The following is a 72,089-nucleotide window of genomic DNA, read 5'->3' on the forward strand; positions in this document are numbered from 1 at the left end:
CATGACATTATGGGGTTTTTTTGAGCTTTGTGAAGCTGAGCCAAAGGAGACTCTGTGGAAAAACGATTTCCAGTATTTTCTCTGATGGGAACTCTGATTCATTTACCTTCTGATTCTCAGAAGTGCTCCCATCCTGTCAGGTTGGATAGTACCATTGCACTTGGCCACAGCCTCGCCATTCTTCATAGTCATGTCAAGGAGCTACTTTGACATTCCTTCCACCCAATAATAGACAGAGGGTTTTAAAAAAATATTTTTCCTCCTTGCCACAAAAAGGAGCTGAGGTGAGTGAAGAACAAGAAGCCCTGGTAGGAACTAGATGCTGTTTGTAAGTACATTTCCTTTGACTGACTAAAGATAGGACTGTCAAACTCAGGAGGAGGAAGTGAGGGTAGTGTGCTAAATGTTGGACAGTAGTGCAAAAATGCTGCTTACAGCGGTGGTCGGAGGTGAAACCAGAGGCCACAAAGCATCTAGATATTTGTTTGTATGTTTGTTTGTTTGTTTAGCTAATTATTCTGGCTACGGACTGGCTACTTTGCAGTGGAATGCTCCTTTTAAAAGCATAAGCCATAATATCTGACTACTTCCAAAAGGGCAAGATTTTTATTGTTTCAAAAATGGTTGTGGTTAAAAATTCTTTTCCGTTTGTTTGGGTGTCACAATTCATAAAGGTCCCTTTGTGCTATAGGTATATTTGTGCCTTGAGAAAAAGCAGAAAGAGCATTCAGAGAAATGAAAGAAATTGCTTAATTGGAAACATGGACTGAAATCGAAACACCAAGTTACTTAGTGGACCAGCAACTGTCTTTTTTTCCCATGTGTAGAATTAATCAGAAGAACGGAGAATTCTTATTGGCAAAGAAATTTGGGGAAGGAAAGGGAGTTCAGCAAAATGTCCGTCAGTTGTGCCATCATCATAAAATGTGGAGTTTTGGCAATGTCCTCTTCCTTTAGCTTCTTAACTCTTGGGGAAGTCCAGTTCTAATGCAGTATGTTTGGCTCTGAAAGTCAAGCAATTACTTTTGCACTGGTATCCCTTCAGCAATTTTATGTCTCTTGTGGTTGTCTCTTTCATGGCTAGCCACCTTTTTTCATGGCTAGCTGGTATTATTATTGGCACGCTTCACATTCTGGTGTTGTTTCAGACGTTCTTCCAATGCGAAGCACACAAGGCTTTTTATTTCTCTTCGACCTACTAAGATTATTTGAACTCCTTATATGTAAAGCCTCACGTTATGCAAGAAATTAATCATATTGAGGTAAAGTAGCTACTGGGCTTTTGCCAAACACCATAAACATTGGTCAGAATGCAAGCCAGGCATTTACCTATGGATTAATAAAAGCTCTGGATTCAGTTGAGAAAATACAACTTTTCACTAGAAATTATACAGCTTGCCAGATGTATAGTGTAATGTTATCCAGGGCACTGTGTTACCTAATATTTCTGATTATCATTTATTTTAGAAAGAAGTATTGAGTCTAGAGGGGTTAATCTTTCATCACCCATGTTTTGTTCTTTCTATAAGCTTAAACAAACATATCTTATTGTTAATATTAGATTGTTTGCTGGCTAATAGTTCAAGTTGTTCAGTGATCACAAGATAGCCATTCAAGATTTTCGTTCTTCCACAAAGTTATTTAAATGAAAGATATCCAAAATCTAAGGGGAAGTGAAGTTGTAATCTTAGGGATATTGTGGGACTAAAACTCCAATCATTTCACCCTGGGTGGGCTGCAATGGTGGGATTCAAAAAATTTTACTATCGGTTCTGTGGGTGTGGTTTGGTGGGCATGGCAGGGGAAGGATACTGTAAAATCCTATTCCCTCCTCACCCCACTAACCAGCTTTCCAGCTCCGTTCTCTTGTGCAGGGCAACCAAAGAAGACCCAGGCGATTAGCTGGGACTCAGGAGGCATAGAATAAATGGGGGCAGGGCCAGTCAGAGGTGGTATTTGCCGGTTCTCTGAACTACTCAACATTTCCACTACCGTTTCTCCAGAACTGGTCAGAACCTGCTGAATACCACCTCTGGTGGGCTGATAGAAGTTGGAATCCAACAGTAGCTGAAAGGCTAGTGGTTCTATACCTATGATCGTACAGGTATGATCTGCACTTTAGCTCAGGGGCCAAAGGAGTTTTTAGTTATGGACCACAAAAGTTGAGAAAAGTGAGTGACTTAAGATATTATGGGAAGAGAGATTTGGCAGTAAAGGTATAGACTTAGAATTAAATTATACATTGCTTTCTGTGGGGAAATGGTGCTGCTGCCTGACTTTAAAACATTTGTTTTCTTCCAATATGTTCTGCTTTGAAAACACAAATATTGCACTGAGTGCTCTTCCAAAATAAACTAAAGTGTGCAGCACTGCCTCTGGAAGATTTTACTATTTGCATAGTGAGGATAGCCTAGGGAAATCTTGTGAGACTTGTGTGGGTACAGCTGACGTGGACTTGATCTAATAACATGCACTATAATTTATATCTTTAGTAATATACTATCCCCTTTTGTGTAGAAATATGAAATAAGGATGTTTAAAATATTTGCACTTGAAAAGGGATGCTTTACTTTGTCAGATTTCCAAGGTTTCCACAAAGGAAACCTTGGGATTTTTTTTTGTTTCAGCAGAACTGCTCTGCTTCTCTTGACAATTGTGGCTTCTATCTAGGTGCAAGGCAGTTGCAGACACCACTGCTTCTGAGGTTGGTCTCCCAATATCACTTGAAATAATAGGACACATATTTTCAAGTTATTTTAAGCCACAAAAACAGCATGATCTGTCTCAAGAAGGTATAGTGTATATGAAGAGCCACATATTCAAAGCTGTATATTTGTTAACATAACAGAATAATAGAGTTGGAAGGGACCTTGGAGGTTTTCTAGTCCAACCCCCTGCTCAAAAAGGAAACTCTATATCAGAGGTCACCAACCAGTGGGCAGCGGCCCACTGGTGGGCCGTGAGAAAATTTTGGTGGGCCGCAATCTCACCCCCAGAGCATCCCCCCAAAACAATTAATCCAGCGGAGAAACACAAGGCTACACCACCCACATGGCCTGCGGGAACCCTCCCTGCCCACTCACTCCTTACCTAGTAAATTTGCCTGCTAAATTGCTATTTTTCCTTTTTCCGACCATCATCTGTTCTGACCATCATCTGTTAGCTGTGCCAGGAGATTTAGATTAACTAGGAAGCAGGAAATGGTTGGATTTCTTGCTTTCTAGCTAGTCTTTAGATGTTCGGCTCAGCACAGCTGAACCTCCCTTAGGACTGAAGGTTTGCTTGCAAGCAAATTCAGTGCAGACTCACAGCAAGCAAATTTGAGAGACTGAGCTAGCTGATGGCAGATAGATAGATCACTGAATGATTCTGCCTGCTTTGCCCGATTTTGGGTAAAAGTTGCTCTTTTTTTCAATAAAAAATTCAATATTTACATGCATAGTGTGTTGTGAGTTAATTTTGTGAGTTTGCTTGCAAGCAAATTTTATGTGACAGACTGAGCTAGCCAATGGCAGATAGATAGATCTCTGAATGAATTTGTGACTCTGTGAGCAACTCAATCTGCCTGCTTTGCCTGATTTTGGGTAAAAGTTGCTCTTTTTTATAAAAAATTCAATATTTATATAAATATTTATAATATTTACATACAAGCCATGCCCGGCCAGTTACATCCAAGCCACACCCACAAATTAGGCCATGCCCACAGAACCGGTTAGTGGTCCCTGGGATCTAAAATTATGAGTTTGGTGGTCCCTGAGGTCCAAAAGGTTGGTGACCCCTGTTCTATACCATTCCAGACAATGGCTGGAGCACTCACAACTTTTGAAGGCAAGTCATTCCACTGGTTAATTGTTCTTACTATTAGGAAATTTCTCCCTATTTCTATCTTGCTTTATAATAACTAAAGAGAGAAAGAATAGAACAAAAAAACCCACCTTCTCTCTTTGAACTAATCAAAGGGAGAAGTTTGTTTTTTGTTCTATTCTTTTTCTTTTTAATTATACAGCATTTTCAGTTCCCATGATTTTGATGAAATTCAATAAAAAATTCATTTTGTTGCCTGTTCATTTTGTAAGAGTGGCAAACGTGCAGATTTTTCTCACTGAAATTGGTGTGACTGAAAAGCATTTAATAGGGAATGGGTCACTACTTAAAATATATAAAAAGAAGAGGATAGTGGTTCTTTAGAATTAATCATTAGGCATATTTCCTTCAACAAAGAGAAAAGCATATGAAACTGTAGTATACCGAAGCAGACCATTTTTAACAGAACTGGCAGAAACTCTGATTCCATGACAAAAATTTTCCCAGCCTAACTGATAAACACTAGAGTTTGAAGCTAGGATTGTCAGGATACAAAACAGTTTCTGTATACTGACTGGCAGCCCTATTGTCAAATTGTAATGCTACTACACCTCAGTGGCAAACCTTCAGAGGCCACAAGATGGCAGCAACAACAGAAACAAAAAGTTCTTTTTGCTGCCATCTGTTGGTCATCTGCATTTTTGGGACAAAATGTGGGAACTCTAAATGAAATACTGCCTCCTGTCCAGAATTAAATGCCCCCTTGTATCCATATATCTCCCACCTGTATAGCATTTGGGAAAACCTTGAAGATCTGGGTATTCTCCCAGGCCTCAGTCTAAGATAATTGGGGCCCTTGTAGGCTATGTTTTGGAGGGGTGGCTTCTGTTAGTCAGACTTGTCATTTCTATTCTCCATAGTAAATATCGTCACATTTAATGGTTCTTAAAAACCTGAAATAAATCATTTTTATTTTCTGCCCCAAATTTCTGGCATATTGCCAATATTTATTTTAATAGATCTAAAACTGCTAGTAAAATTTAATTGTTGGTTTAGGTGAATAAGAAAGTATATAAGAAAATAATGCTTTAACTGAATGTATGATTCTTCTGCTGTTGATAAACAATTATATTCTACCTGCAGTTGTCCAAAAAAATTTTAATTTTTTTTTCTGATTAGCTGATTCCAGATAATAATCCCATTTTCATCTTGTACTTTCAAAATCTCCAATCTTCCCTCTTCACAACAAACTTCATCTCACAAACCCTCCATTCTTAAAAGAAAGATTATTCCAAAGTTTCAATTTCTTATGAGAACATGGTATATATATATATGATACAGTGGTGGGATTCAACAATTTTTACCTTGATGGGCGTGGCAGGGGAAGGATACTGTAAAATCTCCAGTCAGAGGTGATATTTGCTGGTTCTCCAAACTACTCAAAATTTCCACTACCGGTTCTCCAGAACTGGTCAGAACCTGCTGAATACCACCTCTGATATGATATATGTGATCATTTTCAGTGCTGGATATATAACAGAGCTCATACTATTTTTAAAAGCAAGCACATGCCATCATTTCAGGGGATCCAAATGGTGCAACTATTCCATGGGCCTATAATAGTACATAATTAATGTCATTTCCACTGTAATACAGTATAGATATGCTCCATAATAAAAGGAAAAATCAGGAAAATAAATCACCATATTTTTTCTAGGAAGTTACAACTAGCTTTCCTGTTTGACCATTCCTGAAAAATTAAGTATTAATCAAACAACTTGTTTAAAACATGTAAGTGGAATTAATATAGACATTTTTTCTTAAAATATATACCAATCTTGAGGTAATATACATTTTCACAACATTTATTTTTCCCTGTAGGCTTATAGGTATTTTCAACCTCTATTAAATGTCACCATTAATCTGCATTTTACATTTTGAAATAGAAATATAGAAACATGGAAAACTGATGGCAGAAACAAACTCAGTAGTCCATCAAGTCTGCCCTTTGAGTTTTTGTCTGTTTCTTTTAATATTTATTTATTATTTTATTTATTATTTTATTATAACTTTTTAATTTTATTTTGATTGATTGATTGATTTTTTTGTTGGATGAAATGTTCAGATCTACCAAGAAGAGTATTTTCCTGACAACAATTTCCCTCCAAAATTTCACAAAATCTTAACAAAAGTTAATGTCCCATTTTTTTTTATATTACCATAAAAACCTTGTTGTTTTTTTCATATTACCATAAAAACCTTGTTGTTGATTGCCAAAATCTACCATTTTTCCAATTTATTATAAACTGAAAATGTTTACCTTAGGAAAAACTTAGCATATCATCCATAATCTAAATTTTGATAATAATTAAAAATGCCTAAAATATCATTTACATGCAGGAACAACATGTTTTCAATGTCTCCTATCTGTATACCTTGAAAAACATTGGATTGTTTAATTGTACAAGCCACAGATAACATGAAATGAAATATAAGAAGAGATAAGCATGTCCTAGATGAGTTTCTTGATAAATCACTTGATATAATAATTGCATTAATGGTTACTGAAGTGAAAGAACTGGAATAATATAAGTTACTGAAAAAGATAATGTTTAATGGAAATCCATTTTATAATCTGTTCCAAAAATTTAACTTGTATTTTCAAAGGCCTTTTCTGCATCTGATGAAACCACTATAGGCATTTCATAATTCTTAAAACTGTATTGCAAAAATTTCTACCAGTCATTTGATATAATCAGAACTTGGCATCCTTTCAATAAAAGCAGATTGTGCAGGATAAATTATTAATGATAACACTGCTGCAATTTTTGTGCCAGATTTGCACTCAGTATTTTTGCATTTACATTGAACAGAGATATTGGGTGTTAACTTGCACAGTTTATTGGGTTCTTTCCTGATTTTTTTTAAACAAAAACAAAAACCACACTATGAATCTCTTAGAAGAATAAAATGGTCCCTTAAAAAAAAACTTTCAGCATTTATGTCAGACTGTTTGAGAGACAGTTAAGCTTTTTTATACTGTTCTATAAGAAATCCTTCTGGCCTTAGAGCTTTTCTCAATTTCAAAAAAATCAGTGCTGTCCAATATCTCCTGTGATATTAAATATATATCTAAATCCATTGAATGAACATGAAAAATCTTAAGATTGATTCCACTTCCCAACACTTTCCCAGAAACTTCTGTTAATAAGACAAGGCTGTTTTCCATTTAACCTAATTCTATCCCTACATGTTTCTTAATTCATCTGCCATTTGTGTTATTTGCATTCCCAAGCAAGGAAATTAGGAGCAATGCTTATTCATTTGGTTTATATCTTGTCTAGCTACACAGCTTGAATTTCAGAAAATTCTAGTGAACATGACCAAGAATCAACCACTGTTGATTGGAAGCAAGCAGAATAATTGAAGAATGGCAAGTTTCATGCATTTCAGATGGCACAGAAGCAGCAAATCAAGAAAGGATGTAAGCCCAGTGTGAACAGGTCCTAAATCAGCTTGACTCTGGCCCATTTGCAAAGAAAATATGGCTTGATGAATCGGAAAGACTTCACAAAACAACTGTAAAAATGCCAAGGGGCTGAGAGGAAGATTTTAGAATTTATTTTTGGGTCAGTCCCAACACAATCATTGGAGGGAAGAGTATATTATCTAAATACTGAAAGTCAGATGGTGGAATTTAATGTCTTCTACTAAAATACTGGCAAAAGTTAAAATCGGAACCATATTTTAATATTACCAGGAAGAGCGGGGAGGATACTCTTCTATAAAGCAGACATCTGCTCTAAAGTACTTTTCAAAATATTTGATTTCATTTCATTTTTCCTATTTTTTATGATTCAGCCTGAAAACCTTCTGGTCAAATTGTGGAATGAGAGCAATTCAAGCAACAAGCAATAGATGTCTCTTTTTGCAGTTATTAACGAAGGGGCAAAGAGAATGTTTGACACACAGGATATCTTCAGAAAGTCATCAAAAATGAAAAGAACTCTGTAATCTGAATTTAATGTAATTAACATAGTTTGAGTTAATGCTGACCTCATAATATCTGATATAAGTGCAAATGAATAATTTGCATACTCACTTCCATGCAGTCTGAGAAAATATTTTAGATTGTAATCTGACAATAAAGAGAGAGAAAAGTCTGTGACTAGATATTAATAAATCCACAGCCTTAGAAGTTGAATGGGTAATTATTTGCTAGTGCATTGATTTCCCAGCTCATTTTTACTTTATTATCTTTTAAACTTAGTATCTTACAGCTTGTAGTCATAATTTTTGGATTACTTTTATATTTTTATTGAATGTATTAAAGTTGTAATTTCAAATAGTTATTTAAGGTAATGATCAAATGGTTTTTATTGTGATCTTTATTTTATATTATAGCCTCTAAACCTGCTTTTACTACAACAAATCTGTCCACATATTGTAATCAGAATTGCTACATGGTTAAGAGTGAGGTTTTTTTTTTTTTTTAACCTTGACTTTTCAGCAGTTTTTCAAGATTTATAAACCACAGTTTACCTTTCAAACTAAATTGAACCTTTAAGGCGGCTTTTAAAGGCAATTGATGTGTGATATTTGCTAAATGTCCTTTAAGGAATGCAGGTGAATAAGTCACTCAGCAACTCTGAGGGATGGATGAGAGAAGTGGTGGTTGACTAGGGCAGTAATGGAGGATCTGTGTGGGCTGCCAAATATTGCATTAGGTTCAGTCCCCACGAAAATAGTCATAGGAATTGTAGTGCAAAACCATCTAAAGGGACACATGCTTACATTAATCCAGTGATCTTTATAGATGGAGGTGGCTTCCATGCAGCTTCTATTAAAGCCATGCAGTGCTTGCATATTAAATGTTAGAAATGTTAGAAAATGGGGAACCCTAAATTACCCCCAAAAAAGAGCTATATCTCAAAAGTAATTTATGTAAGAAAAGAAAAGGAATCATAAAATCACCATAGAGGTCATATTGTTCCGTCCTTTGATCAATGCAGGTTCCACTCAAGCATCCCTGGCAGAGAGCTACTTGGTCATCAGTTAGCATCTCTAACAAAAGAGAATTCATCATGTCCTCTGGAAGTATATCAAGTTTCTCCTGACGATGGAGTTCCTTCGTAATAATTTTAACAAGCTACTTTTTTGGGACAAAAGAAAATAAAACTCTCTTTTGTATGTCATTTCTTCAGATGTTTGAATATTGCTATCACATTCTCTTTAAGGACTCTCAAGGGCTTAATGGTAAAAACAGCGTATGATCAAGAAAATGAGGAACCCATGTGAATAATATATGATTGTTAGTAACCCATCCAATGATAAACTTGACTTTATTAGACATTGGACTAACTAATTAAACCATTATCACTTATTAGCAATGTTTTCAGAATGCCCTAAGGGGGTATACAATGCAACAAACTACTATTTACAATGTTGCTTGATACTAACTGCACCTTTTAGGCTGCATCTACACAACACAGCCCTGAAACAATCTGATTTAAGGGAAGTGACAGAGAAGATATCATCTTAGCTTAAAAAGGACTACTCTAGTAAGTAAAGGTGTGGTGGGGAAATGGGATGACTGCATGCTGGTTTTTTTGTTATTACAGCTTTCAAAGTTGTCAAAAGCTTCTTTGGAAATTCCACTTCCTTCCCACTCTTGGTCTTGGTGACCTCAGGGAAACCAAAGTGAAGAGCAGAATACCCTTTTGGATGAAATCCAGTTGTGTTATGGGAATTCCCAAAAAGGAACCATGGGATTGTTTTGTTTGGGCTTTTCTTCTAGTCGTTAAGCCAGATTTGAATTATAATAATTTAGTAGAAATTAATACAGGAATTTCTTTTCTATCATAGAAAAGAAATTATGAAATACTCACATAAGGTTCAGAAAAGCTGTGAGTATTAGATAGTTAGGCAATATTTTGAAAGGGCTGGCCAGGCAAGCAGTTTTTGGGAACCTGCCCTTATTCCCACCACTCACTCTGACACAAAAAACGAGGAAGTCTCCTGCTGCCACTTGCTCAAGAGCTGGGTAGCCCAAATTCAGCACCCCCACCACTTGAGATTAAGGAGGGCTCGGAGGACACTGATTAACTGTTGGACTTGAAAAGGGAAGACCTTGGTGATCAGTGGCAGACTTTGGAACAGCTGCTCTCTTTCCATCCAACCTATTTCATAGATTTGTTTTATGGGGATGAAAAAAATCCTTTGAGCTCCTAGAGGAAAGGTAGATGTAATTAATGTAATAAATAGGCAGAAGATATCGTGGAATGTGATTGATTGAGCTGCCTAATGCAGAGGTCTCCAAATTTGGCAATTTTAAGACTTGTGGACTTCAACTCCCAGAATTCTCCAGCCAGCTATGGCCTAATGCATTGGCCAGGGAAAGAACAGCAGATGGGAGATTTCTGTTGCTTCTCTCAAATGAGCTGCCAATTGTTCAGAGACTGCAGAAGAAGGATTACCATTGGGTAATCCTTGGGTTACCATTTTTATCTTCAGATAGCATTAGTGAACCCCATCGGTGTGGCATTCAAAGGTGAATTTTGAAAATAAGGGTGACAGTAAAGGGTAATGATTTATTTTTTAACTTGATAGCTTCTTAATTAACATTTTTTTAGTTAAAAGAATGAAAAAAAGCAATTAGATTGGTAGAAATCCCATAGATTTCTGAAAGAGGTGCCTATACTGCATAATGTACAACCAGCATATGAAAAATTAGAATGCTGATGTAAGAAAAAAAGTGTATTTGCACTTGTCAGAACAAAACCCCATTATTTAGCACAAGTTGAATGTAAATTCAAACTCTTTTCATGTGGTATATGAATCCTACTACAACTCTGCTTATGGCAGTTACTTGACTGGAAGGACAAATGCGATCAGAAGTAGATTCCAAGTCATTGGCAGGAGGCCCACATCCAATGAGGCAGTGAACCTCTGTTCTTGATCTATTCTGTCAATGATGAGTTGGGAAGCTCTTTTCAGCAATAATCAGCTGATACATCACCTTGTAACGAAGTCATTTTTAATTTTCTTCATTTTAGCCAAGCATCATTGGAATTCAAGTCAATTTGTAATTTCATTAGAGTACAGAAAAGGCCTGAGGTCTATTCCTGGCAAAATGTATAAAAAGGAGGGATGGGAATGGACTATCCGAGTAATTCTGGCAAAATTTCACAAAAGATGTTAAACCTCTAATTAATTTCATGTTTCAAGCAAGAATTAATGTGGCCTGCAATTTAAGCTAAAAGTGTCTTGCCAAGAAGTGCATTTTATCATACCTTCCCCTCCAGGAAAAGCTCTTTACAACCTTTGTGACCAGATATCTTGCCAACTAATGAGTAGCTTTGAAGAAACATTCACAGACCATTTGCTCTGATGACATTTGAAGTTCTCTTCTCCCACTTCCCAGCCATGCAGCCTTCATTTTTTCCCCTTCCATTCTGAAGTCTCCTATAGCTATGATGTCCAGGCTGTAAAACCATTGGAAAACTAATCAATACCATAAGATCTGTCAGTTTTCAGTGAAAAGAAGATCACATCTTTTAACTCTTGACTTAGTCTACACATTTTTAAGTTAAACCTTATGAAGGGAGCGGAATGAATGATGCTTGCCTATATCCACAGGCACACAAGTGTGACAAAGATTTCCTTCTGTGCATTAACTTCAAAAGCTCCTGACAATCTGTGTTGGTTAGCCTTCCATAAAACTAAAATTATACAGCTATCATCCATAATCTATTGATTGATTGCATCTGTCAGAATGTCACAAATAATGAATGTGTACCACAGTTATTCTGTGAAATTCATGATACTTACTGTACAAAATATAAAGGCTACATGTTCATTTAAGCTATAATAAAATGCTACAGAGATCAGTGAAATAGGCATCATCTTTTAGAACTTCCCCAATTGGATCGATACTGCTGTTGTCCTATCAGGCTCAACTGATTGATTTAGCAGCCAATCCTCATTTAGGATATTATCTGGGCACAATGTCAGAAAGAGGAGCATATGGGTTTAGATTAAATGAGCTCAGCACTAGGTCTAGAAAACTGAGGTCTAGAAATCAGGAAACTGAGAAGGGGCCAAACAAGCACTAGATATTTCTTCTTGGATCAGCCCTCATTGCCAATGTATGTCCGTTTTATTACCAATGCAACTTGATCAAGTCTTTTCCTTGTCCATCAGTCCATTACTGTTTTGCTCAAAAATGAGCATGTCATTGCTTTGCAGGATCATCAAACATTCCAGTTTGGTAAGTGATAAAGCAAATTCCTCATACCTTCACTTAAAAAAAAATATTGCAAGATTCCTCCAGTGCCAGATAAAGTGAAGGAATAATTTATCTCTAGGAACCAAATCTATCTCAGAGGAAATTAAGCAATTACTGACAAGTTTAATGGAAAATCCATTGCTGTTTCAGATTGACCAACCTCCAACTATCAAATATATGATACGTATGATGTGATATTACATTACTTCTTAGAACAATGCACTTTTTTACAGCTCTCTACATCTATCAATATGCTACATCTATCAATATGCTGGAAATACAAAAATTGCGTGCATGCATCGGGACAGATATACAAATAGCACTAAATTTAGATCTGTTAAATATTCTGCTTCACATCTATCAACCCAGGAATACTTATAAAATTCTCTTGGAAGTTAAGGTGATGGTAGAAAAAGAGACTGATATACACTGGCTTTCATAACAACAATTTATTATTATTATTATTATTATTATTATTATTATTATTATTATTATTATTATTTTTCTCTCTAACTTGGCTCTCATAAGATTGTGAATATGTAGGAAAAGGGAAAGTCTGAAGAAAAAGATGATAAAAAACAACATTCTTTCCCTATTGGGGTATGTTTTCTTTGTTTGTTCAATCCACCAGATGCCATTAATCAAGGAGTAGGTTCAGTGTGGTTCAGCAGAGGAATTACATGACTCAATCAGAAGTTGTGGCTATGGACCATCAAATCAGACCTGCCTCATAATGATTGCAGGAACAAGTCCACACAATTTTCTTGGCAACATATTCAGAAGTGGTTTGCCAGTACCTTCTTCCCAGGGCTGAGGGTATGACTGTCCCAAAGTTCTCCAGCTGCCTTTCAGGCCTAAGACAGGACTTGAACTCTTGATTTTAATTCATTGCTTTTCAGTACTTTATCAGATGAGTAAACTATAATTATTTTTAAATTATTATTTATTGCATTTATATAGAATTTATCCTCTGGAAGCTCAAGGTGGAAGGCCTAGGTACTTCCCTAATTCTCTCCTTAGGGTAGCAATCTATCTAACCTGATTGGCACAAGGTCATCCTGTGGACTTCATAAGTGTACATCTTCCAAGTCCACAATAGGTTTTAAAGCAGTTTGTACAGGTTTTTATTGTTGTTTAAGATCAAGTTCAATTGGCTACAGAGAAAGCATAGCTAGAACTAAGCACATATTTATTTATATATGAAAATTTGAAAATACTATTTTAATACTAACAGAACCTACTAACAGAAGCATAACAGAGTAGCCTGTGATCTAGGCAATCTGATCAGAGATTATTTCATGATGAAGAGTTATACTGTACTGTGTTTTTCTTCAGTGAGTCTCTAATCTGAATGATTAACATTTTCAAAACCTCTTCTCCTTCCACATTTTAAAACTTTTGTTTCAGTTTAGATCTGATTTGGAATTAGCATCCTGTTAAATACAGTCAGAAACAGCAACAGGGTTCTCCAAATGTTAAGAGTTACAGCTCTCTTAACTCCTTTCAATTCATTGTGCTATCAAGCATTTGCTATAGATCACAACTTTTTGGAAATTAGCAGGTGACCTTTTTGTACAATAAAAATGCTTTTGAACAAAAGCCCTTCATACAGAGGGCTATCATGTCTGAAAAGAGAATTCCTGGCCACTTTATACGACACAACAAGGCTGACTACAAAACTTCTGTGGTGGTAGAGCTGTGTTTTACATTACTTTTGTTCTTGTATCAATAAGTCCCCCCTCTCTGCTTTGTATGTAAGTAGAAAAGTCACACAGGCAAGCAAACAGAGCTGTTCCCACTCAGTTCAGCTCTGCATTTGTTCTGCAAATATCTTAAGCCTGTGAGAGCAAAACGTACGTAGCTGATCTGTCACCGGTTGTTTGACCCTAAATATCACAGAGATGAGAATGTGGCCTTGTGAATTCCATTTGATTGTAACATTTCTCTCCTTTAATCAATGTTAAAATCTTTAGGCTAGATTTCTCATTTGTGAGGCTTTGTATAATGTGTCTCAACCATATACCCCATCTAATTTAATAAGGCACAAGCTAAGGAAGTACTTAAGTTACTTATCAAGGGTTTCGGATGACACATTATTATTGTACTCAAAAGTCAATATTTGCTAATCATGTTAGTACAGGAACTCTTCCAGGTCTACAATTCTCAGAGTGCAAAGACATTTAAGATTAATTAAACCTATTTCTTCTCTCATTCCCTTGTGTACAAAACTCCTTATTTTCCCCCTGCCCCTCCATTGGAATGGACAAATCAATGTCACCATCACAGAATCCTCCATAACTGACAGCTTCATACAGAAGAGCTATTGAAGTTCTTAACTCTTATTTTAATAGACAGTGCTCTAGTCACTTAATGCTGCTATATAGGAAATGCCAGACGCTCTGCCACTGCCATTAAAGCTAATGAAAAATCAGCCTGATTCCCTTCTATTGCCTCTCATTTCAGAATCAGCCTGATAATAAGATGCTATGAGGGGCGGGGCGAGGATATTACAATTTAGTTTTGCCCGCTCGTAGTTATTTAGAATAGAAGTATAGAATAGAATAATAACAGAGTTGGATGGGACCTTGGAGGTCTTCTAGTCCAACCCCCTGCTCTGGCAGGAAACCCTATATCATTTCAGACAAATGGTTGTACAATCCCGTTTTTAAAAACCTCCAATGTTGGAGCACCCACAACTTTTGGAGGGAAGTTGTTCCTCTGACTAATTGTTTTAACTGTCAGCTTTTCTCCTCAATTAGTTTCTACCCATTGCTTCTTGTCCTGCCCTCAAGTGCTTCGGAGAATAGCTTGACTCCCTTTTCTTTGCGGCAGCCCCCTAGATACTGGAACACTCCTGTCATGTCACCCCCGGTCCTTCTTTTCACGAAACTAGACATTCTTTTCATTAGACTAGACATTTCCATGGTTTAAAGATGGTTGGCAATGATCTTTTCAACGGGAGAGGAGGCTGACAATTTCATGATTTATTTTACACAATGTCAGTGGGACATCTGAGGTTTTTGATAGATGTCTCTTTTTAATGACTCCAAGCTGTTGATAAATTTGGTGCTCATAAAGCAAAAGATGAATTGCATTTCCAAAAGCCATATGCAGAGGTGGTCACCTCCTTCTTCCTCCTTCCTCCTCTAGGCTGTCAATATACTCCAGCCAGGATTTTCAACACTTCTGCATTTGGGTGTCTTAAGAGTCCTGAGAGCAGATCCAAATGGTGACAGGGCTGTGGAAAATTTGATGCGAACCTTATGCTCATGCTTGAATGTTAAATAGAAATTAATTTGAGATGTTCTGTTTTATTTCAGGATAAGCTGGATTTCAGATGGGTATTTCTCCCCCCGCCCTCTTGTTTGCAGGGGCGAGCTTTTCTCCTTCTCCTCTCCTTGCATTCTTCAGTGGACATTGCAAATAGAAATTGATGAATACAGCAAAAAAAATTCTATTTTTGTATCATTACGCCTAAGGAAATCATTCAAATCTTACTAACAATAACAGCCATGCAGCTACTTTTTTTGTGAAGCTTGTGATAAACTTAACAAGATGCAGTACCAGATCCCAGAAAAATATAAAACCAGATAGACATCATTGGGAACTGAGGAGAAAATGAACAATTCAAGACAAGCTGAGAGTTCTTGTTAAAAGCTCTTGTGGATATGCTCTACTGTTGTTTCTTACCCTTGATTGCTGTTGGCGGACGGACTGTCACTAGTGTTTTGCCTTACAGCCATGCCTAGTAAAACTCTGTGATTGGATAAAAGAAGGTGAATGACTCAGAATGGCCAAGGGGTGTATTTGAATCCCAACTAATGGCCGGAGGATATCTTGAGACCTTTTCTGGAATGGGAGAAACGACAAAGCTGGACAGACACACTTTGAATGTTAGCTTGGCTTGTGACTTTGTACTAACTTGAATTGATTGTGTGTTTCTTATTTTTAATTTAGCTTTTCCTTTTCCTTTGTGGATTATTATAACTCAGGTTGTAATATCAGCTAAACTAAAAGGACTGCATGTAGAGTATCTGTAGTTTAAAGCAAAGCATTAGCAGGTGCATTTCCTGATGGATGCAATAGCTTTTCACATTTAAGGCTATGCTGGCATAAATAATTATGGATAAATATTTAATATATACAACTCGAGATGCTTGTTTTGATCACATCCATAGGCAATTTTTTTTTAAAAAAAACTGGCAAGTTGAAATGTTTTGAAGGGCATAATAATTCAGTGTGAAGGTTAGAAATCTAAATGTCTAGGTGTTACTTAAATCTGTATTTCTTAAATTGGATATATAATTGGGTTTATTTTAATAAAAGTTTTTTAAAAAAATTTACACATCTCTTCATGTGAGCAACATGATTCCGGATTATAACACTTGTACATAGTCATACTTTCATTTCCATTAATCTTATATAATATCAATTCATATCATTATCCATTTCACTCATCTTTAAATTATTTTGCATTACATATTTCAATTCATTAATTCAAGATCAATATTATTTTATCCACACATAGGTTTTCAATTCTTTATTTATTTATTATTTCCATTTTCAGTTTACCACCTATTTTATTTTACATTACACATCATTATTATCCTTAATTTTCTCTAAGCCGATATATAATAAACAATCTAAAAAGAGTAAAGGTAAAATAAAGTCTATATATTTAGGATCTACATGGTATTTTTCATTCCTCTACTTTAATCATAATAAAATACTCTCATTGTACACTTCTAATGTCCATTAAATAATCAACTGTATATTTTAAAATGTATATATTTTAAAGTATCTCCCCCAGTAAATCGCTAAAATAACTTCTTAATATGTCTCTTTTTCTCTTCACTTTACTTATAATCATTAATAATCATATTTTTCTTCCTTTCCATTTTGTCAAAGTTTATATATTTTAATTCATTTCCATTCCCCTGTTTTCAATCCTCCAAAGAAAGAGCTTATAACAGCATAATTCATATTCATATATATATGATTATACAATCCTAAAATATTTCCCAGCAAGTTTTAGACTAAATACCAATATACATTTCCATGTGGTATCCCCCTTATAGAATCCCTAACCCTTATCTCTAAAATTTTCAGTTTTATTATTTCTTTTAATTTTAGCCAGCTTTCCCTTTTCTAAGTTTCCCTGGTCTTTCTTCTTTTTTCCTTCTGGTATTATTTTTATTCCCCTCTGCCTGTCAGCCATGTTTTCCCCCACCCTTTCCAGTTCTCTTTTTTGGGGTTTCTTCTTATATAATTCCTTCTTCTTCCTCTTCTTAGTCTTGGAAGTCTTCTCTCTTTTATTTGTTGTCTCTGTTATCAATGTCTCTATTTTAATTCCCTTTATATCCTTTGGCAATAATCCTTGTTCTCCATATTCATCTGGGCTGTAGTTTCCCTCTTCTGACTCGTCATCTCTGAGCTTTCTTTGTTCTTCTGCAAGCTGCAATGCCATTACTTTACTAATCATTGTGTCCAGCTTTCCCTTTTCTAAGTTTCCCCATTCTTTCTTTTAACATACCTCTCACAGTTTGCAGTTCTGACTTAAATTCTTTGTTTATTTCTTCCATTTCTTTATTAAAGATCAAATTTTTCTATTATAGTCCTGGCCAAAAGTTTCCGTTTCTCTCACTTTCTCTTTCTTCTGCTTTCTTGTCACAGTCAACCTCCAACAGTCCCAAAATATTGTATTCCTTTATATTTTACTATAGTCCCCTCTTTAAAGAAAACCTTCCAGGTTTTTTGTTGTATTAATAATCTTTTTATTCTTCCCTCTTTCAAATATTTATGCAACCAGTAATTCTCCATAAAACTATAAAAGAAGAAAATCTTTAACCAATAGGTGGTGCTCTATATCACTTTCTTTTCAAAGTTTTTTAAAACTCTCTTTTCCGTAGTATTAATGTTAATTTTTTATCCATTCCAAATAAGTCCAGCATTTTATCCAATGCGTAATTAATGTCCAATTCTGTATATTAGTTCAAATTTAATCTCTGATTTCATATAATTCTTTTATCTCCAGTTTTTCCTTTACCTTATATTTTCCTCTTATTCTCCGTTTGCTGCTACCATTCTTCCAAGCGAGGACTCTTTCTTTCCTCTTTTTGGGGTTTCCAAAAAAAAAAAAAATCAAAATCTTTTACCCAGTTATATGCTGCTCACCACTTCCACTCTCCAGCACAAACTTAGGTCCTGACAGCTTCCCGTCTTCAGGGCAGCCATTAAACTGCTGCTTCTCCCTGTCTTCTAAGGGAGTAAGTACCAAGCCAGGAAGGGGAGATGCGGCTCCCCTCAACCCAGCTGGCAGCCTCCCCCTCTTCTCCCAGCCCTACAAGGTGGGTCAGATGGTTCCATTGCCTCCAACAGGGCAAGCATGGATCAAAGTGACACACGATGACGGTCTCTGGTCCGTCTTTGACGGAAACGCCATTGGAAGTCCCTGGATTGTTGAGAGTTGATAATGTTCTGGGATAGGGAGTCTAGTTCTAGACAGATAGTTTGGATTCCAAGTCCCATAATTCCTTGCCTTTGCTCATACTGTTTGAAGCCGAAAACCTCTGCAGACTGTAAGGGATCAGACTGCCTATCTTTGGTAATGCTCATCTCCTATACCAGGCAAATGTTCCACTCTCATGTTGTAATCTGAGCCAGAGGACAATTTCAGTCTCCCCAAGCTTTCTACCCCCTTCATTGCTTTATTTCTTAAGCAGCAGATGAACTTTGTTCCCTTTCCTTTTGATTAGCAATGTCATATCAAGTATGGTACAACTTGCACCTGCCTGCTATTACCTAGAGCTATGTGTCATTTCTTAAAGAGGAGAGGAGATAGGCTGAACTCCCATCCTTCTGGGCTTTATTGGCATTGCCATTTCTCAAACAGTAAAACAGGTCTTCCTGAATGACAGGAAAATATCCAGAAGGGAGAGGGAGATTGGAAGCTTTCCCCTGGATGGAAAAAGATATTTGACACTGTTATCATTCCAGGCACCAAAACACAACTCTTTCTCTCTGAATTAGCAAAATAAGGAAATAGAAATTTGATATATCATGTCCTCAAAACACTGGCCATCAAAACAGATGTGGATTTTGAATCGAACTATTTAAAGTTTTGCTTCCCTTTTCTTTTGGTCCTGTCCTCCTTCTCCTTCTTTTAATATTTCACTTTATCGGTGACACAACTAGCTTTGTTTGAGGGAAAAGGCTCTTTTTTAACTGCATTACCACACACCCTCAGACATGGTATTCAGCAGGTTCTGACCATTTCTGCAGAACTGGCAGCATTTTGAATGCTTTGGAGAACTGGCAAATATTACTTCTGACTGGCCCCACCCCCATCTATTCTCTGCCTCCCAAGTTGGCTGATCGGCTGGGTCTTCTTTTGTTGCCCTGCACAGGAGAACATAGCTGGAAATCAGGTTAGTGGGGTGGGGAGGGAATGGAATTTTGCAGTATCCTTCCCCCAAGAGTGGGGAGGGAATGGAGATTTTACAGTATCCTTCCCCTGCCTTGCCCACCAAGCCACACCCGACTGTAAAAGAGCTGCTGCAGGTTCTTCAGCACGCAGTCCTAGAATGAAGTAAAGACAACTGGTTACTATGCTGGTGTCCTGAGTCTCATTCCCACGATCTAACACTTATAACTCAGATTCAGAGTTCTGACAGTCACCCTCCCCTGTGATCATATATTCACACTTCAGGTGCTAGCAATGGGTCCGTATTTATGGCTGTTTGCAGTGTTCCATGGTCATGTGACGATTGTTTATGATTGCTTTTCAAAAAAAACTGGCATTTACTTCTGAGTTTTAGCAAAATTGGTCAATAGTGCATCATGGGTTCACTTAATAATAAAAAAGGTGATAAATCATATCAATCTCATGGCTGATCACTTTATGACCATGATGACTTATGACTGTAATTGGCAGGCTCCGTTATGGTCACAATTTGAGGACTACCAGTAGGCCTATTAAACTCTAATGCAGTAATAATTCTCATGCTTTTTTTGGCATGCTGAAGGGCTTTCTTTATTGTATAGAAAGAGTAAGGTTAATGTATTCCTTTACTTTGATTCTTTATTTTTAAAACAGACGTCCCAGTTTCTGATGGTTTCAAGTATGCTTGGAGGAAAAGGAAGTCTGTTAGAAATAAGACAAAAAAAAATAGATATTGCCAAAACTTAAAGCAGTTTTCCACAACCCAATGCATTTAAGATTAGCTGAATTTATTCTTCCAACTTTTTTATTCTTGGCAGGCCAGATTTCTGAAACTGGCATGCTCAATATATTGTGAGATGGGAAGGCTGCCTTAAATATGAATTGATTTGTCATAATATGCATGTTTATGTCACAACATATCTATTAGTCTATAAAGAGTCACAATACTTTTTATTGAGTTTTAATTCACGTGCTGGTGGATAACACCTAGAGATCCCTTTCTAAGTACCTCTGCATTTTATGCTGTTTAATAATTGAATGCAGAAATTCAGAAAATCTCAATAGCAAAGAACTTGGACTTCGTGGTTCATAATTTTGATTTATAGTTGCATTCTGGTTTATGGAATTGAGACATTCATGCTGTCATTTCTGAACAAGCTTCTTACACATATGTGAGGCCAGGTAGAGTTAACTCCATCCTCTGACATTGGAATTTATTGTGCTGACAATCTATTTTTTAACTTCTATTTTCCACAGCTATTAAGAAGTTGCCTGCAGTGACATCATGATCCAAATTCTATCTTTACACAGAAGAGTCCCAAAGTTTGGTACAAGTATATAAGTCTTTATATAAGTATATAAGTCTTTAAGGTTTATATCTAGACATCTTCACATATGTTTAGATACTTCCCTTCTGCTCCTGCTTTGCCTATAGATGTCCAAGTCCTTCTGCTTCTGATCCACATTCCATCACTCAATCTTATCCTGTTGCACTTCAGGTGATATGGTGATATTAGAATTCAACACAAAACAAATGGAGATAACTTTAAGCTATATGCTATTCATTAAAAAGTCCCAAATCACAGTTCTTCTGGAATCTTGCAGGAGCTAGAATTAATATTACTAAATCTAGATTTCAAATATCGAGAGACCCGCTAAGTGGCCTCAAAGTGAATGTTTTCTGAATTACTTTCTGCATCTTATAGTCCTTTTAGGAGCCAAGATATGGCAACTTTAGTAGAATGGGGAACTCTGCTGATTCAAATTAATGTTTATTCTAGTCCAGCTCTTTGGGTTATACAGTGACAAACCAGATGCATTCAGTAAGTTCAGAAACTTGGTCAGGAGGGCCTATTTATGTTGTTTATGAAGCCTCCAGCAGGTAGCATGTTAAAGGCTGGGCATTTTTTTAAAAAAAACTGTTGGTAGCATAAGCAAAGCACTCTTTCCAAACTATTTTGTAAAACAACATATTACTTATATTTGCATGTGTAATATAAATGCACTGCATATTTGCCATGCTATGAGTTTGAGAGTTGTGAAAATTTTATATACAGTGGCAAAGTAAATATTTCTTAGCAACTGCTTTAATGATTCTTTCAAATTAATTGCAGCATGGAAAATGGGCCCTGAAAAATAATTATCCATAGCAGAACAGCAACATAATTCTCACACACATTTTGATTTATTATAGTTTATGTAAGAATATATACGTGTTTGTGTTTGTCTGTCTGACTATCTATCTATCTATCTATCTATCTATCTATCTATCTATCTATCTATCTATCTATCTACCTATCTATCTATCGCACACACAATCTACTTAATGATCATCTATTCATGGCAAAATAACTGCTGTGATAAGGAAATGGAGATGAAGTCTAAAGCAAGCAGTCATAAATTAATTTATAATGAAACATGACACTCATAATTCAGTAAGGAATGTATTTAAAATTTGTCCTGCTAGTTATGTTGGTTTTTCCTGTTGTTCCAAGGAATATGTCATATAGTATAGTGCCAGAACATTAAACTTCTTGTGAGTACATTTGTAACTATGAAAGGGCTGTTTATGAACAATCTCAAATGTTCTCAGCAACAAATAATATGGATCAGTCAGAAACATTTTGTATAACTACTGACACAGTCCTTATTCACTACTATCCTTATTCATCCAAAGCCTGCCACATGTGTGCTCAACATAGTTGCTGATCACAGTCACTCATTCCCTTATGATGCCATGGTTGGATTACTGCAATGTGTTGTACGTGGGGTTGCTCTTGAAGACATTTAGAAGTTTCAGCAGATTAAACTTCAGTTAATCATGTTGTTTATTCCATGCATGTGATGCCATTGCTCCATGAGCTTCATTGATTTCATTCTGGATGCAATTTGAGCTTTCAGTAGTTAACCTTAAAGCTCTATATGGTTTGGGGCTAATGGAACTATCATCTTGATTGTCTTTACTAGTCATATATCCAATCTAACAGGAGGGACATGCTACAGGTATCATTGGAATGTCAGCTGGTGGAACCCCCATAGGTCAGGCTTTTCTGCCATAGTACCCATCATCCCTCTAGAGTTAGGTTGGCCTCAACCTTGCTGGCTATAAGGTCTTCCCTTGATAGTCTTCTCAAGAAAGAAGAATGCTTGAAATGAAAGTCATTTCAAAAGGAAACTTTTATTGGAAGACTGTGACAGCAAAAGATGTAGTCAGGAAGTAATACTGTGCCACCACAGCTCTGTAGCAAACTCTAACTGCTGCCTATGTTTCTGCAACCCAAATTGGGAAGCCCTTTGTTCTGTATTAACATTCTTGAAGACTCGCATTCCGATTGGTCCACCCGGACCGCAACGTGATTGGTTGACTGAACTCCTGTGATTGGAGCGCTAAGAATCCACCGCGATTGGCCGAGCCGATCGCGGGAGATTCAAAGCGCTGCCATTGGCCACCGAGCCGCCGGCCGGCTGTATAAAGCCAAGTGGCTCGCAAGCCTTTTCTGTTCCTTTCTTAAACTCTCAATAAAGAGCTGAATGTTCACTCCCGAGTCTCGCCTCTCAATGTGAACTGATCTACTGATCTAACACCCTTAATATACACAGCACACATACACACACACACACAGAGGAGGGGGAGAGGAGAAGAGAGGGAGGGAGGGAGGGAGAGAGAGAGAGAGAGAGAGAGAGAGAGAGAGAGAGATTTAATACAGCTACAAAACAAGATAAATATGAATGTTAGGTAAACCAAACCAAGATATAAAAATGAACAAACTTATAAATCAAATAGAACATTACAAATACAGAATATTTCCTCTTATATAAGACATCCTATAATTTATTTTTTTTAGAATGAATGGAGTTTTGACTTTATGAAATCATGTTATCTAGCCCTTCTTTGATGTCAGTAAAGAGCTGGTTGAATGCTTCAAGAAGGCTGATTGATATGGCTTTGCATAATTAACATGGTACTTATGTATAATAGTGGCTTTTAAACTGAGGAGCGTGCCAGAAAAATTGGTGAAAACTCTAATTCAGTATGCCAACCAGGGTTAAATAAACAGAGATTCAAGCCAGAGACATTCAAGAAGTAAACAAATTGGATTTTAAGAGCTAAGTCCTCAAAACCTTTTGACCAATTGAATAAATCTGTCAATTTTGGTTTCTCTCAATTACTTTTGTAAAATTTGAAATTCTTTATGTCATAATCATGAAGCAATTTGGAAATGTTGGTCTGTTGATATAAGAAACGAAGGAACTAAAATTCCTCTTCCCATATTGTGGATTGGATTGGAAACACTTTCTCTAAATACAACAAGATCACGTGAAGTATTAATATCTATATTGATATTTGTTATGCAACAGTATTATCACAGTATTGATATTTTCTGCACAGTATTGATGAATATTGTGATGATATTGATGAATATTTTCTGAATCTATTATTATTTGCTTGGATAGAACGCATTTACATCATACCTAACTGACTTAGCAAACTGAGCTGGACATTACCCTTTGCTAAGTCTCCTGTCTGACCATCATTCCTTTATAGAAAAGTAGAAATTGTGAGTCAGGAGATCCAGGATCAGTTTTGTCATTAGATATGTGAGGCAATGATCTCTAATAGCAGCTTCTGGGAAATAGCAGCTTCTTGAGGGAAGAGGTATGAGCCACTTCGTTTGCTCTGTTCACTGTCTACTCCAGGGGGAGCATTAGACACCATCACAACATCAGCACTGAAAGCATTTGAGTCCAAAAACTTATTGATAATTTGTAGTATGTCCCAAAGTCCTTAACATTTTTTTAGTTCAATTTTGAGCTAATAGGAAGAATGAATGGCTCCAATGAATGGATATTTATTTTTTTAGAAATATCCCTTTTTTCTGATTATTTTCTGCCCTTACCCTATGGCCCACCCTGTTAAATTTTAAAATCTGGTTTTCTTGGTATCTAGTATTTATTTGAACTTTAGGCCACCTAGCACAAATTGCTCTGAACAAAGCAGAATATCTTCCACAAATAGAAATTTATTTCTGCAATGTGCTTAGAGATTATACTTACACTTAGTGCAGCAAGAAGTAATAAAACACTGTCTACAATAAACAATTGAATCTTGAAAAGCATGAATATTATATCTCTGAAAACTAACAGATTATAAATTACTTTTAATCATAACTCTAAGCTCTTAAATGTACAAAGTTATTTATTGACATACTTTGTGTATATGCAAAAAGGTACAAGCCAACTGATATGAGATTCCTTGGAAATGTGCAATGCTGGAAGATTAACAAATTAAGCAGCTATCTTACTAGTTTTAAGACTCAGTAGGATTGAGCTTTCCCCCAGTTTCTTCAGAATAAGATACTTGTGCAAATACTGATGAGGGGAGAGAGAAAAAGGAAATAGTATAATGGGTTGGTTCAGTTTTGCTAAGAAAGCAGCAATTACAAGAAAAGCAATATGGTCCACAATAACAAAATTTTCAAACATTATTTTTCCACTAGCTGTACATTTTCTTATCCACTGCTTAACAGAAATATTTCAAAACTATTACACAATACAGAAACAGGGATTTCCCTACCCTTCAAGTAGCCGAAGCACAACTTCATCCATGGCATGACTGGACTATTAGCGAATTTAAAATGTAGGATTCTTGCTGCAAGTTATAAAGAACAAATTAAGAACAGATTTCAACATAGAATCTGTGGGATAGCTATCTATCTGATGTGCAACTGGCAGTCAAGGACTGTATTAGAAAAAGGGCTTTTGTTAAAAAAAAAGTACTTCCTTTTTCACAAAATATTAATGTAGATAATGCATACATTCACATATAGTACGCACATAATTTGAAAGGCAATTTTTTGCTATGTAAATAGTGTAATAAAACCATGCTAGCTGTCTGGCTGGGGTAGGGAGAGAGATAAGGTGGAAGATAAGGTGGAAATTCAGTTTCAGGTTTGGAGGAAGCACCATTATTAAACAGATATTTATTTTCCATCTTGAATAGCAAAACATCCAAAACATCCAGCAATTTTCCACATCATGCATTACCTAATACCCCATTATTTAATGTCTCTTCCAAGCTTAATTTGGAATTATGTTGAAGATGGAGTGTTTTGCTTCCTCACTTCTACAAGTACAGTAACAATGATGCTTTCTCCAGAGTAACTGCTTCTTCCAATAGACAAACTTGCATTTTTCAGCTTTTGCAAATACTGGAAGACACTGTAAGACTTTATCACCTCAATATAATGCTTTAGAGGGCATTTACGATGTGAAGCACTTCAAGATGAAGCAGGCACAGCTAAGAAAATTTCAGAAGGATTAGGCCTAGGATATTATAAAGTTGTTGCTCTTGGACCTATTAGTCCCAGACCAGCATGTTTGGGAAGTTGAAGTCTAACATCTGGTAGTTTGTGAAAAATTGTGCACTTTAAACAGGTAAGTTAAATTTCAAGATGCTATGACAACTTTTAATGAGTGTTATGATGAATAAACAATCAGAAAATTTAATTATCTATTTGTACCTTGATTTCATTAATTTGATGATTACCTTAACCTTAATCAATTGCTTGTTTGAAGCAGAACGTTCATGCAAAGATCCTATATTATTATTATCGTTGGTGGCACAGTCAGACAGATGTTTAGATTGGATTTGGCATTTTTATCCACCTATTGTGTCCTAAGGATAGGCAGATGCTATTGTTTGATGGTGTTAAAAGTATCATCATAGGACCTAAGCTGTTCCATGTAAAACTGCCTCTTGCAGTTGACTGATAGATTGACTGATATTATCAATGCAGATGTTGCTCAAGTGATGCTCCAGCTGTTTTGGAATTGCACCCAAGGCACATCTTACTATTGGTCCTACCTTTGCTTTCTTTTGATGTGGTTGTGCTACTTCTATCTTCAGTCTTTGCATTTTGTATTTTTCTTCAGTTCTTCTATTTTAAGTCATATCCAATTTGTTGTGACCCCATAGAATATAGCACACCAGGCTCCCCTTTCCTCCATTGTCTCTCAGAGTTTGCCCAATCCAGATTTTGGTCTTTCTTATTAAAAATTGTTAAATCTGAGATGTTGTGTGGCAGAAGCTTGTTCGTTTGAATTCTAAAATCTCAGAGCACTTTAGTATGGAGCATGGTGGCTCATATAATTAGGATGCTGGATTGGATGTTAGCAAACCCTCATTCAAGACTTGAGTTCTACTGCATAATGAGGTGAGCTTCTATCATTCACTCCAGCTCTTTGACAGGGACACTAAAGGAGCCCCCATGGTTGTCCCCTGGTCGATGGTAATGTCACTGACTAATCCTTTCAACCCAGAAGTGCCCTACATCATGCCTCTGACTAGTGGTGGGATTAAAAAAATTTTTACTACTAGTTCTATGGCCGTGGCTTGGTGGACGTGGCTTGGTGAGCATGGCAGGGAAAGGATACTGTAAAATCTCCATTCCCTCCCCACCCCACTAACCTGCTTTCCAGCTTCATTCTGCTGCACAGGGCAGCAAAAGAAGACCCAGCTGATCAACTGGGATTCGGGAGGCAGAGAATAGATGGGGGTGGGGCCAGTCAGAGATGGTATTTGCCTGTTCTCTGAACTACTCAAAATTTCCACCTGTTCTCTAGAAATGGTCAGAACCTGCTGAAAACCACCTCTGCTTCTGACACAAAAGAGACAGGAGAGAACTTTAGCTTCTTCATTTTCTATTTCTTTGCCTATTTTGTGGTATCACCAGTTCTTGCTTTTAAGCAAATGGTATTTCTTACAGATACTCCAATGCATCCATAGATTGATTCCCTCTTCAGTAGGATGGGTCCTCAAATACTGGAAGATAGTCATGCCAAAGCAATCTGAGAGACCATAGTTGACCATGAATCAGGTGGAAGTAACATATCCTGACTTCAGGACAAGTACTTGACAAAATCTCCATGGTATTCATGGTGATATTCCACGGATGTAGAAATTGGACTTTGAAGAACTAAAATAGGAAGAATATGACAATTAGAAGTTTGCTGTTGGAGAAGACTCCCGAACATTTAGTACACACTCAGAAAAACAAACCAAACCAAATCAATCCAGAGTTTTCACTAGAGGCACAAAAGACCAAATTAAAATTATCCTACTTTGGACACATTATGTCAAAACCTAGGCCTTGGATAATGAGCCAGTGCTGGGAAAGATGGAAGAAAAGAAGAGGATGATTACAGCTAAGTGCATAGACTCAGTTACTGTAGTAATGTTGGAAGTGCTGAAATGTCAAGAGAATCATGGAGAAGATCTATCTATGTGGTCACAAAGCATTGATAACAAGTTGATGGCATGTCATCATCACCATCATCAATAATTCTGGGCTACACTGGCAGAAGAATTGTGTCAAGATAATTAGAATTTCTCTCTATTATGCAATTACTGGACTGTAAATATATTTGCTAGATTTATATACCACCTTTCTTCCAGGAGCTCAAGGCTACTAGATGATTTCCTAGATCTCTTCCAAGCCTTACTTTCTAGGATGAATCTTGAAAGCCACAAGCTTGCCTTGCCTTGTACCTAGTATTTGCTTTTCTTCTATTCATGACATTTAAATGAAATTAAGTCATGCTCTTTTCATTACAGATCCTCAGACAATTTATGTGATTTCTATTTCGAATGAGGTGAAGAAAAAGGATTATCAGCAGTAAAAGAAATATTTCATTATCCAAGAGCTAAATACAACATATTTTCAATGGATACAGTGATTCAACAAATCTCAGATTGCCATTCTAAAGCAGCAAGAACATTCGGAAATGTCATGATGTCTACCTGCAAAATGTTGCCCCTTAAGTTAGTTGAGGGTCAAGGTTTGAACAAGCTTTCTGACATTTTTCATTCGCACCTGGAAATTGGCCAGAAAGAGAAGTCCAAGGAATAAAGAAATATTTTACTATATACTCCTTTCTTACAGTTACACATTATTTATTCAGAACTCCACAGCTGACCTCCATCTTTCAAAGGTTAACAGGTGTCTCCAGATTGGCCCTGATGACCTCTATCCAACACATTATTTCTTTCTCTAATCATTTTGCGCTATGAGATAGAACATTGCGGTGTAAGGAGTACAAATTTGAAAAGATATAAATCAAAGGAAATACATCAGACTGGCTAGCTTTACTCCCTATTCTTTTTCTACAGAAAGCACAGCAAGTGACTAAGTTACAGCAAGTAATCCACAGAGAAAGCTTTTGGTATTTTTGGAAAAACAGGAAGTGACGAAACTGGGCTAGTTTTTGGCCTACAAAGCCTGTAGGAAGAAGCCTTCCTCAAGCCTTTGGGAGGTTGAAAAGGCCTCAAACCCACTGAAAATCAGCTGTGAGGTACAGTGCAAGTAAGGGGGTGGCATGGGTTGGTGGGGTGGATTGCACATGCGTGCATAGGGGGCATGGGGGGCACACATTGCCTTCTAGGGGCTGGCCCATGAGTACGAACTTGCAGGCGTGCACACAGTTTTTGGCACAGGAGCCCAAAAAGTTTAGCCACCACTGCCCTAGGCAGTTTTGCAGTTAGTATACGGCAGCTTTTGGTTTTCTTTTCTTTTCTTTTTTCTTTTCTCTTTTCATCTGTCATTAACGTTAAACTCTCATAACTGAATAGTTTTTGCCTATTAGATGCCATAGATTAGTGTGATATCCTTGCTAAGATATGGATACAAAAATTTGTGCTGGTAACCATCAGTTGATAAGCCTAACCTTGAATCAGAAGTGGGGGGTGGGTGGGGGGAGCATGTGACAGCTGACAGGATGTTATCAATTGTAAAAAAAATTCACTGATGGGCAAAAAAGCATGAAGAGCCTATGGTGCTTCATACAGCAACTTTGGAAAAGAGGCATATTGCTCAAGTCTCTATAGTGAAACAACCCTTTACTGTACTAGGTACAAGCCTAGTGACAAGTAGCTTTTCCCTGTTCACTTTTCAGAGGAAGATTTCTTATCTCACCCATTACCAGAGAGTACGTAGTTTGTTTTGGATGAAAGAAATCTTGTACACGCACCTAAAAACTGCATATGAATGGAGCTGCCCTGGGAGATTAGAACAAATCAGTTTTCAAAGTTAGATCTGGCCTAGGATTAGATGTCAATTGAGCCTTTTTAAACCTGGAGATTTAGGCTTCAATTATTCTGAAAACATCAACAAAATAATAATGCTCTTGGTATTGCTCCAAGCATAATTAACTTTAGAAGTCATGCAAAGTTTTATGCTTTTTAAAGATTTGGCTCAAACATATTGCCTCTTTATAGAATAATGAAATCCCAGTTTCCAAGTGAATCAGAAATTGTATGGCAATTCCTGTGTGCCGGTGTACCTATGAGTTTGTTTCTTATTATTACTTTGAGAAGTAGGCTCTGCTGAGCCTGATTATTCAGTGAAACAGTGAGCTCTGAGAATCGGTGATGTTCAAAGGTTTCCCCTTAGAGCAATCGCCTCAAGGAGGTGGGAGTTGGAGTTCCCTTGTCATGATGCTAGCAGCTGGATCAATGGCTAATTGTCATCCTGCTCTTCTCTCGGGAATGGCAACAGATTCTCTGGCTGCTTGGGGTACCAAGTCTTGGTTTTGAACCAGCTGCAAGAAGGAAGAAAAGAGCAAAGGCAAAGTTAGGAAACAGGGTACTATTTGTAAATTAGCGTGATAAGAAAGATATAGACATTCCTTGGTAAAAATGCATGCATGGAATTGAATGCAAACAATCTATTTTGATTCACAGCTGCCTTCCAGGATAGGGCCATGTTTTGGAAACATACAAAGATCTAGTTCTCTGGAGGAGTCTATAATGCTGGAAAGGTGGGAGGAAACCACTAGTAAGGTAATTTCAGGAAGACGGTGCACCATTGGAAAACCTGAAAGACATGCTGTGAAAAAGATTGTCATGGAGAAAAATCATCGATATGATTACTAAAACTCAGTGCTAACTTGATAGCACATAATCATTATCCTAAAATTATCCCTGCTGAGACTTAGAGGTTGACCCTTTGACCAAAACTTTTACCTGACACCCACAATGCTATCTTTTTGGTCAAGGCTTTTCTATTCTCCAAACATTTTTATTAGGTTAAACACCTGGATATTTCAGTCTTCTTTATCAAATATGTGCTTTTGGTTGTTGCACTTTATAATGCTAGGCTATTTATCTATTTTTGTTGTGATTTTACTGAAGTTGATCACATTATATTATATAACTTCTTGTGGTATGAAGTTATGAGGTATTTTAGGTATTTTTAAAATAATAGTTTTACAAAATAGAAGAACACTAAAATATACTGAAAAGAAAAACAAACCAGTGACAAAATCAAAACAATCAGACAAGAGAAAAGAAAAAAATAGTGTATATTTGTATATGTATATAAATTAGTGTATGATTTTAAAGAAAACTATTCAAATGTCAAAAATAATATTAGAGTAAATTAAATAGTAATGGGGGGGGCAATGTCTTAATATGAGAATATTTAGCTTTAATTGTAAGATTCTCTTGCAATAGTGCCATTTTTTTTATCCAGAGCAATATTTCTCAATCCAATGAAAGAGAAAATTTAAATTTATAATAGGTTGCTGTAGAAAACCAAGCTCTAATAACAGAAACTGAGTCAATTTCTTATACGCATTAAGAAAAATGGACAACAGACCAAGAGTAGGGTTAATTGTGTCAGACTCCTTTTGGTGATTTCCCCCAATTTTTAGACCCTTTCAATAAAAAATATTGATTAATTCGCCATTGCCATCAAAGGTGCTACTCAATTTACAAGTCTCTCCTCACACAATCTGTAACAAAGATGTTTCAAAACATAGTGTAACCTTACATTATAGTTTGTCAATTCCTGATAATTTTCCAAAACAGATTATTTAAATTCAATGGTATAAAGAGTTGTACTGAGATCCACTCAATTCTAACCCCATCCTTCCATTTTATTTATAAGATTGGCAGGAGAATTTTCACATGTAATATAAGCAGGTTACACAACTTCTAATATTAATACATGAAGAATATCTACAGTATATCCTTCTTCAAACTGTTAATAGTCTGAACCAATGAAACCCAGATATTTTATAAATAACTGATTGAGTTAATAAATATATCCTATATTATATTATATATTATATTATATTGACTGTTTCCTAGTATGATTGATTGCTTATTGTACCCTATGACTATCATTAAGTGTCATACCTTATGATCCTCGACTCCTGATGAATGTATCTTTTCTTTTATGTATACTGAGAGTATTTACACCAAGACAAATTCCTTGTGTGTCCAATCACACTTGGCCAATAAAATATTCTATTCTAAATATATCCTATGAATACATTTTGAAAAAGTGCAGAAGGCTGCTAATCCCCCAGATATCTCCCAGAGTCTGTTTCTATAATTCAAGTAACTGAAAATGGGTTCTGGCCAATTAAAGCCTTTATTACCATACACCTTCAATGTAGTTTGCAGAAATATAATGTGTACCTTATTTCATTATGAGGATTACAGCATAACTTTTGATTCAGTGCTATTCTGAAAATTAATCAATATTAGTTGTAATGCTTAATTTAAGATGCCTTATTTGATTGCTCGGTGCCCACTCATGTCAACAATCAGAAGATTTGTGGCTAAGGAGAACCTAAATGTTTAGAGATTTACATAAGCAAAAGGCTATTTGTCCTTAATCTGCAAGGAATTTGGAAGCAGTCTTTTTTTCCTTCCAGAAACCTTGTTCAGGTTCAAGAAGGTCAAACATCTTACTGGCAGAGCTCTTGATTAAAATAGATTCAGTTTATGCAATCCTCTAAGATTTTGGCATTCTTAAAATGCAGTCCATTCTGCACGGAAATGCACTTTAGCAACAGAGTTGACTTGTTTCATTTTTCTACTTGAACTGCTAATTTGCGATGGATTCTTGCATATGTTTGCGTGAGCTTTTAAATGCCTGTTCCTTATTGTGTACCAATTGGCCCCATCTTTGTTAAATCATTAAAAAGAACCTGCATAATTGTATAAGAAGATGAAATTCAGTCCAAAGCAATATTTATGATGTCAAACTTGAATTAAAGTTTAATAAGCTTTTTATAAGAGTTCTTCAGAGACTACCTAATCAACTTCAAGGACTGGATCAGAGATTTCAGAAATTGGTCCAGGGATCATTTGGGGGTCATTCATTCCAATCATGTTCCAATTCTTAAATGAAAGGATTGTCCCTGCAATGTTAAAAGAATCCCCTCTAGGTTGAGTTTGACTTTTTATTTGAAAAAGAAGAAAAAATAGAGCTTGATGGTAATTATAACATTTCCTTGGTATACCTAAGAAAAGGATTAGACTGTAGCTTGGGCCTATAAAGTTTTTTCACCTGTGGCTTTCTTTCTATACTGCATCCAGTTTTGATCGCTACAATATTAAAAGATGTTGAGACTCTAGAAAGACTGCAGAGAAGAACAACAAAGATGATTAGGGGACTGGAGGCTAAAACATGAAGAACTGATACATGAACTGGGCATGGCTGGTCGAGTGAAGAGAAGGACAAGGGGAGACATGATAACAGTGTTCCAATATTTAAAGGACTGTCACAGAGAGGAGAAGGTCAACTTATTTTCCAAAGTCCTGAAGGCCACATAAGGAATAATGGATGAAAACTAATCAAAGAGAGATTCATCCTGGATAAGGAGAATGTTTCTGACAGTGAGAACAATCAACCAATGGAACAGCTTGCCTTCAGCTCCTTATTGGGTGCTTTATCACTGGCTTTCAAGAAGAGACTGGACTGTTGTTTGTCAGAAATGGTGTAGGGTCTCCTGCTTGGGTGTGGGGTTGGATTAGATGACTTATAAGGTCCCTTCCAACTCTGTTATTCTGTTATTCTACACTCAAGTTTGAGAGAGACATATACAGAGGCCAAAATAGCTCAGGACTGCTTGGGCTGTTCTTCAGTTCTCTACAGTCTGGGAATGGGATCAGTGGTGGGATTCAATTTTTTTTTTTACTACCAGTTCTGTGGGTGTGGCTTTGTGGATGTGACAGGGGAAGAATACTGTAAAATCTCTAGACAGAGGTGGTATTTGCTGGTTCTCCAAACTACTCAAAATTTCCACTACCAGAACTGGTCAGAACCTCTGAATGGGATGTTCCTGGGCATTATAAAATCGATATAATGACATTATTCTCTCAAAATGCTGTGTTCAGACTACTTTTTCAAACTTTCCCAAAACTCTAGTAAACCTCTAGGTTCATCATTTAATTAGGATTTGCCCTAGCCATTGTATCTGAAGCATCGTTTGGATTTGGTTTATCAGATTATTCCAATTCAGATTAGTGCTTTGCTTTTAAAAAAATGAATCCATCAATTTCAAAATTTCTAATGAAAACATTTGACTTTTCTCCCTGACCAAGAGAAAAGGGGCTTTCCCCAGATACAAATTACAGCTGTAGAACCTGAAATAAGATGGTATTACCACTGAAATTGGTTTTTTGATGCCATAAATTGCCAATTATTTGTTCCGTGATAGAGAAAAGTCATCTAGGAAAAAGAACATCTACATTAAACAAAACTATCCTGTTTTTACCATTCTTTGATATTTATCTCTCCCACTTTCCTCCCACACCTTAAAACATATCCTACTTGCCTGATTTGTGTCATTTTCCTAGCATTCTACTCTGTGCAAAGATGGGCACAGTCCGGATACAAGTGTTATCTCCCCAACTCTTTATTCATTTTTCTTTCTTAACTTCCTATTTATTTCACTGTGTACTGCACTGAGTATGTCAGACATTCATTTTCTTTGAAAAATATAAACATAATGATGATAATGAATGAAAAGGAATTGCAAAGAATTTCAGGAAACAAAGAAAGATCTGGCTATGACCATAGTTCTTCCAGAGTAATACAAACCAGCAAAAGGACTGGAATATCCATGCTGTTTCAGAAGATGAAATTATATTTTGCTTAGATAGATGTATCTGAATCGCTAGTAATTGCTGATGTCTACACTCTGTCCTATAACATGTTGAACACTGAGATACATGTTTTCAGAGGGGCCAGGCACAAGAAACCCAATACAGCATGTATCACTCCAATGGGCCGAATCTGTATACCTCAAAATTAAAGCAAATATTGGGACTTTATGGGTGATCTACAAAGATGACACACGATACATCAAATCAGGAGTAGGGAAGGTCTCTACAGGACAGGAATTAGAATAAAGCTAGGATATATGATTTGATCAAGTGATAAGAATTAGTAGTTTGAAAGAAAGCACTTTGAACTCGATGAAGTATGGCATAGGTAGGAGGGAAAAGCAAAAAGACAAGCCATGAAAGAGTTGAATTGATGTCATAGATAGGGACCCTGTTGTGAAAGGAATGGAATTTGGAGAGTCATGGAGATCGGATAGAGATAAGGAAGAATGGAAGGCATTCATTCAGCCCTGGAGTTGTAGACATACAGATAGAGTTGCCAAGACTGGCTATTGCTAGACCTGAAAATAAACAGAGCTCAGCAGCATTCTTTCCCCCACACATTGTAAAGAAGACATTGCCTGGTGCTCCCTTGTACCAGGTACATTTTCCCTGTGATTGTTGTAGTTACCCTTTTCCCCTTGTTGTAATCTGTAGGAAAAATGGCATAAGTGTAAAACACAGGTGATGATCCCTGGCAAAGTGTCTTAAGGCCTTTAGACTAGTTTATAGCTGAAACATACATGTTTACTTTTACTTCAAAATGAGACATTAAAGGCATGCCACGCAGAGATGAGATTATATTGATAGCAACAAATGCCTGCAGTATCACTAGTAATCTGGGGTCTGTTCACAGGCAGATGGATTCATACTTCAGGTTCATAGCTTCATAGCTGGTTGCACAATAGACATTTAGTGTGGAGTAGCCAAGGTGTTTTTGCTTGGTTTTCATGGGATATTTATACAATAGAATCAACAGAGCAATTTTTATTTTCTCTGTATTTTTTTTAATTTATAGCTTGCTATAGTTTTCTAAAACCCTAGTTCAGACACAGTGAATCAATTTTATCAACTTCAAAATGGCCTTGTCCTATTAGTACTATTTTAAGATCATGTTTCTGTTTTTAATTGAGCCTTTCATTAGCCCTGAAATTAAAGTTGTTAGCTTTTTTTTAAAAAAAAAATCCTTTCTTTAAACAAACATACAAAACACAAGAGGGTTTTTTTTTCCTTTTAAAGGTTAATCCAGAGCTTCATCAAACTACGTTGATACTTATTCCAATAATTAAACTCAACATTCAAAATGTTTGGAAAAAAGATTGCCTTAATTTTGGTCAATAGGATAAGCAGGAGACTATCAGTATGTCCTGATCTCTAAAAGCCATGTATCGTCTATGTATTTTATGCTGAGGCTGATTAAGGGCTAGGGCTAGGGTTAGGGTTTTATGGGAGATATCCACGAAAGGCTAAATAATTACAGGAACAATCCCAACAGGGATAATGGCCAGTAAAAGAGACAAAACTGAATCAAGTTGGCTCCCATGGGACAGAGCAAAAGGCGGGAGGACCAATTTTACTGTTGATGTCATCATGAATGGGAAGGAAATGAGCTCAGTGAACTCCAAACTGATAAAGGGCCCATCCAGAAGCATCTCTGGAAACTGTTTTTTTTTTAAAGTTAATGGAGGCAAGGTTGCCTCTAGACTTTCTGATTCTGCAAATGGTAGGCCAGTGCCTGCAAAGCTTTCTATAGACAACCAAAGTGTGGGTATGCTTTATGTAGGGAATTAATTACTGGCCATGAAAGTCAATATGATTAAGATGCTAGATCAGGACCTGGAAAAACCAGGTTTCAAAACTACCCATTGCTATGGAAGCTCAGTGAATGATTTTGGGTCAATCTCTCTCAGTCTAACACATCTTACAGGGTTGTGGGGAGGAAATGCTTTGTACATTCCCTGGAGATTCTGAAAAAAAAGGCAGAATTTAAATCCAACAATAAAATAAAACATGCATTGACCCAGTAGGCCAATGTTCCACATGCACGAAGCTCACCCTTCAATCTCCAGTTTCTGAAAATATTGGGGATTCTAATTACATTGAAGGTAAACAGAAGTCTGATCAGGAACCCTAATAAACCAGGATCCCCAACTATATGGATGTCTCTATTAGCTCACCCTCTAATGGATCTGGCTTCCTAACCCTCTTATGCCAACCAAACTCAAACTGTACCATTCACATGTTCTACCTTCTAGTTAGCTAGAATGTTTTATTATAGATACAAGTAATAGTAATAAAAGTGGATTAACTTTATTAAAATAATTATTTTAATATTAATTTGGCTGGCTTAACTCCTATAAATACTTGTACTGGTCATATTATATCCTACTGGTTCCTCCAAATTGCACAGGTATACAAGCTATCTTGAACAGGTGTGCAAGCTATCTCATATCTATCACATGAGGCAAGTTAGATGACAAAGTGGTGTTGTTTGTTCGGACCTCTCTCAGAAAGCATTATAGTAAACACAAGAATAGTCTCAGATTTTCCCATTCCAGGATCGACACTTTCCATGATATATCATGGAATTTAGAATGCCACTGTCAGTATAGACATATTTATCTCCACCATCTTTTCTGAAGCTTAGATCAAGAATGTATCACTATTACAGTGCTAACTTCTTGTAGCGCAAATTTGTAGCATACATCAGTTTTGACATTCTCCCTTTCTCCCCGCTTGTAGCAATAAGTGTTTTACCCAACTCCAGCAGTATTCAAAAGTGACTAGGGATCAAAAGAAATTAAATAAAAAGAGTTATATGGATTTCATTGGATTCAATGGGACACAAGGACAAACTGAAACTGGATGGAATATCAGCTTAATGGCCCATAACATTTTTTTCTTTTCATAAAAGAACATAGGCATCGTTCATATTTTCCTCTTATTAATAGTGTTGTGATTGTTCAGTTGTAACCTTGTCCTCAGTGCCTCTTGAAATATTACAGCCAATTCACTTACTACAGAATGTTACTTTAATTTCCAAGGTGACAGCAAATGTAGTTGGGAAAACAGAGGTCAAACAATTACAAGTACTTTCACTTTTCATTGTAGGAGAAAACTATTCACACTTTTTACATGAGATGCAACGTAACAGATAACACTCAGTACTATCATAATTAATATTGCTTTAGTTTAGTTTTAGTAATGCTTCACTAAGCTATGTTGGTGTATTCTAGTTTCTGGTTTAATTATTCTTTAGCTACCCAATAATTTTGAATGTGCTAAACATTCTTAAATTTGACCTTTTTCATGCTTAGCAAATAAAATGAATATCACATGCTAGTAAATGTCATCAGCAACCCACTGCCCTTAGTTTTTTTTTATCCCATCTTTAATATCAGTTAAAAATATATATGAAAGAGTGACTTACACTTATAGATAGATTATTTTGCAATGTTTTTTCTTGGTCCTTTGTTTCATGACTGCTCTTTCCCAGATGCCAGCTTTTCTACATTTGAATCTTGGACTTTGCTTTTGTTCAACAGATGCACTTTTGAAGAGTTAAAATTAAAGAGGATTTAGGTCAATTTCTGCATACAGTAGAAAATTAATTAACTGATTAATTAAGTTTGGTTTGCCTAAATAACAGAAATGTAATTTAATTGTTGTTAATCAATTCTTCAGCAAGCCTAAAGGCTAAGAAATTGAGTTTATGTTAAATGTCTGTTCTTATACAAAACAACAAACCAGGAGTTAGAGAAAGGGAAGGTGACTCACAATGGATTTTCTCCTCCAAATATCGTAAGAGACAGGAAAGGGAATGTGAGAACAGTAAATGCCAGTTGACTCAGAAAAGATCATGCCTGATCCTTTTGGGAATGCAGATGAAGATAGTTGAACCTGGGATGAAACTTGAGACATAAAGTGTTTGTCCCACTGATTAAAAGACAACACAAATTGAATTAGGCAAACCTCTCAGCTGATTTGATGCTAGGGCTGAGTGAATCTGTTAAATCCATTCTCTCATGGTTCAATTGAAAATGAATGTTTGCTGCCACGTTTTGGAGCATTAAATTCAGTGTGATTACAAATACATTGTTACATATCTGTGGGCTTTATAGTACCTGGATATGATGTAACTTGTCTTAATGAGCCGTATTCACTATTTTTTTTCCCTGCAGAGAGTGGGAAAGCACATATTTAGTTCCAACTCAGAATACAAGAAAGCGAAATTTGCTCAAAGTCAAATTTAAAATAAGATGCAGTCTTGGCTCTTGGTGATTATGGAAAGTTGCTGCAGAGTTCTTGAAAAGATTTTGCCATGCCCTTCCTTCTGGGGCCAAGAAGCAGTGATTGGCCCAAAGTTACCCAGTTGGCTTTGTGCCTAAGGCAACACTAGAACTCACTGTCTCCTGGTTTCTAATCTGGTACCTTAACCACTATACCAAACTGGCTGTGGTAACTGATTCAGGTCTTATAAATTTCAGACAGCAGCACAAGTCAGCAGAAGTTTCCCCACCATCCAGTCCGAGCTGAAGAAGCTTCTTGGATAAGAAGCAAAACATCTTCAAAGAAAAAGAAAAACAAGAAAGTCCACTTGCCTCTTGACTTACCTTTGGAAAGTCAGCCGAAGGGCACTAATCAATTAATTAAAGCCATAGAACAGAGCTTGTTTACTTGTGGTTAGCACTTATTAAGAAAAAAGCTGATCAGGAAGAGATACTCCAAAAAACAGAAAATGTTTTGTTTTAAAGCTATGCTTTCCAGGTGGAGTAAATGAGGACAAAAAGGAGGAAAAATTTTCCTTTTGCTGGATGTCTAGTAACCCTGGTTCATAATTCAATTCCTATTCCATGCTCATTCTGTTTTGAATTGATTAAACTTTCTAAATGATTGTTCCGAAATCTGTGGTATAATTGGGAAAAAAAATTAGACCAGATTGTAGTAGTTCATAGTTCATATCATAATGTTGACTAAGATGCTTAGTATATACTATCCCCTCAAACCACTGTTAGGTGCTATAAATACAGTAATATGAACTTGTGAAGCCTCAGGGTTCTTGCTCATTAAATAAGGAAAAAGCTAAACAATCCTGGGATATTTATTCATCAGAATGTAGAAGTTCAGAACAAAAGTTTGTTCCACATGTTGCAAATGGTGACTTTTTTTTGACCTGTTCAGGATATATTTAGCCTTTTTTTAAAAAAAAGTGTGTGATAATATGCATTTACTTACATGAACATGAAAGAGAAGGAACATAAAAAAGAGTAAAAAAAAATAGGCTGCCTGCTTCTTTGGGAAGTCTGACAAACTTTAATCTACTGTAGACGATTTCTTTCATCAGTGATAAAAGCTGACCTGTGTTTCAGGACCTAAAATTACTGACACTCTCTCACCAAGTGTGGCATAAACCATTAGACTGTAAGCCAGCCACAAAGGAAGAAAAGCGACAAGGTTCAGAAAAAACAGATTTCTGATTAGGCCTCAAAGAAAAAGGAAATAATAATTGCTCATTTATTTAAATAAGCTTAGCTTTTGATTGAAACATACACCTCTGGAGAACTTTTAGCCTGCAGTGTTGAATAGTTTGCTGAAGAGCTAATAATCAAAACCTACAAATGTATATACAGCATTCAAAAAAAAAAAAAAAACTTTGTTTATCTCCAACATGTTTCCTTCCCCACCACTGCCATAAAATATTTCCATGACACATTTTCATAGCTTGCAGTTGAAAAAACAGCTCTGTTAACAAAATGCATATTTTTCCTCTGCTTTTTGTAAATTCTCTATATTATCTTTCAAGTCTGCATTGCATTAAGTGTAAGCCACAGTTTACATGGAAATGCATAACAATGAAGTCTCTCAGCTCCAGCTGCGTGTATAACTCCCATTAAGCAGTACACATACTGTCGGTTCAAATGTCGGTGGTGATTAGAAGTTATTACCATCCAACAGCTGTTCAGTAGTCTCCGAGAAGGGAGCTAGTCATCTCGGTTCTGTACCTGATGTCCATTTTATGAAAATTACCACCCCAGCTGGCCTCAATGGCCAGCCTATTTGAGTTGGCCAAGGTTTCAATGGACACAGATGGTATGTCCTAAAAATTGTGGCCTCTCTAGATCAAAGCTAGACCTTATTCATACTGTCCTCAGGGTGATCAAATATGATCCTCTTCACCTAATTCTACCAAATATATCAACATACTCAATAAAGTAGAGAAATGGAACCCAAAGGTTATGTCTCATTTTTTTGAGGGTACCCTTTCTATAACAGGCATTTTAGTTTTCCTATGATTTTATTTTTCAATTTCAGACCTACATTGTTCTAAAATTATGTAATATAACTTTTGACACAATTTTGATTTGGTCCCCGAATTAGCAGGAAAAAAAAGCTAATGCCATGGAAAAAATAAAGTAGCTGAATATCTTTATCCCATACTTATGGGTCTCAGGTATATAAGACTTTGCAAAGATTCAATTTGCAGTTTTGATTTGAAGATGATTTTCAGCTTTCCAAATTGGATTGTCATTTTGGATTGATTTATTGAAACAAATTGGATGCTTCCAAATTGATCTAGCATTTTGGTCATCTTCGGGACATATATGAAAAGGCTATTTTTTCTGAATTGAATCAACTTGAATCAGAGTGGCTCAATTCAATGATCCAATTCAGAAATGAAATGAATTATTCAGAGATTGGATTGATTTGATGAAGTGCATCAAGATAATGATTTTAACTGGATCTGACCTTATCCACACAACTAAGTTAAGCACAACCAATTGAACAAACCAATTTGTTGCAAAGAAAAAAAAATGGGTGGAGAAGAAAAAAGCAACATAATTTAAAGAATTATATATCTAAGTTGCATAATTATGTAATTGGTCTTTCATGAGAGAGGTCTCTGTCTCATTCTCCAGGTTTATATATAAATTCCAAAAATTTTGGAAGTGGAAAGTTGTTAATTGAATTTTTTATTTTAGCAAAGTACGGAAAGTAATAGAAACTGATGATTGGATCTTGGCGATTTAATTTTAATGAAATTTGAATGAATGAGGGAAAATGGGAGGGGAAAAAAGCATTTCTAGTTCATACCTGGTCCCAGTATAGAATTCAGCAACCAGATATGACCCTAGACTAAAAATTGTTATGCATCCCTGTCTAATGGTTTGTTCCAAAACTGGTATTCTGTAAGCAGTACTACCTGATTATTAAAGAAGAACTAAACATCTTCAGTATTAGGGCATCACAATTGAGAAATGAAAGGACATGCAAATACATTGTTCAACTTGCTTAAAAGTTTATAGAACTTTGACAACTGCTGTTAAAATCATGTTGTACCAACTACAAGAGAAAGAGGGGGACTAGATTTTCTGGATTAGGAACTATATTATCAAGCAGCCATCTTAACATGGATCAAGGATTGGATGAATTTGGAAAATAAAGGACTTTTACTCTTAGAAGGGCATGATCTACAACAGGGCTGGTATGCATATTTATGACCCAATAGACATCTGACACATCAATATTTCTTGAGACATAAAACCTGACAAGCTTTAATCTCAATCTGGAACAAAATAAGATCGCAAAATTATATGGAAACTCCAAGCTGGCTTTCCCCCTTAGAAGTTATACCATAGCTGAACCTCTATAACCAGAAGAAGGCAGTCACATACAAAGATATCCTAACAGACAAAGGAAAATTAAAACAAAGACTCGAACTTAACCAGTAGGGTTTAACACTGGAATAGTGGGCATACCTCCAAGTACAATCCAGATATGAAAGGGATAAAAAAGAATGGGGAATAAATTATCAAGATACAATATTAGATAAAATATTATCAGGATCAGAGAAGAAACAAATAAAGAAATTGTATAACTATTTATTAGATTATAAGATGTATGAGGAGCAGATGAAAGAACCAATGTTAACTTGGGCTAAAAACTTTGGCCATAACATAAATCTGTATCAATGGCAACAAATCTGGGATTGGAGTAAAAAGATTACATTAACCACATCTTATAAAGAAAACTTGCTTAAGATGTTCTACAAATGGCAACTCCCACCTACCAGATTAGCCAAAATGTATAGCTCTCAATCACCAAAATGCTGGAAATGTTTAAAAGAACAGGGCACTTATTTTCATATGTGGTAGGAGTACAAGAAAATACGAGAATTTTGGCACAAAATATGGCAATAGTTAGAAGAAATGTTAAACCTTAAAATAAATTATACACCAGAAATGTTCTTATTGGGAACAACAAATGAGAATTTTTAAAAAAGCAGATATATATATCTAATTATTCATGTTATCACAGCTGCAAGATTATCAGTTGATTATCAACATGGAAGTTAAAAGGAATACCAAATGAAGAAGTAATAATAGAAAAAATTCTTCAGTGGGCCGAGTTAGATAGTTTGACATTAGAACTAAAGGAGCAAGATACTTCAGAATTCTATGAAATATGTAAAAAAAATTATAATTGGAGGGATATGAAAGGAAGTCAAAAAATGTGAAATAGAATGTAAGAAGAGATTATACTGCAACATAATGTATAAGATAGAAATTGATACAAAAATTTACAATGTAAATATATATAGCTGTATATATGTATATAAATGTTAATACTGTTTGATGACATTTTGCTCATATAACAATGTAAAGATTGTGATATATGTAAAAAACATCACCACGTTCAATGTCAATATTTTTTTAAAAAATCATATTGTACCAACAATATGTTCTGGATTTTTTTTTAACCATTCACATATAATTAGATGGAAATAAACAGCTTTCAACTGTCATTTAAAAGGAAGTTAGTTCCCTGATGGAATGCTCTTGGATATCCTTGATGTAGATAAGATAGGGAAGATAGCCTGACTTAACCTTAAAACTCCATAAGGCAGAACACATTGCCTCTACTTGAGGAAAGGAATCATAAAGATAGAATGTCTTATCTCTTTCTCTGATCCTCCTCCAGTATTTATCTTAGTAATAAGGTATCCCAGGGATGTGTGCAATTGTGTGTCCAGCATACTTTGCATTCCTTTCATTTTTTTTTCTTCAGATCAAGAACGAGAGTGATCTATAAGGTTAAAAACAACAGCTCTCTCTATTCAAAATTATTGTTGTTATTCCCTCTGGAACATTAACATCACCTCAAAAAGACTACTAAAGAAATTCTAAAATCTCTAAGTGGTAGAAGAACTAAGTAAATTAAATTTAATCTCAAAACACATTTTTTCTTCTACTGATTTTACATGGAAAACCTTAACTTATGAGAGACTATTTGTCTTAAAATGAGCATATGGAGATCTAGGTGTGCAAAATGTAAATGTTTGCCCTGATCAATGAAATAGGCAATTTTTTGTTAAATATTAGGAAAGTGCAGAAAACTAGCTTTACCAAAGGTTGTTTTGGATCAATCTGAATATTGGCACATGAGCTTGCTCCTAATGCCGGGAACATTTTGTTAGCTGTTAGAGAATGAAAAGATGGAATTGGAAAGAGAAAGGAAAAAGAAAAAAAAGATTAATTGTAACAGTCTGGATGGAGAAAATTGTTACCCTGCCATTCTGCAGCTATTACAGCATTTAGTAGACTTTTGCTAGTGATGCCATAGAGTTGCAAAGAAAGTTGTGCTTAATAGCTTCTGCTCATTTTACTGTCAAGCCAAGAAATGTAATATAAGGTGAGTAGACAATATATAAATTAATGCACACTGTGTTGCAGAAGGGGGATGAATAAATTATTATTATTATCTGAGCTGATTTCAGTGGCATAAAATATTTGTTATCTGGAAGAAATATTAAAGAAGCATGAGTTAACTCTTGTGGCATGTCTGGGGGAAAAATCAGTCTAGGACATTCTTGTAATTCCCCCCCTTCTAAGCAAATGGCTGTTCTGATCCAACCGGGTTTCCAAAGAGCAAACACAGACAAAGGCAGTAGCCCCCACCTTTTAAGGTTTAATAACGAATGCTGTTCCTTTATGGATAAAAGGTTGCTTTCCACTAATTAGCTCTGACAAGAAAGAGCCTTGTCAAGGTGTTCGTCAATGCTGCCAAAAATCCAGAGATAAGAACTAATTTACAAGATTCTCCAAACACAACTAAGATATCCACAAGTTGAGCTTCAGAGCTTCTTTGCTGTCTGCAAAGAACGCTTTTTCCAAACCTGGCTTTTATCCTCTTGAGGGAGGGGCCATTACCTTGCAGACTTATTCCTGAGTCGCCTGTGCTGCTGTAATTGTTCTCTCCTCTGAGCAAATCCTTCGTGCACGTGCACTTGGCACAGGCTCCTCATGAACCTCTTCATCACTGCTGCCAGCCCCCACAATCTCTGAAGGCAGCAGTCCACTCCCTGATGGTCCTGGCCCCTCATCAGAGTCCTCGCTCTCCTCAGCCATCTGCACCTGCTGCCGGCTAACCACAACACTGGCTTCCATTCATTTAGATAAGCATATAGAGCAATGAAGTGGAAATTAATTTGAAAAGGCTGTACTTGTAAATAATGCCAGGTATACATCTGACAATGAAAATCTAATTCACTCATTGTCACCAAGAGAACCATACTAAATTAGTTATTTTAATGCATATTTGGATTTAACTTATATTTGTGTTTTAATTAAAAAGGTTTCTATTCCAGAAATGAAAAAATTATGGTTTTTCACATATTGCAGGCCACCCATTAATAAGAGATGCTGAGAAATTTTAATACCACTTTACAAAGCCTTAGTAAAACCACAGTTGGAATATTGCATCCAGTTTTACTTGCCACAATATAAAAAAGTTGTTGAAACTCTACAAAGAATGCAGAAAAGAGCAACAAATATGATTTGGGAACTGGAGGATAAAACAAATGAAGAACAGTTGCAGGAATTGGATCTATCTAGTTTAATGAAAAGAAGGACTAGGGGAGACATGATAGCAGTGTTCCAATATCTAAGAGTTTGCCACAAAGAAGAGGGGGATCTAATCTATTCTCCAAAGCACCTGAAGGCCAGAAAAAAAGTAACCGATTGAAACTTATCAAGGAAAGAACAACCTAGAACTAAGGAGAAATTTCCTGAGATTTAGAATTAATCAGTGGAATGACTTGACTCCAGAAATTGTGGGTGCTTCAGCACTAGAGATTTTTAAGAAGAGACTGTACAGCCACTTATCTGGAACTGTATAGAGTTTCCTGCTTGAGGAGAGGGATGGACTAGAAGACCTCCAAGGTCCCTTCCAACTCTGTTATTCTGTAATTTATGTAGTTATTTGTTGAATTTATCTTCCTTTTTAAGATTGTCAACAGCTCCCAGTAAGAAACAAAATATCCTAAAACAATATCAGATACCAAAAGCCCTCCAGAAAAGCTCCATTTTGAATTTCCTCCAGGTGGTCAATAAAGTTGGAGACAAGTGGACTAGCCCCAGCATGGAATAAGCACACATCTGAGCTTTGCCCTCACAACACCCCAAATATGGGGAAGAGCCATCTGCTCCTTCTGGCAAAGTGATTGGGCTCATTCTAGTGAGGGGGTGTAGTTGTGCAGTTGTGCATTCTGCTATTTGTGAAGCTGTTTTGCTCTGGAATTTCATCGATTGACAAGATCTGGAGATCTGCAGCCCCCAATTTCTGGTTTGCTTCTTTCAGCTCATGATACTGCTCTGGAGTATAGCTTCTTTGTCATGCAAGAACATAGGTCAAAAGCGTAGGAGAACCTGGTGCCACCCTGGATCTTAGGTTCTTTTTCAATGCCTGCAATAGCCCATCACATTGCCAAGTCACGAACCTCTTATTGCATCCAGGACTCTTAACTACTCAAAGGCAGAAAGGGAGGAAGGATGAGAGGGAGGCAGAAATGTGGACTTTTTCTTAGATACAGTATTGTCCATATTTCAGGCCACTATTGTTGGCATCTTTTGTTTCTTTTTCTATCTTTATTGTTCTTACCTATATCTTCTTGTATGTCTGCCACTTAAATTAAAAAAAAAAACTATCATCCTGTATTGCTAGTGCTCCAAGGAAAGAGGAAAGAGCAAACATGTGATTTTTAAGACTCCATTTAGCATAGCAAGTATCTCATTAGTTTTTTGAGAAGAATACAATTTTCAACATACAGCTTTGTAGCACTGAAGAAATGCCTAATACCACAGCAGGTGCTTTTTATGCTCACACTAGACTACATACCTTTGTCTCACCTCCTGTGTGATCTTGACGGAATACTTGCCTGTAACCATTTCCTCACACATTGGCTCATTACAGGATTTACCTAACAAGCCATGAGTTGCACCTCAGCCTTTGAGTTCTTCAGTGATAACGTCTTGGGAGGTGTTCATCCAAGTGTAAATTATGCTGGCTCTTTGAACAGATTTTAGTGGATGCCTGACAGCTTGGATGACTGGCACATTGTCATTTTCAGAGCACACCTAAAAATGAAAGTGCCAAAAACTATAAGCAGCTTTAATGTGGTTACATTCCCTTCTACTTCTAGATCTTGTCTTTTCCCACCAGGATATAGAGTTACAAAGGCATTGTTTATATTAAGGAACTGGGGGCAATGTTCATTCATTAAGTTAGGACAAGTCCAGATTCCTTTCTAGGACCCCCTTCAAATTAGAAAAATTCCCCACACATATTTATAATGTAATGTATATATTTGCAGTCATCTCTGTCTTTTGTTAAGTACTCATATTTTATTTGATTGTTTATACTAGGCCATAGGGATTCAGAGCCAGTCTGGCTTCATATTATATGAACATTGTAAAAACACGTATAATATGTGGAGAGATCAGAGTTGATTTGTCTGTTTGAGCCTTGAGACGAGAGGACTAGTGTTTGTCAGTTTGGAATTTTTCAAATACAACAATTATTCAATTTTTTGTTGGCCTCTAAGGAAAGTATTACATTTGTAAAACAAAAGAATGTAAGACAGTGTTCAGAATTAAACAAGGTGCAACAGGGTCAATGCCCACATTACTACCCTACTCACAGTTGAAGATCTTCTGGAAAGAGAGGGGGGGAGGAAGAGAGGGAGAGAGATAAGGGCAATTAAACTCCTCCCCATTTGCCTCAGCCCCATTCCTGAGCTCTATCATTGCGGCAGTAATTTTGGATTAAAAAACATGATTCAAGCTTCATTCAGATATACATTTAAAATAATATATAATTCAGTCCTTAGTTCTACGGCTTTCATTCTTCTTCTTAGCCATGGTAGCCTCTTATAAACATATCTTGCTAGTTGTCCATTGCACATCCTCATTAGCCACACAGGTTAGTAAAACCGATAACCCCAAGAAATAATTGTACAGTATGCCCAATGAAGAAATACGAATTTATTGGGTGTTGCAGCTACCATCCTGCTGTAATCTGGTACCTGATTTGTCTAGGGGCATCGGCGAGGAGTGTTAAAAAGAAAAGATGGTGACTATGCAATTAGTCAGACACTAGCAACCAGAGCAAGCATAAATAGCTGAGCAAGGAACTTTATTGTTCTCTATCAAAGAGTCTCCCCAGACTGTTTACCTTCTCCTGGGAATGACCAGATAAGGCTCCATGGACCTTGAGGGCAGTCAACTTTATGTTTTTTGTGGCTGTACAATGATTCTAAGTTCAACCCACATTTCCCTACCTGGCAGTTTCTGAACACTGCCCCATTTTTACACATACACACACACACACATACAGAGAGAGAGAGTATATAAGGGTTTGGTCACACAGTCATGGCTACTATCATGACCTTTATTGTTTGGCACACATATACTCCAGCAAAACACCTTTGATATTTGAGCAAACAACTGCTTTGCAAAGCCTGGAGAAATATGAAATGAGGAGTTGACTGTGGTCAGAACTGCAGTTTATGTTAGGTGAAAGGACATATCAATACTTCAATAATAATAATAATAAAAATTCTTTCAAAAGTATCATCTCCTACTTAAGCTGTTTTTTTTTAAGTTTTAAGTCCACTTAAAGACAAACCAGCTATAATGGGTCATCTCCTCTTAATCAGAGGAATGGGATTCTTCTTTAGTGTGTAATAGTTTAGTCCTTTATTTCCCTCTATTAAAACACATGCCTCAGTGAACTTATTGTGGCTTGCTCACAGGGAATTGCATATGGAACTGCTGAAGTCTAAGTATTTATATTGCACATAATTTCATTATACTGTATTTGTCACCCTGCAGGGTTCCAGGGTATAGCATAATGTGTTAGAGAAAACAGTTGTGGTCTGCTCATCTGAACATCTCTTGAATGCACATGCTCCATAATTAAGAAAAGTCAAAGAAAATAAGAATTAGTTCTGGTGCTCCGTTTATTTGTGGCATGAGTATTTGGGTCAGGATGAATGTGCCTAAGTCACCAGCAGACCTTATGGTGTGTTTGTACACCAGAAGGCATGTGCACAAGTACTTTTCTTGCTTTCATTTATTTTACACTGCATGACAAGAAGGCTGTGGAAATGGCTTATTTGAGGTCATTACCCTATTGATTAAATAATGTGGTGAAAAGGGAAAGATAATGCAGTGCAGAAAGATTATTGCCAGACGCTTTGCAAATGAGGCTACTGAAAGGGTAGCAGTGGTGAGGATTATGGGTAATTAGTAAGCAAGTTAGATTTAAAGGAAAGGATGAATAATGCAGTGATTACAGGAAGAATTTTTTTTTCTGATGTCGACTTTTGCTTATTTGACTCATAGCTCCTATTGCAGAGATATGTATGTAAAGATACAGAAACCATCACAAGCCTTTTGGAACCTCTACAACTCTGTTATCAGAGCAGCTGAGACTCTGTCTTATTCTATTAGTGGGGAAAAACCATTATGATCAAGGGGTCTAATTTTTCCATGTTTACAATGAAGCCTATCCTGAGGGGAAAACTATAAAGTGACAGCAATGCATAGTATAGTTAATGTTTATTTTGAATCACACAATTTGAATGGAAAAATATAGAAATAATCAAAAGAAAATCATGGGTAGATGACATAATTTTTCAACCAAACAGCTGCCCCCTCTCCCCTTACTGCAAGCTGCATAAAGATGATTACTAATCAAGGAGAGAAACAACCTGGAATTAAAGATTGGGGTTTGGCTAGTCTAGAGAAAAGATGGACTAGGGGGTGACGTGATAGCAGTATTCCAGCATTTGAGGGGCTGCCATGAAAAACAGAAGGACAACTTTTTTTTCCCCAAAGCACTAGAAAGCAAGAGAAGAACCAGTGGGTGGAATTAATCAAGGAGAGAAGCAACTTGGAATTAAGGAGAAACTTCCTAACAGTGAAGACAATTAAGCAGTGGAACAGCTTGACTTCAGAAGTTGTGGGTGCTTCATCCCTGAAGGTTTTTAACAAAAAAGACTGGACCTGTTTGAAATGCTATAGGGCCGTGATGGAGAACCTATGGCACGCAGAGCCATTTGTGTCAGCACGCAAGCTGCAGGCAAACTTACCTCACTGGGCATGCCCACGCCTCACAGCTGATTTTCGTCCAGTTTGAGGCCTTTTTCAGCCTCCCAAGGCTTGAGGAAGGCTTCTGCAGGCTTTGCAGGCTGAAAACTAGTCCCATTTCACCACTTCCTGTTTTTTCCAAAAATACGGGAAGTGATGAAACGGGGCTAGTTTTCGGCCTGCAAAGCCTTCCTCAAGCCTTTGAGAGGCTGAAAAAGGCCTCAAACCGGACAAAAATCAGCTGTGAGGCGCAGTGCAAGTAAGGGGGCAGTGGGAGTGGGTGGGTATTATGTGCGCATGTATAGGGGTCGTGAGGGGGGGTGCACATTGCCTTCTGGTTTGCTGGCACACGAGTGTGAGCGTGCAAACACGCACACAATTTCTGGCACAGGAGCCCAAAAAGGTTAGCTACCACTGCTGTAGGTCTCCTGCTTGAGCACGGGGCTGAGGGAGAAGACCCCCAAGGTTCCTTCCAGCTCTGATTATTTCTATGGAAGAACAGCATCATTTCGTTTGTGCAAGTACTGCAACATACTTCTCTTGTACGTTTAATTTTGCTAACCTTCTGAAGGGATTTAAACTTCTTTTGAGCATGCATGAATCCGTTAGAGGGCAGGGACATTTGCATCAGTAATAGCATGTGTGTGTGAATGTTCTTGGGAGATGGGAGGATGAGCCACAGACTAGACTACCGCCATGTAAAAAAGTATCTCATCCCACAAAAGGAAAAGAGAGATGGGAAATTTTCCAGACCGTAAGAGGAAAGATTTGCAAGATTATGTCAATGTAACTTTACCATAAGACAGTGCAAGTATTGATTGTCTTTTGTCTGGACCACCTCAATGGCTAACATCAGTCTTGAAAATCTGGCAGCATTCCTCCGCTCCTTTCCTTTTACTCTCCAGAAAACTAGGGAGGGTCCCTTCTAGGAGGCTCCCTTTTCCTTCTGTGGAGTGAGACACTTTTTGCATGATGGTTGTCTAAGCAGCAGTTTGTCTCCCACTTCCCAAGGTCATTCAGACCTGTCAAGATGGCTGCTGCATCTATGCACCTAAAGCCCTGATCCTTTTTTTTTTTTAATGCATGTTATGAAGTTTTGGTTGTTTGACTTTTTGTCTCCACCCCCACAGATGCCTATCTGAGAGATAAGGTTAATCTTGTCTCTAGGGAAAATATCTCTAATGGTAGTGAGTGGGAAAACCATAACTATAAATATGAAAATAGATACAGTCAATGAGTATTTTTACAGAATTTTGAACATTATAAATTATCTCTGATTTCATCTGAGAAATGATATGATAATGAGTTTGTTAAACCTTACAAACCTCCTAAAGACCTAATGTCCTAGAGAAGAAAGGGCCAATAACTTTTTTAAAGTGGAGGGAGATTTAAAAAGACTTGAAACATTGGTTTAATATTTTCCCAGTCTCTCCAATATGTAATTATTCTGCTGATAGCAGCCTTTGGTTACTGAGAAAAATAACTCAAAGTGTTCCCTCCCATGGTTAGTTTACAACACACATACAGAGAGAGAGAGAGAGAGAGAGAGGGAGGGAGGGAGGGAGAGGGAGAAAACAAGGAATGAGGAAGAAAGAGGAGGAGGAGGGAAAAGGAAGAAGAGAGAAGGAAGAAGGAGAGGGAGCAGCAGGAGGAAAAAGTCAAAAATCTAAAGAAAAAAATAAATAGAAAAAGAAGTTGCTTCCAATTTCCTTTACAGCAAGTATAAATACAAATGCAAAGGTACCTTAACTCTATGATTAACTTCCCAACTCTTTTTCTATTATTTATTTTTATGTAATCATCAAAACCATAAGTCATAAGTTTATTTTTTTATTTTTTTGTATCAATCAAAAAGTCTTTAACGGGCTTCCAGTCTGTAATAAATGTAGATAATGTCTTTTAGGCCATTTCTGTATGAAGCCCTGTATCATTTTTAAAAAGGTGTATTTGAGATTAAGCTGGCCTTTTCTTTGAAATTCTGCAGCTCTGTGGGTTTTTTTGTCAGTTGCCTCACTGCACTTTTCAATCCTGCACATCAGAGATTTCAAGGGAAATGATGGTTTTACAGCTTTGTGCTTCCCATTCACGAATGTTGTTAAAGTATTTTTTTAAAAATCACCAAAAATAAATCCACTGATCAAGTGATAGTCCAAGCAATGCCTTTTTTGCACAGAATTGAAGAAAAGCGGTTTTTGATCTCTGAAGACGTGTGAAAGTGCAGGATAAGCACTAATTAAATAACATTTGTTGGTTCTTATTTCTCATTATACATTACATCTATACTGGATGAAGTGGAAGTTATTCTAGATCATCTTTACATTTTTTTTTTTGAGAAATGTTAGTGTTGAACTGCCATTAATGAATTGAAGTAGTGAAAAATGAGCTTCAGGAACAATTTGGTGGAAAACGGTTAATGTATTTGCATTCAACGGTTAATAGATTTGCAAACTTTACTTTTATTTTAACTCAGATTTATGGCAACTGGGAACCTATCCATGTTTGACCATATTGAAATAGTTATTCATTTACTAAATGAATAAGAGCTGAAGAAGCTTCTTGGATGAGAAATGAAATATCTTCAAAGAAAAACCAGAAAGTCCAGTTGCCTCTTAGAAAAAGCACCTTTGGGTTATTCATTTACTGTTTTCTTCATTTGGAAAGAATGTTCCCCAGACTTTATCTTAGAAAGACTACATAATTGAACCCTAGCTACTGCAGAAAGAGGTAAGGCCCATTTTTAAACACATTATTTCCTTTGCAGTCCAATATGCTGCTTTATTGCACAAGAATAAAATCTGCTTCTTCAAAGACCTTGATCAGTAGCTGTCTAGATGCCCTCAAAGCTCCAAATACAGGGGACTTCCAGTTTGAGCTTCTTCGGCGACAGACCAAAACTGCAATTGTGCACGGTTTCAATCCATGCTCACCGCTGGAGCTCCCCGAGCCGGCTGGTTTCAGGGCTAAGCCATCCCATATAGGTGGTGAAGAGTGGGGAGACTACATGAAGAGTTGAGGAGAGCCACATCTCTCCTCCTCAGCTGCCATTACTCCCTTTCCTGAAGGTGGTTGTAGCGGTGGTCAGAAATGGCCACCTCAAAGAAGAACTCGACCAGAAAAGAATGTGCAGGAGGAAGATAAGAAGAGAAAGTTTTGGTTGATTGGGTCAAACAGTAAAAGAAACAACTAAGGTACCTTGGAATTTAAACTATAAAAAAAAAATAACACTGTTCCCAAAGAAGATTTTCAAGCAGCAAAGGAGAGAGAAAAGGGAAAGGATTTGGGTTTTTTTCTTCTCTTCCTTTCCCTATACTGACAGCTAAGAGACTTAAGCAAGAAATTGAAAAAAAAATCCACTTTGACATCAGTAGGCATTTAAGCTGAAAATAAAATGTCAAAGGGATAATAAAGATTTCTGGATACTTAAAAGCTTTTGAAAGCAGGAAAGGAGAGAAAAAGAATAAAAGGGCAGGATCTGGAAGGGAGGAGAGTGCCTGGAATTAAAAAGAACTTACAGTAAAATCTCAACAATACTTCTAAAAGATACATTTTAACTGAAACATGGCAACAAAATAGTAAAACCTCAGGAAGAGAAAGTGAAAAAAGAAGCAAGAAGAAACAGTTTGGGAGTATTTGGATTACTTGGTGATTTCTGGTTTTTGGTTACTGCATTTGAATGACAAAAATCAATCGGGTGGTTGTTTAAAAGTGTTTAAGATGGCACCACTTTTAGAAGAACTGAAAATGGAACTTAAAAAGTACAAAGAAGATGCACAAGAAGGGAAAGGTTCTTTTGGCTTCATATTTCAATTCTTAGAAATGGAGATTTAGAACTATGAGAAACAACAAGAAACGCCTGCAGAACAAGAAGATTGGGACAAAGAAGAAGCCATCTTTAATGAACAAGTAATTTTATGTGGGGGGAAAAAGGAAAGGGGGGAAAGAGAATGAAAAGTTTAAGATTTGGAAAAACAACCCCAAAAAAGAATAGTTTGAAAAATAAGTATAAAATTAGGAAGCAACAGAAGAGGGGAATACAGAACAGAGAATTAGAAGTAGAGAGACAAGGGGGTAAAAAGGGGAGGGAGAAGAAGAGAGGGAAGAAGGAAAGGGAAAGAAGTTATAAAGGACAGAAACAAGATATAGAGAAACAGGGCCTATTTCGAGATAATGGGTGAAAATTTAATTGAAAAATGGATTCTGCAAAGGTACATAAGATAGTATTGTTATATTAGAAATAGAAATAATTTTAGAAAATATGAAACAATGAATGATTAAAATGACAGATAAAATAGTTATCGTAATTTAGTGGAATGTTTATTAATAAATAAATGTAATAAAACTAATATTTAATGATTTATAAAACATAAGTGAAGAGAAATAGGGGAAAAATTAATTATGGAAAGATTATACGTATTCCTAAGGAAGTATGATATTTAGTTGAAAAGAAATGTTAAAGATGTTAAGACTTAAATGAATATTAATGATAGAACTGAATTGGAATGGAATGAGTGTTTTAATTACATATATTTATAATCCTTTTTTTAAAGAATATAGTGTGTATTTTAAGAATGTACCAAGCAGAATTCGATTGGAAGTTATGTATTATATTGAATGTTATAACCTTAAGGTATACACTGAAGTTTAAATAAGAGTTGAATGGATAAAATTAAAAGATATAAAGGTGTCATATTCCAATTAGCAACTACAGGAGAAAATTTGTTTAATGAGAAAAGATAATATGAAATTGAAACAGGACATACAAAAGTATAAATATAATGATTTGAATTGAGATGAGATAATCAAAATAAAGTTGAGAAAATTAAGAGGGGAAAAACTATATAGAAAATGCAAAACAGTAAGAAGATATGGAATAGAACACAAAAATGAGCATGAAATTGAGTTTGTGTCTGTATGAAGAAGTGCAGCCCGGGACCATGCTATTTTCAAAAGAGATGTTTACTTGTATTATGTTTTTGTGTGTGTGTGTGAAAACCCAAATAAAACTTTAAAAAAAGAAGCTCCAAATACAGAAAATATTAATTTCTCCTGAGATTTGGCCCAAACATTGGGGCCCAGCAGAGTTTTGCCTGGTGCATAGACTTTCCCTTTAGTTGTCAGGCAGGATTGGATTTACTCAGTTCTTGGACAGGATACTCCCAGGGAATCTCAAGTTTGTGGCCTAGTCTGGGTAGTCAAACAGCAGACCAGAAGTAGGCAATCACAAAGCATTTCTGTATGCATGGAGGAGGACATGAAGTTGCCAGAAGAAGTCAAACTCATTGGAGACGTTATCATTGAGAACATCTCACTGATTATATCTCTTTATAGTACTGTTGCCACAATCAAAGCCATATTGATGATTTGCATCATATCTTGTAGTGACTGCAAGAGTAGCCCAGATGTAAATTAAAATAGTTTCAATATATACTAAGTTTTGAAAACATTTATTTGTCCTCATTATCTATTGTTTAAGAAAAGAGCACCACATGTAACAGATAACAGATAATCAGAGTTGGAAGGGACCTTGTAGGTCATCTAGTCCAACCCCACACACAAGCGGGAGACCCTACACCATTTCTGACAATTGGCAGTCCAATCTCTTCTTTGTTCAGAAGCTCCGCCAACATCTCCGCCATCACCAACGGTAAATTCTCTCCCCTCTCTTCCTCCACATTCTGGAATCTAAGATGTGCAATCTCTTCTTGGAAGTCTCAAGTGATGGTGCTCCCACAACTTCTGAGGGCAAGCTGTTCCATTGGTTGATTGTTTTCACTGTCAGAAAGTTTCTCCTTATTTCCAGGTTGAATCTCTCCTTGTTCAGTTTCCATCCATTATTCCTTGTCTGGAATTAAAAGTATTTCTGTGCCATTTCTCATTATCCTATGCATGCCTCCTCAAAAGTAAGTTGTCCTCCATTCAGTGAAGTTCATTTTCAAGTAATTATATTATAAGATAATAGCTGAGTAAGACAATCAGACCAAATCAAAGGAGGATTGTTAAATTGTTAAATCTTGTCATTTGTTAATGTCATTGGGGTTTTTTTCCTGCTCTCTTGTGTAAAAATGATTTCAGTGCCACATTCACATTATGCAATCTACAAGTATTTCAAAGCAAGTGAAAAATCAATTGTACTTTGTTTCACTTGTAGAGAACCTTAGTCTCTTTTTCTTTTCTTTTTTGTTTTCACTAAAATATCAATTTCTGTGCCAGAAGGACTGAGCAAAACTGCTGAGCTGGCCAAGGCTATAAATTGAATTGGTCCTTTTACTTCTAGAATATGTTAAAGAATCTTTCGGCTGCTGAACTGACATGCCTTGCTGGCATGCCAAGTGCTTCTGCTAACGGGAAATCAGGAAAATACATTATAGTTCTAATACTTTCATTCCCAGAAAGCTTGATGTGAACTATAATGTTCAGGAAAGGTTGTTTGGAAGACAAGACAAATTACATGTGTGTGTGTTAGGGGGAAGAGAGGCAGAAGTGGTGGGAAATATATGAATTCCAGATAGTAGAGGGCACACTGATTGTGATTTCATAAATGGTCACCAATAGGTTAAAAAAAAAAAAGGTATTATTATAATGACACAGGTTTGGAAACAGATTTATGTTTGTCATCTTGTCAAATCAGTTCTAACACCTGTCAGGATAATTTCACCTGTCAGGATAATATATTTCATTCTGAAATATAAGAAAACCTTTTGTGCTAAAGTAGCTATGAAGAGATATTTTATGGTGCATATTTTCCAGATTATTCCTGAATAAATTTGTATTTTAGCCTATAATTGCATGTCTCTGTGCAGCAACAGTTCTGGAAAATGTATTTCGGAAGTATTCTACTTCACAGTTATTTTATGATAACATCTTAAAAGCACAAGAGAAACAGCCCTTTCCTTTCTGGGTCAGTAATATCAAAGATTTTTTTATTTTCTAAAAGTATCTTCTCATGTGGCACTCATGCAACACTTTGGACAAAAGACTCTTCAAAGTGTTTCGAGGTACAAACATAGCACCTGTCTAAGATTGCTTAAATCAGGTCCTTGTAAAAGAATCCTTTATCTTGAAGAGATACAGGGCCTTTAAACTAGTCACAGTTTAAAGATCACTCCTAACAAAAAATTTGCTCAGCAAGTCAGCCATTGAAGAGACCATAAATGAACCTGTATGTCTATTATGTGTCTATTTATTATTATAACATCTGTAAGAGTATTAAATAGAGACAATCACTGTTCACTTGGGATAACTGAGATCAAGATCAATGGAGGTTGCATTGATAGATTGCACAATGCTGTATTTATCTTGCTAGATTTATATCCCACTTTTCTTCCAGAAGCTCAAAGTAGCATGTACAAGATTTCTTCCATCAATAAAAAAATCAAATGCACAGGTGGAGTATATGTGGTACCTTGCTCAATAGTAGTAACTGTGAGAGGGATCTTAGAGTCCTAGTGGACAACCATTTAAATATGAGCCAGCTGTGTGCAGGAGTTGCCAAAAAAGCCAACATAGTTCTAGGCTGCATAAACAGAGGGATAGAATCAAGACCACGTAAAGTGTTAATAGCAATTTATAATGCCTTAGTAAGGCCACACTTGGAATACTGCATTCTGTTTTAGTCACCACAATGTAAAAAAAGATGTTGAGACTCTAGAAAGTGTGCAGAGAAGAGCAACAAAGATGATTAAGGGACTGGAGTCTAACACATATGAAGAACGGTTGCTGGAACTGGGCACGTCTCATCTAATAAGAAGAAGGACTAGGGAAGACATGATAGCAGTGTTCCAATATCTCAGGGGCTGCCACAGAGAAGAGGGAGTCAAACTATTCTCCAAAGCAGCTGAGGGCAGGACAAGAAGCAATGGGTGGAAACTAATCAAGGAGAGAAGCAACTTAGAACTAAGGAGAAATTTCCTGGCAGTTAGAACAATTAATCAGTTGCCTTCAGAAGTTGTAAATGCTCCAACACTGGAAGTTTTTAAGAGATTGGATAATGATTTGCCTGAAGTGGTGTAGGGTTTCCTGCCTGAGTAAGGGGTTGGACTAGAAGACCTCCATGGTTCCTTCCAACTCTGTTATTCCATTCCATTCCATTCCATTCCATTCCATTCCATTCCATTCCATTCCATTCTATTCTATTCCATTCCATTCCATTCCATTCCATTCCATTCCATTCTATTCTATTCTATTCTATTCTATTCTAATCTAATATTTTCCAGGGAGGTAGATTTACTTGGTTGGTTATAACCAAGTAAATTTAGAATGCCATTCAATTCATAATGACTTTGGCTAGTGTGCAAGTTAAAAACAGAAACCAGTATAATCAAATAGTTAAAAAAACAGCACCAACAGGGAACCCACATACTTTCATTGAGGCAGATCCACATCCTTTCCAACTCAGAATCTTGGGAAAATACTCTTAGGCTTTTCAAATAGTTTCTGGGTAAGTGGTCCGTTTAATAAAATAGACATTTCAAATTAATGTATTTTATATATATATTGCCACTTCTCTGCAGCTACAAACATCTTTCAGAAAATGATTGAAAATGAGGAAAATCAAACAAAATAATCCTACCTTTTCCTTGCTGCTTTTGAAAATAGAGATAGTAGCATCACCCTAGCCTGTTGCCTATGAAATCATCATTTTTTTTGTAGTGAAACAAATGTAATAGTATTAAAACACGCAACTTTATGTCCCCACCATAAATCCTACCATCTTAAAAGTTTGAGAAACAAAATATTAAAACAATTAAATTTAAAAGAACAATTTTAATTTAAAATAATATTTAAAACACATTTAAAATATGTAGTATGGCAGAAAGCTATGGTATACGCATTGAAAGATTCTACAAAGCCTTTAAGATCAGTACATGCATCGTTCTTCAACAATATTTACTACAGTACAATTTCTAAAAATCCAATTTAAAAAATATTCCAGTATTTTTCTATAAAAATATGATATTGATGATAACTAATATTTAAATTCAGCTCTAAGGCCAATCTGTTTCATACTGAGACTTTACTTGATTTTTTTTTTTACAGGAACTGTTTAAACAAAAGATTTTACCTGGTAAAGTTTTGCATTTAACAGGATAAATTACCTTTGTTTTCTCCTTTTCACTTCCCTGCCATACCCATAAGAGCTTTTTCTCAGAAAGAGCAATTGGTGGTGTCCCTTTCTTGTTTTGTACCAAAGAGTCTGGAACGTCCCAAGAGAACAGCTCAAGCAGTAGCTGTGAGGACTGCAATACAGGAGATCTGTGTCTTGAAAGTTGACCTGAGAATGTGACTAGAACTAAAATGAGATGACCTTTCCACCACAGTGCTGCTTTTACATTTGGAAACAAGAGAGAGGGAGGGAGGGAGAGGGAGAGGGAGAGGAGAGAGAGAGAGAGAGAGGTGCTTCTCTACTAGCAAGCATTTTCAGTGCAGCAAAAAAGAAAAATGTTAATGTCGTGCATTCTTAATTAGCCTCTTGTGGAAAAATCAGGTTGATATAGTTCACTCATTAATTTAGTTATTACCTAGAGAGCAGAAATTATCAATGCAAACAACCCTAATATTAGAAACCCATTATTATCCTTTTTTAAAACAAAAAAAGCCATAAAAGTTGGTGAGGGATGCAAATATTTTGTCACTGAAAAAAAAAAAGAGAGAGAGAGAGAGAGAGAGAGAGAGAATTAGAATAATACAATCTAATTAGGTTAGAGGATATTCTAGGCAATTTTTAACTTGCTGATCCTAATCATTCTTGATTGATCGACATAAGAAAAATATTTTGATTATTTCCCAGTTTCTGCATTTATTTACTCAGAGGACCCAAACCACCTAAAGTTCCTAGGTTAAGCTATCTAGCCATCCTACTATCTCCAAAGTCATGAATGGTGTAGTAGCCATTCTTTAGATCATAGTTAAGCTACATTTTACAGATTTGGAATTAAATTAATTCTGGAAGATTATAGCATGTCCTTACATGCACATTTTTACAGGAGCATTAAAAAAACAAAGACAAAAGATATTACTTGATATTATAGCTCTATTGGTAAAGTGATGTAAAAGACTTGATAGCATTTCACCAGTGGTGGGGAGTTCACACATCTAATAACTTTAGATATGATGCTGAAATTATTTGCAATTTCCTGTTCCTTTGTAGTCTCTTTGAGACACTGAGACAAACATCAACATGTTTGCTTGTTTGTATGAATTATGTAGCTTCCCATCTCACAATAGTACAAGGATTAAAGCAACAACAACAGGATGTAACCCATGACACATGAGGTTAAAACAGTAAACCCACAAATCATAAAAACCACATCACCAGCCAAAGCTTGTCTAACCTCCTGGCCTGAGTGCCTGGGGAAATAGCCAGGTCTTCAGAGCCTTAGCAAAGGCTAAAGGGGTCAAAGCCATCTAGGTGCTGTTCTGAGGGCAGGTGCTACTACAAAGGGAATTTTCAACATATTGGTTTAGGATGAAACAAAGTAGTGAGAAAAGAGCAAAATTTCAGTGTCACATCAAAGAATAGTACTTTGCATGGTACTGTCTCCATTACGCATGGAATCTCAAAAGAAAACAAGAACATCTATGTGAGCTTTATGGATAATAGTAATTAGTTAACTTTTAAGCAGATTTTTTTTTCTTTTGTTTTTCGGAATAGGCAAATCTTAATGTTGACATCTTACTGGTATCAGCTTTCAAGATATTTTAGAGGAGTTTCAAACAAATTTTAAATACTGAAGAGTGCTGGAATGAAGATGCCAAACCCATGCCCATCACCCATCTGTCCATCCATCCATCCATCCATTGAATAGCATGTATTTCATTTGCAAGTATGAGCCTGGCACTGATCATATGAATATCTTATTATTTGTGTGACTGGAGCGAACTGAATTGGGTAGACAACATTTGACAGATTGAAGGACATCTCCCAAAGTTCTATAGGGCTCTAATAAAGTTTTCCAGTAGGATTCAAATTAACCTAAAAATTCAAATGATAATTTAGGGCAATCTTAGAAAAACTGGTTAATTAATAATGTGACATCAATTCATTTTCAACTTCTAGTGAACACAGAGATCTTCTCAAAGACCCTAACCAGTCTTTCAAATCTCCTAACAATTCACCCATTACAACTGTAAATTGTTGCTGATCCTCCTCTTCTCTTTCCCTTTTGGGGGAGATTAGAAAGCTCTAAAGTGGAGAAAAAGAGTAGTCTGCCTCTCAGAATCCCAGAATATTTGGGCATGTTAAAGGAGAATGTCAAGGACTTGCTTTCCACCATTAATTTGCAGTAGGAGGGGGGACTCGAAGAGGACATATTGTAGAAATCCTGTGAATTTTCAGCCCTTTTCGAGTACTGTGGGAAGGCTCTGCAGATCGAGTGCTGGATGATTGCTTGTGACCTACTCCTAGATTGGATTGCAGCCTGCCCATTTCCAGATTAAATTCATCACATTACTTGCAAATGCCACCATCCTTTGGCTCTTCTACTTCACATGACTGTTGTCTTAATAAAATGAGGAGAGGATCATGTTCCTATGCCTTGGAGGAAAGATTGGCTATAAATGGCATCCATTTGGAGGCACAGGGAGAAGAAAGACATTTTCTTCTCAAACATCTGAAGTGGTAACCAACTTTGTCAAATATGTCAGAGGGACCTTTGTGGAGAATAAGGAGTTACATATATTCCTGGGTTTATCTTAGATCATGGTTACTAATATTAAATTTATTTATAGACCACCATCATGAAGGATCACAGGCAGTGCACGGCACAAATTTAGAACAGAACAGAACACAGAAGGGACCTTTGAGGTATTCTTGTCCAACCCTCTGCTCAAGCAGGAGACCCTATAGCATTGGTTGTCCAATCTCTTCTTTAAAAAATCCAATGATGAGCACCCACAACTTCTGAATGCAAGCCATTCCATTCATTGCTTGTTCTCACCGTCAGGAAATTTTGTCTTAGTTTTAGGTTGCTTCTCTCCTTGATTAGTTTCCATCTCTTGTTTCTTGTCTTTCCTCCTGGTGATTTGGAAAATAGCTTGACCTCCTCTTGTTTGAGGCAGCCCCTCAAATATTGCAACATTGCCATCATGTCACCCCAGTCCTTCTTTTTACTGGAATAGACATACTCAATTCCTGTAACCATTCTTCATATATTTTAGCATCCAGCCCCCTGATCATCTTTGTTGCTCTTCTTTGCACTCTTTCCAGAGTCTCCATACCTTTTTTTATATTGTGATGACCAAAACTGGATGCAGTATTCCATTGAACAAATAAAAGTTCAAACTTAGTTACTTTGAAAAGATGCTGGTTCACTGATGAAAGACAGGCAAAAGCTTTGGAAAGAAAAAAAATCAGTGGTGAATATGTTTTTGTCATTTGGTGGACATCCAAAATAACAATGGAAAAATATTAGACTCACAAAAAATATATCTAGAACAACAGATGTGTCTTTTGATTGTGATCTTCTTGGCGATCTAATAGAAGTTATTAGGATTTTATTCAGCTAACTGGGAATAAAACCTCAAACAGGATTAATAGCTTTAATAGGAAAGTGGAAGCAAGAATTATTGTGTCCATGCATCTTCTACCTTGGCCCAAGTCATGACATATGGTAGCTTGACTGCTCATTAGTTTCTTTTGTATCAGTATAATAACGCACCCCACTGAGTACACATGTGTGAAATATTAATAAATTGTGGTTCAGTCAAGTATCTGTGCATGTGTACAGACATGCACAAAACAAACGCTTAAAGGATAAAAGAAAACTTTGTAATATCTTCTCCTTCTCTTTTCTGCTTAGTCTGCACAAATTAAATTGTTAAAAATAGTTCTGTTTACTGATTTGAGAATTATATAGAATTATCAGTTTGGCTTTATTGAAATATCAATTTGTTTTATTGTCTTTGTTTCAGTAATCATTCAATGGTCTAAATTACAACCTAACAAATAAATTCTTTTCAAATCTGAAATGTATCCAGGGACAAAGAAATCCTGTCTATGAAACAAAGGTATCCTTCAAAACCTTGATTTTAATTGTATGTTCAACCAAGTATCTGATAGTAAATAAAGACAGAGAAATATACAATGAGATGCACACATTAATACACACACACACACAAATATCGACATATACTGTCAGTGTTACAGTATGAATGTCAGTATATTTTTCTGTTCATGTAATAGGAATGTCAATATGAATACCATTAAATGGTGGCTTTTCAGCAATTTTATCTAAATATTGGGAGAAATATATAATTATAAAGAAGTAATTTTACATTCCCTGTTCAATTTTAGTTTTGTAAAATAGGGCACTATGTTTTACACATATTCAATGTGATTTCCATATGGATATCTACAAAATTGTAGTCAATAACAGGTCATGATGTATATCAATATATACCAATACCCCTGATATGTACGCAGTCTTCAAATTCTTTGGTAGTTTTCAGACATTAAGAACTTTGCAAATGCTTACCAGGCAGTCAAATAGATTGCCTTGAGAAATTTATCTTTTTAAAGCAGAGATTGACTAATCAGCTATCTTGGAAATAAAACAACTTTCCTCTATAGACCAAACATTTATATCACAGGTTTATATTGATGCAGAAAAATACATTCATAGATTTTACTTAATAATGCTCAACGTAAGTTTCTGATTGCTGTTTTCTCAGTTTGATAGTGTGTGAAGAGACACCACTTTTCCTACTGTTGTTGCTAAAAGAAGTCAACTTTGTTGATGTAACTTATTAAGGGGAGTGAGGGAGGAGAAAGTAATTTATGTTTCAAAAAGAAATGTCTCATTAATCCTTTTGAACATTTCCTGTATGCTTTCATGTCAGATTTGGCCTCTGTACAGAACTGCTGCATTATCATTTTCATCAGAGATTTGAACATATTGGAGGAACTAGAGCTGTTCTTTTCTCGTCCTGTCACTTTTTTCCCCCCTTGGAAATGATGAACATATGGCAACCACACTCTCTGGATTTTCAAACGACAGGAGGGACCTTCTTGTAATTCCGGCATCCTGTCATCAACGAATCCCCGGACATTTTGCTTTTGCAAAACTAAAGATGGTGCTTCATGTTTGCCATAAGGACAAAGCTTAATGCGATGCCATTTTGCCACAGGAGCCCTCCATCAGTTAATTAAACACGATATAAATCACGGCATGGATTTGTAAAGTAAGATTAATAGGACTGCACCAAAACAATTGAGGGATCATCACCAATGTAGAAGGACAGATATGCCCTCATTTGAAACCCAAACATTTCTGAACAGTATTGGTTGGCTTCATCTGTAACCTACCCTGGGCTGCTCACAAAATGTGAAGCTGTTATTTCCCACCCCTCAATTTAAGCTTTCAGAACAGTAAACAGAGCAAGCGTTCAGCCTGGCACAATAATGTTGGTATGATGTTCATACATTTCATTTTATGGAATGAATCCTTTTTTTTGAATCTCTCTCTCTTTCTCCCTCTCTCTCTCTCCCTCCCCACTCTCTATCTCTCTGTGCCTCTGTGTGTAAAGATCTACCACATTTCTCTATTCAACTCAATTAGACTTTATACTTTTAATACGATGATTTCTACCCCTCCTCTCTTCTTTCCATGCTATAAACTTTTGTTAAACTTGGAGCAGTGACAGAAATAAGACAGGGGCTATGGAAGATCAAAGCTGTTTGAAGGACTTTCTGTAGGATTTCAGAATTCTGAAAAGGATCCTGTGTACAAAATATAAATGTATTGGGCTACCTGTATTAACAAATCTGCATTCAGTAATGCCAAGTATCTGACAGTAAATAGGAATTCATTTTAGACAGACATTCAGGAAACTGCATTAGTGGTAAGTTTGCTGTGAAGCCATATTGTATCCCTCCCCAAGCCATGTTGGGATTGCAGCTAATTCTCTGCCAGCATTGCCATTGGCTGGCTGAGAAGCCTTCAAGTAGCAGTTCCCACACATCTGGAAAGTGCTGTGTTGAGGAAGACAAACATATTGTATATTACGGCACAGGAAAATGTTGAGAATGAGTTTCTGGTTTTGCAATATGTATCAGCTGGTGGTCCCAAGTTCTTTATGTGTTGATACCTTATCTTCTGCAACAGTTCAAACTCAATATATGGATGGTCTACAAATACAAGAACCCTTTTCAAACAGTGACCACAGTATGATTTTGTCTCAATTTATGCCCTCACAAGAGGATCATAATGATGGATCCCCAAAATACAACTTCAAAAAAGCCAACTATGATCTCATAGATGCTGACCTACCATCTCTTGATTGGCACATTCTGTTCTTTAGCTGTAATACACAGAAGACCATTATACTGCATTCTTGTTTGAACTTGAAAGTGTCATTAAACTAATGTACCATTAGTAACCCCCCAAAACAAAACCAAATTACCCATAACAATAAGGAAACTTCAATTAAAAAAAGATTGCTATGACGTAAAAACAAAACTAGCTACATAACAAATGTTAAAAACCAATAGAACACCTTATGCCGACAGATAAAGGCAGAATGCACAAATTACCACTGCAAGTAAGAGGAAAATCTCCTACATACAAAATCCACCCGCGCCTTCTACAATTTTGTAAACACCAAACTTAAAGACTCAAGAACCATCCCACCCCTAAAAGGACCAAATGGGAAAGACTGCAATGATGAAGCCATTAAAGCCAATCTCTTCAACACATTCTTCAGTTCAGTCTTTCTAAACAGCAATGGTTCATGCCTCACATTTCCTAGTCGTACAACAACTAACTGTAATGATCTACTACATATTGACTTTACAAAAGATAATGTAGAAGAGGCACTACATAACCATAAACCATCCCTATGTATTGGCCCCATTAGATTATGTGCATACTCCTTAAAAAAGCTCTCCTCTGCCATAGCGGAACTCCTAAGCATTATATGTGAGAAATCATTCAGAACCAGCTCCTTACCAAACCTATGGTCCTTAGCTATGGTCATCCCTATCTTCAAAAAAGGCGACCCCAGCCTGCTTGAAAACTACAGACCAATCTCACTGTGTTGTGTCACGTGCAAAGTCATGGAATCAATCATTAATCAAATCATCACCCTCCACTTAGAGTCAAACAACCTACTCTCCAAAAAACAATTTGGTTTCAGGAAAAAATTGTCCTGCAATCTTCAACTCCTACACTGCAAAAACATATGTACTACTCTACTTGACCAGGATAAAGCTATAGATGCAATTTACATAGACTTCTGCTAAGCCTTTGATTCAGTGGTACATGACAAACTACTGTTAAAACTAAACTCTTATGGCACTTCCAGATCCCTGTGGATTACTGCATTCCTGTCAACAGGCAACAAATAGTAAAAATAGGGTGTGCTATATCAAACCTGTTCTAGTTAACAGCGGTGTCCCCCAAGGCACCATTCTAGGACCCACACTCTTTATATTCTATATAAATGACCTTTGCAATCACCTTATAAGCAACTGCGTCCTCTTTGAGAATGATGTAAAACTATTCAACACCACCAACAATGCTACTGTCCTTCAAAGCAACCTTAATTATGTGTCTGAATGGTCAAACAATTGGCAACTCCAAATCTCGACCAACAAATGTTCTGTCCTTACACATTGGTAAAAAAAATCAGTACACCAAATACAAATTAGGAGGATATGACCTTGTTGATGATCCTCACTCTATCAAGGACCTTGGAGTTCTCATATCAAATGACCTAAGCACCAGAGCTCATTGTAACAGCATTGCCAAAAAGGCATTAAGAGTTGTAAATCTAATCTTACAAAGCTTCTCCTCCAGAAATATCAAATTGCTAACTAGAGCATATAAAACTTTTGCCAGACCAATACTCAAATACAGCTTATCAGTCTGGAATCCGCATTGCATATTGGGCATTAATACAATTGAGCGAGTCCAGAAGTATTTTACGAGAAGTGTACTATACTCCTCTGCTCTCAACAGAATACCCTATACCACCAGGCTTGAGATTTTGGGCTTGGACAACCTTGAATTATACCTCCTATGGTTAGACTTAAACATAGCACACAAAAGTATCTGTCCTACCAGTCAGTGACTACTTCAGCTTCAATTACAACAATACAAGATCACACAACAGATACAAACTCAATGTAAACCGCTCCAAATTCGATTGCAGAAATTACAACTTCAGCAACAGAGTGGTCAGTGCCTGGAATGCACTACCTGACTCTGTTGTTACATCCTCTAACCCCCACTCCTTTAACCTCAAACTAATCACTATTGAGCTCACCCCATTCCTAAGAGGTCTGTAAGGGGCGTGCATAAGTGCACCATCATGCCTACCATCCCTGTCCTATTGTCCCCATTTATTCGTGCCTATTTCCTGTATTCTTACTCATGTTTATACTTATACCCATTATCTTGTAAGTGATTGACAAATCAAATCAAATAAAATAGATATAATCTGAACCTTGCTGCTCATCTTTTTGACTCAATTAAGTCAGCCCAGAGCCCAGCCCCATCTATTGAGCTATCCTGACCTGCATTCTAGCAGTTGAATGTGGTACATCAGCAGAAGTGTCATTAAAACGGAGAGTGGAACTTTCCCAGAGTTCAAACTGAAATGTGATTGTAAAGGTCAAAACTCAGGCTGCAAAAATATATAAGGATGTAGATCAACTAACATCAGTCATTCAGTAATAATACATTTCAAAGTCAAGAGTTAAAGAACGGTTTTGTGTTTGCACTAGTCCTGTATGATTATCCTAGTGTGTCAAGTTTGCTTTGGATATATTGTGAATGGCTTTAAGCACAGCTTTACACACATATCCATTGATGAGGGAAACTACATGGAGCACATACATAAACCACTTTCTGGTAATCCATAAAATAATGGGGTTTGTTTCTTCCTCTATGTTTTAAAAAGAACTGGTCCTTTTTCTTCATGTTCCTGTTTGATAAAACATTATTAATCTGCGTGCACTGTGTGTCAGTAAATATGAACAGTTTTTCCAATTCTATTTTATTTTTTTGTGTTATTATCTTCACCTGGATTAATTTTTTCTTGCATTTTGGCCTAATCTGTAGAAATTCCAAAATTATTCCTCCAGTTGTATCATGCAGATTTAGCACATTTTTCCCCTCTCCCCTTCTCCTTTTCTGGAATCTATGTGCCTTCTGCATCTGTGTGAGTCTGTATTTTATCTGTTTATATTAAATATCTGGACTATTAATAGACAGGTAAATAGTCAAGGTCCAGGCACAAATTGACATAAATGCTGCCAATGCCAATTATATTAATTAATGCTCTGTGTGATTCTATGTCTAACATTAATATTTAATCATATTTAATAAATTAATTAAATAATGATCTATATACAATTTATATAAAATGATTTGTATAAAATGTTGTGTTATGCAACCTGACATGGAGCAGTCCATGGGTATTTTTTTTTTGTCTTGGTTATTTAATCTTCTCAACAGTACCATTTTAATCATGGGAAGGCACTACATTCCAATATCCCCTACAAACATGGACTGGAAGCCATCAAAAACATGATTAGTAATGCCAAAACAGCATACTTTGCCACCAGAGCATGTAAGTTTGTACTAATATTCAAAATCTTTATCTTTTGGCAATAAAGTCTCAAATTTTGTGTACCCACAGGGTTCCTTAATATGCCAATATCTTCATGGCTGCCGTATAACAATTCTTTCTGAATTCTCCCATCCTGAAATCCCTCCTGTATTTGAGCTTCATCAATGGTATTTTCATCATCTCTATCTATGGAAACGAATCACATCAAATATATTTTATATGCTCAACAATTTCAGCAACAACTAGTGAGGTGACACCATTATTATTAACATCCCTTCATCTATTATTCTTGTTTTACTTGTTTTTATAGTTTTTTATTTTTTAATGTGTTACTGATAATGATTTTAGATGTTTTAGATGTTTTAGTTTTGCTATATATAACTCCCAGAGTCACATGTTTGTGAGATGGCTGGCTACATAAATTTGATAGACAAATGGATGAACAAACAAGAATATAAGGACTTCCACCATCCATATGACCCCAGATCAGAGGTGGTATTCAGCAGATTCTGACCAGTTCTGGAGAACTGGTAGCTGAAATTTTGAGTACTTCAGAGAACCGGCAAATTCCACCTCTGACTGGAGATTTTACAGTGTCCTTCCCCTGCCATGCCCACCAAGCCACACCCACAGAACCAGTAGTAAAAAAAAATGAATCCCACCACTGCTCCAGATCTATGTATGGAATACACCCATTTCCTTGAACTCATCATAAAACTACACAATGAAGTATGTTACACAGGAAGCCTAAAAAGTGTCATACATACAAAGATGTTTCCAGATTCCAGCCAGAACACCCCACCAAAACAATAGCCAGGTTCTGTGTCACAGCCACTTTCATTCAGACCCACTTCTTGAAAGAGATCCTTAATTAATGGAATTAAACCAAGCACATGGGAGATTGTTTACCAATAAGATAAACAGACAAATTAATAGACCAGACCAATTTTCAGGGTGGACCTATTGTAAGACAGACCACAGAAACAGAACAATACTATAGTACACCACATTCCCACATCTGAAACCACTCGACCATATTGTTAATAAGTCATACTGGAAAATGACACTACACTTTCTCAAGGATAAGCTGAAAGTTCATGCTTACATACAATCACCCAACCTGAAGCAGGTTCTCCCAAACAGCAAGTAAAAACTGGACAATGATTCTAACATGGGAACCAGGCCCTGCAACAGTTCCAAATATCTCCACAGCTACACCAACCACACATGTTCTTCCTCCCATGTGATATATGCCACCATCTGTCAGTAATGTCCCTCTTTATTCTATGGAGGACAAATAAAAAAAAAACTTGTTTTGCAAAAGAATTAATGCACACAAGTTTGAGATCAGGACACAAGATAAGGAAATGTTTCAACTTCCCAGAATGCTCCATAGCAGACCTGAAAAGACAATTTTTGAAAAGTAGGACCTTGTAAGCATCATCAAAGAAGAAATTATTGAATTCGCATATGAAAATGTTTCAGGCAGCCTTATAAAATCTCAACACAATAGGGTTTTTTTAATGTGTGGTTTTGAGTTAGATTTGACTCTTCTCCTATAGTTTGTGGACAGTTTCTTTTGTAAGGTTGGGTTCTTACTGCCAAATTATTGCTGCTTTCATTTATATTTTTGAAGAATGAAGAGTCCCTAAAGGTAAAATCCTGGTAGCTACAGGGATATGCCCATGTAACTTTCTAGGTAATAATGTGAAAAATAAAATTGCCATTGCCATTCTTCTGAGTTATATTTTTCATTTATCAATCTAGCATATGTTGGTTTCACATCCAAATACTAACCTGGTCAAACCCTGCTTTCCTTAATCCTGTTTATGTTAATATGAATCCTACTTGGTCTATCTGATAGATGCATTTTATAGGCAGCATTCTCCAACCTGCTTTTCAGATGTTTTAGACATTAACTTTTGTAATGGGATTTGAAATTTAACACAGGGAGCTTTGGGTTGGGGCAGTCTGACACTGATTGTTCTGAATGAAGTGGCAGGATGACCTGGAACAATTTAAAATGCTTGGCTTGGTTTCAATGACTGTTCACAGTGTTCAAAACCCATTAGAAGTTGCTGAAGTGCTAGACTAAAACCTAGTTACGTATGTCACATATTGCTTCTGTCTTCTGTAATAGCAGGGTTTTTCCAGGTGTTGCTCCCCTCCAAATCTAAGGAAAGGTTTTCTAACGTTCTATACTTTTTAACAGTATTAATCAAAGGTGACAATGTCTTATCATATTGTATCACCTTTCAAATATTACTCAGCTACAATTTCCCGATCCTTCACCACTACTATAATAGTTGGATTGGATGGAATTGGAGCACCAGAGGTTCCTCGCTTTGGATATGCACGATACCAATCATGATACTGTTAGAATTGATGCACAATATTTTTTTCCCAAGCAATAATGCCTTGGCCAAGTGTTGCTAATATAACAAACATGTGGTGGAATAATTGGAAAATATTCTCTCTTTTTTATTTATTTAAGATAGCATGCCAACCAAATTCTTGAATTATATTCATGTTCTTTCAGATCCAGAAACAAACCAAAATGGTCCATAGTCTAAACTGAAAGAAGCTTGACCTGTGTAGCATGTTCTTACATTAAGAATGCATCTGAAAATGTTCACTAATATGACATTTTCCAACAGATGCCTAAACCACAAATTTACCCAACCAAAATGAATAAGATACAATAGTCTAACTCAGTTTCTTTTCCTAAAGTGAGCCAATGTAATATTCTCAAGCAAAGAGAAAATATTTAATGTACAAAAAATCTTTCTAAAGGCAATTGAATAATGAGATCTTTGGTATTTGCCATGTCAGAGCTATAAAAAGAAAAAGTTAAGAGTACATTTTAAACACACACACACAATGTTGGGGGTCATAAAAAGACAGCTGTAGGAAAACAAAAGGCACTCCACTTTCACCAAGAGGAATGAAATAAATTATTTTATTCCAAATACTTTCTGGAGACAAGTGGCTGATAGTCCTGTACTCCATTTAATGAAGTACAATCTAGTTTTGTGGCGTAACACTATAATGAAAACCATTATGTTTTGGCACATAACTGTTACAGCATTTTCAAACTGTAATTTGAATGACTGGGAGGACCTGCAGTCCTCTTAGCAAAATTTCTCAGAAGTGGTTGCCATTCCTACGTTCTTCTTAGGGGTTGAAAGAAATGACTGGCCAAAGGTCCCTTTGTGGGTCTCACAATCTTACAGTTTCTAGCCCAGGTGCTTTAAACTAATTCACCAAACTGACCCTCTGAGCCAAAGAAAGAAAGAAAGAAAGAAAGAAAGAAAGAAAGAAAGAAAGGAAGGAAGGAAGGAAGGAAGGAAGGAAGGAAGGAAGGAAGGAAAGAAAGAAAGAAAGAAAGAAAGAAAGAAAGAAAGAAAGAAAGAAAGAAAGAAAGAAAGAAAGAAAGAAAGAAAGAAAGAAAGAAAGAAAGACAATTGGATAGAGGAAACATTCTCTTTCATAACAGAATGGATTCATCTGTCAACTTGGTTCAATTCCTTCTAGCATTTATCTAGGATGGACCTCACTCATTACTGTTTTACCCTGTAATGCTTTAGTTGTGCTGTTTCT

The 72,089-nt window shown here is 36.4% G+C and overlaps 1 long non-coding RNA gene across 1 annotated transcript; it reads right to left on the minus strand.

Moving 5' to 3' along the window:
- Window positions 1-27,882: 27,882 nt before the first annotated feature.
- LOC148127869 (uncharacterized) lies at window positions 27,883-59,123 on the minus strand. The gene is made up of 4 exons (XR_015741167.1): window positions 59,015-59,123; window positions 46,666-46,904; window positions 37,922-38,041; window positions 27,883-30,128 (listed from the first exon to the last, which is right to left on the minus strand). It is a non-coding gene; the product is annotated as an uncharacterized LOC148127869 (long non-coding RNA).
- Window positions 59,124-72,089: the final 12,966 nt, after the last annotated feature.

Source organism: Pseudonaja textilis, chromosome 1 (genome assembly GCF_049901715.1).
Source record: "Pseudonaja textilis isolate UNSWEBS1 chromosome 1, rPseTex1.2, whole genome shotgun sequence".
Taxonomy (NCBI): domain Eukaryota; kingdom Metazoa; phylum Chordata; class Lepidosauria; order Squamata; family Elapidae; genus Pseudonaja; species Pseudonaja textilis.